This window comes from Zea mays, chromosome 2 (assembly GCF_902167145.1).
Source record: "Zea mays cultivar B73 chromosome 2, Zm-B73-REFERENCE-NAM-5.0, whole genome shotgun sequence".
In the NCBI taxonomy this organism is placed as follows: domain Eukaryota; kingdom Viridiplantae; phylum Streptophyta; class Magnoliopsida; order Poales; family Poaceae; genus Zea; species Zea mays.
This window is the reverse complement of record NC_050097.1, coordinates 71,993,254-72,065,342: the sequence shown is the minus strand read 5'-3', so window position 1 is coordinate 72,065,342 and position 72,089 is coordinate 71,993,254. Positions and strand designations below refer to the sequence as shown.

General features: G+C 43.6%; 2 protein-coding genes across 6 annotated transcripts; both read left to right on the top strand.

Moving 5' to 3' along the window:
* The first annotated feature begins 45,136 nt into the window (after nt 1-45,136).
* On the top strand, nt 45,137-48,734 carry LOC100382788 (uncharacterized). The gene is given in 3 exon segments (NM_001175492.1): nt 45,137-45,633; nt 46,848-47,779; nt 48,199-48,734. Coding segments are annotated over 3 exon segments (1,446 nt in total). The 5' UTR covers nt 45,137-45,630; the 3' UTR covers nt 48,710-48,734.
* Nucleotides 48,735-51,020: 2,286 nt separating this feature from the next.
* Nucleotides 51,021-55,373, top strand: LOC100501122 (DNAJ heat shock N-terminal domain-containing protein). Of its 5 annotated transcripts, none has more exons than XM_008670299.4 (2): nt 51,021-51,338; nt 52,465-55,369. In XM_008670299.4, exon 2 carries the CDS (start codon nt 52,583-52,585, stop codon nt 54,791-54,793), a length of 2,211 nt encoding a protein of 736 aa, XP_008668521.1. In that variant the 5' UTR covers nt 51,021-51,338; nt 52,465-52,582; the 3' UTR covers nt 54,794-55,369. The 5 variants fall into 5 exon arrangements, with proteins under 5 accessions (XP_008668521.1, XP_008668522.1, XP_008668520.1 ...); XM_008670300.3 differs by having other exon boundaries at nt 51,022-51,887; XM_008670298.4 differs by having other exon boundaries at nt 51,022-51,887; nt 52,421-55,369.
* The last annotated feature ends 16,716 nt before the right edge of the window (nt 55,374-72,089 follow it).

The window sequence follows — 72,089 nt, the reverse complement described above, 5'->3', positions numbered from 1 at the left end:
AGTTGTGATTTTCTAAAGTTTAATGCCAAAAAGGTACTTATAACTAACTTGTTATTTGAAAAATGTCAAACAACAAAACTTATATTTTTCCTAGATTTGTATCAGCATATTATTAGTTATCTCAAAGATTGGGGTGGGTTCTTCTTGGGGTTAATTTTCTAGGAGTTTTCTAAGTTTTCATGGGTTTCATAAAACAAAATGTGGTGCATTTCTTTTGTATTAACAGAGGGCTCAACAAAATTTTCTAGTAAACTATGCTACTAAAGTAAGCTAGAAAAAATGTGGTTGGCCTGTGGTCCTTATTTTAAACTCCCTTTTTTATTTTCTTTAAGTTTAAATCAAAACAAGTTTTAATGGTAAACCTCTCTCTAATTTGGTGTACTGAGGGGTTTATTATTTTTAAACAAGATAGTTAGTGGTTAAGTATCTCTCTAATTTTTCTGGACCTCAGTCTAACAGTGTAGCTATTTTTCTTATCTTTATTTAGCCTTTGGCCAGTTTACTATTTAAATCAAAACTTTAAAATTTCTTGCAGTACTTAGAGTGTTTGGTATTTTTCCTAAGTAATTCATATTATTTAGAACCTAGCAAAATTAGTTTCACTAAATTTGGTTGGATAAAACTGGAGTTATGAATTCTGTAAGCTCTGTCTGTATTTAAATGAATAATGTTTAAAAAGGTTTAATGAAAAACCAGTTTACACCGAGGTCCCTGGGCTTTTCCTTAACCAAGTCTTTAAACCATACCCCTACGGAACTATTCACCTGAGTCACTGACTATTAAACCCCCCCCCCCTTCTTCTTTTCCCCTAAGCTCCCTCCCCCCTTGAAACAGTAACCGCGGGGAATAAACAGGGTTGCGCGGCTTACCGGCGGTGAGGAAGGTCCGGCGGGCGGGGTTAGATCCGGGAGTCCTGGCGGTCACGTCGAGGTGCGACTCGTCGACGGTGATGGCCGGAATCGATCGGGCCACGTGCGCAGGCGGTCGGGCTCGTCGGCGGCGTACGCTCCGGCTTGCTCACGGCGGTATTGCTCAATCCAGTGGCACAGGAAGCTTCACGGGGTGCTAAGGACGCTACCAGTGCAAGGAATCGACTGAAGGCTTATTGTGGAGCTCGGTCTACGTGCGCCGACGGTCGGATGAAGTCCGGCGACGTCGTTCCGCTGTCTCCGGTGAGGTAGAGTTCAATCCCCGGCTCTGGGAGCTTCACCGAGGTCCGTAGAGGCTATACAGAGGGTCGGATGGGCGGGGAATGGCTGGTTTGGTCGGTCTACAGTGGTCGTGGCTTGCGTGGCCGCTTGCACCTCGCTCACGGGGCAAACTCTGGTGATCTTGAGCTCGGGTTGGGTCAGCGACGCGCGGGGGTGTACGGTCAAGGCCGGGATGGCTTTTATAGGCGCGGGCATAAACGAGGGGTTGGCGCGGCGCGGGGCTGCGCGCGTGGGCGGAGCGCCGAGGGCATGCTCTGGCGCGCCAGAACGCGTCGAACACGTGGGCGTTTGTTTCTGCCTTTGTTCAAGTGCCTGCAGGGATCACAAGCGTGCGAATCTCGCTAAGGGTCTTGTGCAAATCTCTTCCTAGCAACTAGGGCTAGCTAGTTTATGTAAGTTCCAATGGGAGATATGCCCTAGCTTGTGAGATATGCGGGCGCCAAGTCAAGTCTGTCGGCACTGTTCACCAGTGACAAAACCGATGTCAAACCATGTCAAACGACCTCGGTTTGAATTCAAATTTTTCAGGGAGGTGCTTTGGGTGATTTGGGTACTTTTTGCTATTTGGTCCAAATGGTTTTGGCGCCAGCACAAAGGTGAACACCTTAGATCTTTGGGCTAGGGTGGTTTTGGGGACTTAGAGAAATTTTGATGGCTCTAGTGTGCTTTCTTCTTGATGTACTAATTTGAGGCTTTTGTTGGGCCTTTTTGCAATATTTCTCTTACTAAATTTTGTAGCTTTACTAATACACTTCATCTTTAGTCAAGGTTACTTTTTATGCTTTGATCATTTGCCCATTCTTTCCCCTTTAATCCCATGGTTAGGGTGTAAGGGCTTAAGAAGGAATTAGGGTTTTAGAATCTTGTTTGTGGGTGAACATTGTATGAAGGATAGAATTTCTTTCTTGTTATGGTTAATGCTTATCTTAACCATGCCTCTAAACTTTGAGTCCCTTCACTTTCCATTTTAAGTTTGAGTAGGACCCAATGTGCTTCTTTGGCCAGGGCTTTGGGTAACACCAGGGGTGTTACACTTTGATACTACTAATTTGATGAACTCCAACCCTACCTTAAACCCTTACCTCAAAAGAAGGGAGGTGCTAACAAGGTTCTTAAGTATAGTACGAAATAGTGATATCTTATACATTTTTCCATTGCAGGTTCTATACAAAGTAAACTTTAGATCTAACATGCCAACACCATGAACAGAACTATATGACCCATCCCCATTAGGACAGAAGCACCTTGGAGCCCCTAGTAATAAGTAGGAACCTAATAAGTAGGGATGAAAACGGATACTTATTCGAATATCAATTTTTGATCTTTTTCTTTGATTGCAAATAAATAGGATATAGAATCCGCTATGCAAATTCATATTCTTGTTTTTAGCATTGACCTTGTAAAATTTCATAAAAGTTAAGCCTCAACTTTATCGTATATCTTCTGAAATTATAGATATAAAATTTGGATATAGATATAGATTCAGATATTTTCACATTTTTATTGAAGGGAGAAAATAATGCATAAAACAATTTATGCAAAATTTTATTCCTATTTCTAACAATGTGCCTGATAACATAAGAAAAGATCATCATTAAATTTCATACATATCTATTTTGAAATATTAAATTTATCCTAACAATTCAGATATCCTCTTTCATTCCTAGTAACTATAGGTTAGTTACCAACCATGTTATAGTCAAGAAAGCTCTTTATCATATACAATTCACTGCTTGCCTCAAATGCACCGTAGTTAGTGTAAGGAAAATTGACCCCGGGCCATTTGGCTCAAAAGGTTTTGGTGTTTGATGATCAACATAGCCTATGGACTGATGTGTTTGCTAGTGTTTATGATTGTAGTTCACATGATGTTAAAGTGAATTGGACTAAGGCATTAAGGAATGCAACGCCTCAAAAGAATACATTATGAAGATCACAAGTGAAGATCAATAAGTATCAAGCAAAGTCCAAGAAACAAAGAAAAGTGTTGTCACTAGCGGACTGTCCGGTTCACCAGGGAACAGTAGCCCAATGGCTAGTTCCTGGTGGCACTGTGGAGGAGAGCCCGGACTATCCGGTGCAACACCGGACTGTCTGGTGCAAAGGCTGATAGCGCCAACAGTCGATTGACAGATCCAACAGCTAGTGGCACACCGAGCAGGGCACCGGACTGTCCGGTGCCCACCACTAGACTGTCCGGTGTGCCGCAGAAAGCTACAACTTTCCTCTAACAACTATAATTGACTTGGGGCCTATATATACTTCACCCAACCGGCCATTTCAAGGTGTGGGAGCCCAAGCAACATATCAAGGCATATTTTATACATTTCCAATTGCTCAAACACCCAAGTGCTTAATAGAATCACTCGGTGATTAGCGTAGGTGCTTTGCGAAGTGCTTAGGTTAGTTAGACCGCTTACGCGATTGCTCTAGGTGTATCCTAGTTAGTTGAGTGAGTTTAGAAAAACCACACAACCCCTCGGCTCTTGCGTGAGTTGTTGTAATTGTACCGAGTGTGGCGAGAGTCTTGCGAGACCGTGATAACCACGTTTGTGTCACTGCCGCCACCGTGTACCGGAGGAAACGAGGCATGTGGCATTTCGGCCGGAAGCTCGATAGTGGAGACGGCGGGGAGCGTTCGAGAGGAGCCGGAAGCGGAGCACCACTTGTGTGTGGAGAAGGCTCGCGAATCTCTATGGAGTTACTCGTCCGTGGTGCTTGGCCCTCGCGTGGGCTACCCTTTGCGTAGGGGCACCAACGAGGATTAGTCGAAACCTTGCATCGTTCTGGATACCTCGGTAAAAATACCGACGTCATCCATGAGAGTTTGCATCTCTACCTTGCTCTTTACCTTCTGCATTTATATTAAGTATTTAAGTTTCAATCTTGTCTTTCTCGTTAGATTATTTAGGATTGAAACTTAGGCTTTGCGGTAGAGATAGCAACACTTATACAAAACCTAGTTTGCACATTCAAGATTGGTTATTTGCATAGGTTTTGCTCTAGGGATTTAATTGTGGTCTAGTTTAGAGAAAGTTTTTAGAAGTCCTAATTCACCCCGTCTTAGGTGTCATCGTTTCCATCAGTTAGTATTCAGATAATCCCACGTCATCTTCCTATCTTGTAAATGCAAGTTTGCATCTAGCAACAAGAATGTTACGGACTGCACCTCTAAAGATAGTCTTGGCTTCTTAGAATCTTCTCAAATCTTATTCAGAGATATTTTTCTAGGGCATGCTACTACTAACCTAGAACACTTTCGTGGCTTTCCACCTCTTTAAGTGTTCTTGACTTTCCACCTCTTTAAGTGCCACTAGAAAACTTTTCCAGCCTCGACACATTTAGCAAAATCAGCCATAGTTAAATTAGTAAAAGACTTACAATAAAGTTGTTGGATTATTGAAAAAGTAGACAACTTTTATATCAAAACCACAACATAAATCATGATAATCTCATATACTACAAGCATTTCTTGCATACTAGTTAAATTAAATAACCTAAACACAAATACTAGTATGGTTGTTAGCATACTAGTTAGACTAAGAGTTAAATGCATGAGCGGCTCCTGAACTTGTCAGGGAATACCACTTAGGTCCATGAACTTTTAAATACATTTCTAGGTCCTTGAACTTGATAACTGACACACTACAATGGTCAATATGGTCCAAAAATGGACCTATGATGCACCATTTTTACAAGTTTAGGGATGTGTAATACATCACTTAACAAGTTCAATGACCTAGAAATGCATTTTCAAAGTTTGTAGACCTAAATGATATCCCTTAATAAGTTTATAGGCCATCGATGCATTTAACTCTTATATTAAATGTCATGAACAAGTAGTATAGACATTACTCGCATACTAGTTAGTTTAAACAGTATAAGCAACGATATTAGATTATATGGTGTGTACCTTTCGACTACAGAGGGAGACAACATTGTTCATGGTGGTGATGTTGTTGTCGATAGTGGTACAAAGTTTTCAATGAGTGGTGGAGAAAAAGCTTAGAGTAGTTGATGACGGATATGTCAAGATGTAGTGTCACCTGATTTAGATGGAAGATGAACCATTATGAAAGTTGGGATCACATGTATAAAGAGTGATTTCTATAAGGAAAATGGACCCCAGCCCATTTGGCTATGTGATTTTGGTGTTTGATGATAAACATAACCTTGTGGACTAATATTTCCCAAGTGTTTGTATGTTGTAGTTCACAAGATGTGAAGTGCATTAGACTGAGGCTCTTAGGATGCGACACCTCAAAGAAGACATTATAAGACCCATAGAATACATTAAAAGTCATATTGAAGACACTTTATACATGCTAAGAGTCCAACACGTCAAGAAGTAGGAGTGGGAAGCAAAGCCACAAAACAAAAGTGAAGTTGACAAAGTTGAAAGGAAGGGCTGACTGAATTGGAAGTGTTTCACAAAATCAAATCTACTCAAACTGACACGACTTCAACTCTGAGATGTAGAGAATTTTATAAGATTTCCAAAAAGTCGAAGATCATCAAAATCGGAGTTTGGAGCTAAAAGTTATGCCCACAATACAAAGTTCGAATTGCTGAAAAACTGCAGCAGCATAGTTTCACTGGACTGTCTGGTGTGCCAAATTTTCTCAAAATGGTATGGCTTTAACTCTAGGATGTAAAGAAATTCATTTGAATGCTAGAGCCAAAAATTGCATGTATGAATCTCTTAGCATGAAAATTTTTAATCAAGGTTTTACATTAAAAACTGCTAAAGAGATTTGGCTAAAATTGCATTAGCTCCATGACGGCACATCCAATGTCCGTGGGCAAAAACATTGCCTAGTCTTAAATGATTACAATTCTTTTGCTATGAAAGATAATGAGCTTGTTAGAGACATGTATTATCGTTTGAATCTAATCATCAATGAGATCAATTCTATTGGAATTAATAAGCTAGGTGACGCGGACATTGTGAGGAAGATTATCTCCCTACTGCCACAACAAAGATATGGGAGCATCATCACCATTCTTCACAACATGGAGGACTTGAGTATAATGACCCCTACAATTTTGATCGGAAAGATTGCGACATTTGAAATGTCGCGAAAGATGGGTCAAGAGGAGCCAACTTCTTCAAGGCCATATGCTTTTGCATGTGATGAAAAGAAAGGCAAGAAGAAGGCTCCCACTCCAAGCTCCTCAAGTGAAGAATAAGAAGAAGAATGTGATGATGATGAAGATGATCAACCGTCAACATCATCCTCCAAGGACAAATAAACAATCCAATGCATCGAAAAGGTAATGCGGATGATTCGCAAGATTAATCTAATGGGTGTGCCCTTGCAGGTCGAAGATCTTCTCTTTAACATTGACAGGAAAAAAGCAAAGAAAGAGAGGATGCTACGCATGTGGGGAGAAGGACCACTTCAGGGACAACTGTCCAGATATGGTCGAACCCACAAAGAGGAGGAGCAAAGGCAAGGAGCTTACAAGCGTCAAAACTTGGGATGACTCTTCAAGCGAAGATGAACCTCCAAGGACACGCAGCCACTGCTCTTCATCACGCTCTTCACGGTCATCACACAAATGCCTTATGGCAAGAGGTAAAACAAGTATCCCATCCTCTAGTGATGAATGTGATGATGAGGGAAAACCCTCCTTAGATGAACTTGCGCATGCCGTTAATTTTTTTGAGGATGTCTGCACTAAACAAAAGGCTTAACTTAAAACTTTGGAAAATAAGTTGATTAGCTCTCAAAATGATTATAAATGTTTGCTAGAAAAAATTGAAACATTTGTAAATTTGAATTGTGAGCTAACAACTAAAATTGAGCAATTAGAGTCTAATGATCCATCCTCAACTATTGATGATAGCCTTATCAAAAAGAATGAAAAACTTAAGGCTAAGTTAGTTAGCTCTCAAGAAGCTATTGAAAACTTGCTAGAGAAAATGGAAATTCTTAGCATACACAATAATGAGCTAACTACTAAGCTAGAAAACATTGGTAGCACCCGAGAAGCATCTTTAATTGAAATTCCTAAAATCATTAAGAAAGACACTTCTACTTCTTGATTTGATTTAATTTATGATTCTAATCCCTATAATCAAGTTCTTGTTAAGAATGTTGTTATAGAAACAAGTTTGGATGAGATTGCAATGGAGAATGAGCAATTAAAGCAAGAGGTGGCTCGTCTTGGCAAGGCCTTGTATGACAAGAAAGACAAAGCCAAACAAATTCAACCTCCTCAGGATAACAGCACTACGGGAGTGAACAAGCCTATGGAGGGAGAAACTGTAATTTGTAGGCTATGCCACAAGGAAGGATAGAAGTCTTATCAATGCAAGGCGAAGACCGGGGATAAGCAAAAGCAAGAGCTCAAGCCAACAAACAAAATCTCCAACTCCTACATTAGCAAGATGGACAAAAAGGCTGCTACACCATATTTGATCAAGAAGAAAAAGAATGGAAATGTGATAGCAATCAAGGCTAACAAGCAAGCCAACAAAGGAAAGGGGGCCAAACGCATCTGGGTGCCAAAGGATATTATCTCAACCATGAAAAGCACCAAGAAGGTTTGGATCCCAAGAGGGAAGTGAGAAGTCCAAAGGACTTCAAGAAATTTGAAGACTTGGCAAAATTGAGATGTATATCATGGGATGCATCATATTGGATCAAGTCTATTGCCAACTGGGTTAGTGAATAGTATGGGCCTAAATTCCCCACCCATGACTAAGGTAACTAGATTTATTACATTTCTTTGTTTTTAGATATGAGTATCTATTTTCTTCTATCTAGTTTCTTACATGCTTAGTTTTTACATGTGGTATTTACTTTTGATTATAATTGCATGCATACTAGGTCAATCATAAGGTAGGAATGCTTGTTTTCAATTCATATTCTTGAGCAAACATACATGGTTTAAAATGTTTAGTCAAGCACGACACATAGCTTATTTAACATTCCTAAATAAACGACACTAATGCTTCAAAGTTTATATCCTACTAGTGGTATTCTCCAAATGGTGTCATTTTGACTTATATGTGCCAATGCTCGGATTATAGATAATTTGCCCCTCTTAACATCAAAATCAAAGTGCAAGTCTCCTACAAGTATTCAAAACTTGTATGCACACTTTCAGGGGGAGGTTACTCTATAATCTAAGTCTTTGAGACTATTACTTGTTTTCAAGTCTATTATGTGCAGTAGTCTCATTGAAGGAAAATGGAGTCCCCAGAGAAAGACAATAAGCTTTCACTGCAAATCTACAAGAATTTTCAATTGATTCCACAAGTGGTTTCTATTGTTCACTTGTTCTCAAATGCTGTGAGTCAAGAACAAGGAACACAATTGTTAATCGTTAAGGACCTTCATCCTTCGAAGCATTATCTCCCTACGGGTATAATGCTTCTCAGACGAAAGTTAAGAAGGACAAACCTTCATCATATTGATACAAGGATAGGAATGCAAAGAAACAAATATGGCAATCATGTTCTAATAATTCATTTATTATTTCATTCCATAAAACATATATAAATATCAACAATGCTAATACTACATTGATACCTTTGGCTTGCTCGAAGGCGAAGATACGAGAATGAATACAATCCAGCCTGAACGGTACGGTGTTACTGTTCATCTATTTATAGGCACGGGACGCAGCCCGGGCAAAAGTACATTTATGTCCTCAATGTTTACACATGATCATAATACAAATTATAAAGGACTAAATAGTCTTTTCCCCCTTCGGCTATTATCAACACACTTCTGCTTCGTTGCGAGCCGAAGCTTTTCCGTCTAGCAATAGCTTTGGCATTTACTCTTATCTTCTTTGAATCCATATGCATCTCCTAGAGACGAAGCTTCCTGTAATAGCTTATGCTAAAAACAAGTGGTTAATTATGTTTTTGAGGACCTTCAGAAGGAGAAGGCCCCCAACAGTAGCCCCTCGAAGTATTAATTTGTTTCTCTATAACAAATTTAGACTGCGACGTGAACGAAGGCCTTTAGCCGAACGTCCGAAAAAACACCTTCCCTTTGATAGAATAGCGAATGACACTAACATGCAGGACCCATCAAACTGTGGGGCGCTAGGCATATAAATAGGAGCCTGCATTGAAAACATTTTTGTGCCATTCCAGTTGCTTACACTGTGCTCATCATTTTAAACTTGCTTGTTTTACCGAGGTTTAATTGGAATTCAAGCTTCGGCATTTCAACGACCTTCTATTTTGATGGCTAACGAGAAGAAGGTTGTCGACCCGGCACTGTCCGGGTTTTACAAAGCTATGGAAAGAAGCAACGCAGAGAAGATTGCTCATGAGACGTTAGCTGGGATATCTGAGGATTCCAGTGATAGTGAAAGTTTTGATGCAGAGAGTGGGAGTGAAGATGTCGAAAATCGGCCCTGGAGAACAAGCCATGTTGTCTTCGGGAAATCAACCATCAAGCAGGGGCAAATTGATGCAATGAGAGGAAGGTACTTCCGTGATATTTCAATTGTGAGGGTTGGAGGAGAAAATAATGTCCCCCTACCCGAAGCTGACGAGGTGATAGCTTATAGAAGCTTCATGAAGGCGGGGCTTCGGTTCCCTCTAGATAAATTGGTAGTTGAAGTTTTAAAGACTTTCGAAATTTACCTTCATCATCTTACCCCCGAAGCTATCATCAAGATGGGGATCTTTATTCTGGCCATGAGGAGCCAGGGACTAGAACCAAATGCAAAATGCTTCTGCAATATCCATGAGTTGTCCTATGAGACGAAGGCTACTGGCAAGGAGCAATATCACAACAATTTTGGTTGCTACAGCTTCGTGCCTCGCTCTGGGGTGAGCTACCCAGTTCTGACATTTCGGAAGAGATGGCCGGGGGCCAGGATGCAAGAGTGGTTCTATATGAAAACCGACTTGGTTGCAAGGGGGAAGATATTAAGGGGATTATCCAACACCCTATCTGGTCCCGCTTTGGCATTAGGAGGCCATCCACTGCCCTTGGGAATGACATACAAGCATGCTAGGCTGCCTTTAATACAATATGCACTTACATAGGCACCAGGGACTTAGTCCAGGAACATATTGCTTATAGAGTGTGGCCGCTCGCAAGTGGGTAGGAGATGCCGAAGGAAGCTGTTACTAGATCCAGCGAAGGTGGTTTGGTCTATCTGAAGTACACATTCAAGTATAGGAGCCAATTCGATGAGCCGAATGATGACTGGTTGGATGCCATCGAAGCAACCAGTGATGAATTGCTTGGTGCTTACTCGAGGGCTAAAGATGATGGTATGACAACAGCCTTCGGGGGTCGAGGCAAAAAGAGACTGAATAGAGTTTTTGATGTCATCGGGTTTGTATATCCGGATTATTGTTATCCTTCGCGAAAGCAAGGAAAGAAAAGGAAAATTGCTGCTTCGGCAATTTCCAGCATGCCGAAGCCGAAAAAAGTTAAGGTTTTAACACACTGCTCTAGGCGCGTTGAAACGGCTGAAGAGCCGAGGCCTATTGAGGGGTCTTCTATATCTGAGCCATGTCACTCCGCTCCTGCCGAAACTAGGATGGAATCAACCGAGGAGCCAGAATTGAAGAAAGAGGCGGAGCAACCGAAGGCTTTGAGTCTATTGCAAGAGATGGAGCTACTGAGGGCATCAAAGATTCCTGCAGCAACTCCAAAGAGGAGGAGAATGGCTACCGTACTAGACGCTGTCATGGAATATCTGAAGGTACAAACTCCTGCTTTAAAGAAATCTGGCGCAGATTGTATGGCGCAAGCTGCTTCTGAGGCTGGTCCCTCAGCTCCCGCCAAAGCATGCCCTCCGGGGGCTACTCCTGTGTTCGTGGAAAAAGAAAGTGTGCCTAAAAAACTTAAGTCTCCTGCTCCCGAAGCATCTACCGAAGAGTTGGAATTTATTGTGCGACATGCTTCAGGGAAGCAATTGTCGGAAGAACAGATTGCCGAAGCTAGACAATATGCCAGGGATCTGCAGTATCCACAAGGATCCTTGGTATACAGCGGCACTAATGAAGATGACTTTCTGTATTGTCTTCCAGACAATAAGGATATATCTGTTTGCCAGGAGATGATGAGGAACATAGGATTACCAAAGCTCGAGCTCGGTCTATCTGCAATGTCAAAGGATGATCTTGCATATAGCCTTGCTTACAATAGCTTGAAGGTATATATACTTTCATTTGTAGAATAAACTATGTTTGTAGGTTTTCTTTCTATCGTTATGTTCTCGCATATATTTTTTGTCTTTAGGGGTTAATTCTAAGTAAAGCTTTAAGGGCTCAAAAGGAAGCAGATGACGAGAGCTGTCAGATAGCTCTTGGAAATCTTCGATCAGAGGTCATCACGCTAAGGAACGAAGCTCTTGAAAAAGATAAGATATTGTTTTCCTTAGTGGACAAGCTAAAAACTTGCGAAGCCAAGCTTAGCGCTCAAGATGAAGCCCATAAAGCTGAAATCGAAGATTTGAAGAAAAAACTTGCAAAATTGAATGAAAATTTCGAAGTTGCAAAGGCTAAGCAAGAAATAAGTGAAATGGAAAGATCCAGGGTGCAAAAGAAAGTTGAAGAGCTTTAGGATTCCAAAGAGAGATGCTACGAAGCATCCATAGAATGCGCGAAGAAACTAAAAGATAGTTTTGCAAAGATGGGAGCATACTCTTCAAAACAAAAAATTATTTGCGGTGATCCCGAAGGGGTTGTCCAGTGGATTGGCGAAGAGACTGAAGCTTTTGATGAAATACTCAGCGATCATGGTGATTTCTGCGCCTTCGCAGGTGCACGAGGGGTTGGGGCCATTTTGGAGAAAACCGGCGGTGAACATGTTAAGGCCACAGCCAAGGCAAAAGCTATCTTCTTAGTTGGCGACACCAAGGAGCCTTCGGCCGAAGCTTCTTTGCTAGGCGGGAAGTTCTACTCTGATGTTTGGATGAAGGGCAGTCGTGGATGGTCGATGAAGCCATTAAAAAGAATGAAAAAGAATCTCACGACGCCCGAGAAGAGGCAAAGCAATCTGAAGAAGCTGCTGAACAAGCCATGATTATAGGTATGTCTATTTAAAGTTTTGCTTTGTCGTTCATTTCTAGCTTCAAAGTTGACCAACATATTCTTTGTTGCAGCTGAGCTTTCACCACCATCAGAGCCGTACAACCATGAAGCCGACCTGGTTATGAAAGAAGCCTTGGATATAATGAAGATTGCTAACGAAGTCGTTGACAAAGTCATCGATAGACTATTACATGAAGTCGCTGAAAAAATACTAAAGGAAGATTGAATTGTTGTATGCTCGAAAATGTAATGCTTGTGTATGGTTGCTGCCATGTGTACGAAACAAACATCAAGTATTTGTATGTACATTAATGTAATATATCTCTTTGTGATGCATGAAATCTACGTACATACCGTTTTTGAGCCTTTGGCGGAAAAACACCTTCCCTTCTTTTCATGCTTCGCAAAGAGAATTTTCCTTTTTACTTTGTTGACGAAGGTTGGCTTCGTGTAGTACAATATATCTGTCGAAGGTATATGTTGTGGTATAGCCCATTCTTTTGCGATTCGACAAGTATTTTTTAAGGAGCAATTTCCCTTCTCTACAGCCTTTTGTTGATGCAAAATGATGTATGATGTGATGCTATGCGATATGATATGATGGTATGATGCAAAATGATGTTTATGCTGAAGTTAAAAAACCCACACGAATAAACACCCATACTCTGCATCCCCTTATGAACGACTTTGGAGTCTCTTCACCTTTTACTAAGGTGGTATTTCAGCTCTGCATCCCCTTAGGAACGACTTTGGAGCTAAGCTCTGCATCCCCTTAGGAACAACTTTTGAGATTCTTAACCTTTTACTTAGGTGGCATTCAAGCTCAGCATCCCCTTAGGAACAACTTTGGAGCTTCTTCACCTTTTACTTAGGTGGCGTCTTGGCTCTGCATTCCCTTAGGAACAACTTTTGAGCTTCTTCACCTTTTACTTAGGTGGCGTCTTGGCTCTACATTCCCTTAGAAACGACCTTTGAGCTTCAGAACATACTCTGCGCTCCCTTAGGAACGTCTTTGGAGCTTCAAAACTTGGTTTTGTCACACTCGATGGTGTAACCATAGGTTTATTACATCAAGTTAAGGTTAAACCTTCCTATATTGTCTTTTGCAACAAAAAAATATAAAAGCAAAAAATAGTAGAAATAGAGCACATTAGGGCTTTCTTTTGGCCAAAATGATGTGTCATCTTCAGTAGATATGCCTAGACTCGATCACAGTGCTATTAACTGTTCGAGCCTCAGACTGCACCCGAAGATCACGTTGTTGTTGAGGCCAAAAGGTGCCCTTCTGGCTGCTGATCATGGTTTGGGGCAGGCGCCATTGGTGGGGGTGGTGGTAATTAGGCCCAGGAGGCTTGGGAGTGACTCGCTGAAGCTACAGAAGTCGTAAGCTATTGGTTTCCTACATATTCTGGGATGTATGGAGAGTAGCACGAAGCAGTATGGAGGACTTGCTTCGGCTAACTCTGTCGCACCTCGGCTTCAGCAATTTCCTTTTGCTTCCAGATTGTAACCTGCACGTCCTTGTTGTGTGGCCCTTGTCCTCACCACAGAAGAGGCAGTACAACTTCCTGGTTTGATTACCGAACCTCCCTCCACTGAAGCTTCTTCCTCCTCTACCTCTTAGAGCTCGTGGTCTATAAGAAGTCTGCTGCATGCTCGAAGACTGTGAGCTATGATGGCTGCTTTGAGCATTATTAGCCCTTTCATCGTTGACATTGGAGTTATGAATTGACCTGACATGCCTGGGATGAAGTCTTCCTCCAAAGCCCCTGGTCATTTCAGAAAACCTATATGCTTCCTCCCTTCTTTGGCAGAAATCATTATCGGCCCAGATGTACTCATCCATCTTCTGAAGGAGCTTATCCAGGGTTTGTGGGGGCTTCCTAGCAAAATATTGGGCTGTAGGTCCTAGGCGAAGCCCCTTGATCATGGCCTCAATGACAATTTCATTGAGCACTGTAGGCGCTTGTGCTCTCAAATGCAAAAACCTTCGGACATATGCCTAAAGGTACTCCTCAGGGTCTTGCGTGCATTGAAACAAAGCCTAAGCAGTGGCTGGCTTCGTTTGAAAGCCTTGGAAACTAGTGACTAGCATATCCTTGAGCTTCTGCCATGATGTGATTGTTCCTGGCCGAAGGGAGGAATACCAGGTCTGGGCCACGCTTCTGACTGCCATGACGAAGGACTTTGCCATGACAGCAGCGTTGCCCCCATACGAGGATATTGTTGCCTCGTAACTCATCAGAAATTGCTTTGGATCCGAGTGCCCATCATACATGGGTAACTGTGGTGGCTTGTAGGATTGTGGCCATGGGGTAGCCTGCAATTCTGCTACCAAAGGAGAAGCATCATCAAAAGTAAAGTTACCATGATGAAAGTCATCGTACCATTCGTCTTCGTTGAATGAGCTCTCCTGACGAAGCTCCCTGTGCTGAGGCCTTCGGTCCCGGTCATCTTGAGTAAGATGACGCATCTCCTCAGCGGCTTCGTCAATCTTTTTCTGAAGGTCAGCCAGACGAAGCATCTTCTACTTTTTCCTTTGTACTTGCTGATGGATTGCTTCTAAATCCCTGATTACCTAGTCAAGCTGCTCCTCCTGAAGAGTCAGGCTGGTGGCCTTTCTCTTTTGGCTCCTGGCCTTCCACAGGGAGAGTGCGTCCTGATTTGTGTCCAGTGGCTGCAGGGCAGCCCCTAGCACCGTTTCCTTCTTCGGCGGCATGTCGAAGGTGGATGCTTTGCCAAAGGATGTGGAAGTGAGTTCACCGAAAGTGGGCACCAATGTTGTTCACTTGTTCTCAAATGCTGTGAGTCAAGAACAAGGTAACACAATTGTTAATCGTTAAGGACCTTCATCGTTCGAAGCATTATCTCCCTACGGGTATAATGCTTCTCAGACAAAAGTTAAGAAGGACAAACCTTCATCATATTGATACAAGGATAGGAATGCAAAGAAAAAAATATGGTAATCATGTTCTGATAATTCATTTATTCTTTCATTCCATAAAACATATATAAATATCAACAATGTTAATATTACATTGATACCTTCGGCTTGCTCGAAGGCGAAGATACGAGAATGAATACAATCCAGTCTGAACAGTACGGTGTTACTGTTCATCTATTTATAGGCACGGGACGCAGCCCATGCAAAAGTACATTTATATCCTCAATGTTTACACATGATCATAATACAAATTATAAAGGACTAAGTAGTCTTTTCCCCCTTCGATTATTATCAACATTCTTCTGCTTCGTTGCGAGCCGAAGCTTTTCTGACTGGCAATAACTTCGGCGTTTATTCTTATCTTCTTTGAATCCATCTGCATCTCCTAGAGACGAAGCTTCCTGTAATAGCTTATGCTAAAAACAAGTGGTTAATTATGTTTTTGAGGACCTTTGGAAGGAGAAGGCCCCCAATAGTTTCATTCCACAATTGGTATCATTTACATGTCTTCTCCAGAATTTGATTATACTATATTACAAATCTTATGCTTCCCGTGTTTCTATAAATGCATATATATGTTGTCAAAATATATATTTTACCTACACATAGGGGGAGTTAGTCTAATCAAGCATGTCTTGTCCCTCTTTCTCATGTGCTTTTCCTAAGTAGAGGATCTCCGACAGCGGGAGTATATCTCCGTCAATGAAAAAGGGGGAGAATATTCTTTTAAAGGGGGAGAACACTCGTTTAGGGGGAGTAAGATTTTAGAGCTACAAGTACTAAAACCTTTAGAGGGAAAGTCCTTTTGCTTCCTATATGCTTTTAATGTCTTCCTTTTCGGTGTTTGATTCCAAAGGGGAGAAGTTTTAGGGACCAAAGCAACTCAAAATATATCAAACACTAAACACCACCCAATTTCAAAACTTTAAAATCTTGATCTTACAAGTGGTTTTGGTTCTACAAATATCTTTGGTCTAATATAGGAAGTATGTGGATTATGGAGTTAGGGGGAGGCTTAAGTCCATAATCTCACATTGGTGGGGACATTCATGCATCCTAGCAAGTAGATTGCAAATTTTCATCAAAATGTTTGTTATATTTGCTTGCCTTGGTTGTGTTGTCATCAATCACCAAAAAGGGTGAGATTGTAAGAAAAATGGATCCCAGCCAATTTGGCTAACTGATTTTGGTGTTTGATGATCAACATAATCTTGTGGACTAATATTTCACAAATGTTTGTGTGTTGTAGTTCATAGGATGCGAAGTGGATTGGACTGAGGCTCTGAGGATGCAACACTCAAAGAAGACATTATAAGACCCATAGAATACATTAAAAAGTCAAATTGAAGACAATTTATACATGCTAAGAGTCCAACACATCAAGAAGTAGAAGTGGGATGCAAAGCCACAAAACAAAAGTAAAGTTGACAAAGTTGAAAGGAAGGGCTGATTGAATTGGAAGTGTTTCACAAAATCAAATATACTCAAACTGACATAGCTTCAACTCTAAGATGTAGATAATTTTATAAGCTTTCCAAAAATTCCAAGATCATCAAAATAGGAGTTCGGAGCTAAAAGTTATGCCCACAATACAAAGTTGGAATTGCTGAAAAAACTGCAGCAGCATAGGGCTGTTTCACCGAACTGTCCGGTGTGCCAAATTTGCTCAAAATGGTATGACTTCAACTCTGGGATGTAGAGAATTGCATAAGCTTTCCAAAAAGTACAAGATCATCGAAATCAGAGTTCGGAGCTAAAAGTTATGGTCAAAATACGACTACCTTTAATGACTAGTCTACGTGGCATGTCCGGTGCGCCGCAAAAAGCTGCAGAACTGCTTTCCAACGGCTATATTTGAGTTGGGGCCTATATATACTTCACCCAACCAGGCATTTGGAGGTGTGGGAGTCCAAGAAACATACCAACACATGTTATAGATATTTCCAAGTGCTCAAACACCCAAGTGCTTAATAGAATCACTCGGTGGTTAGCGTATGTGCTTTGCGAAGTGCTTAGGTTAGTTAGACCAGTTATGCGCTTGCTCTAGGTTGTTCCTAGTAAGTTGAGTGAGTTTAGAAAAACCCACAAAACCCCTTAGCTCTTGTGTGAGCCATTGTAACATTGTAGAGAGTGGGGTGAGAGTCTTGTAAGACCGTAACAATCGAGTTTGTGTCACGGTCGCCACCATGTACCAGAGGGAACGAGGCCCGCGGTGTTTCAGCCGAAAGCTCGATAGTGGAGACGGCGGAGAGCGTTCGAGAGGAGCCAGAAGCAGAGCACCACTTACGCGTGAAGAAGGTCCACGGCTCTATACGGAGTTACTCGACCGAGGTGTTTGGCCCTTATGTGGGCTACCCTTTGCATAGGGGCACCAACGAGGATTAGTCACAACCTTGCGTGGTTCCGGATACCTCGGTAAGAATATCGGCGTTGTCCTTGCATTTCTACCCATACTCTTTATCTTCCGCATTTACATTAAATACTTAAGTTTCAATCTCTCTTCTCTAGTTAGAATATTTAGGATTGAAACTTAGGTTTTGCAGTAGAGATAGCAACACACAGACTAAACTTAGTTTACATATTCTAGATTGTTTATTTGGATAGGTTTTGATCTAAGGATTTATTTGTCGCCTAGTTTAGAGATAGTTTTTAAAAGTCCTAATTCATCCACTCTTAGATGTCACGGTTTCCTACACTTTTCAAAAACTTTATATGTCCCTGTGTAGAATCATAAGTAGGAGAGTTTCGAAGACCTGTTGTCCCTATCTTCAATGCATGTAGGTGTTCGGGATAGAGAGAGTATACCGATAACGCAACAATGAGAAGAGAAAAAATAATTGATTATATTATGATTTTCTAAACTATGAACTTTCTAATAGTATTTTTAGCGTGTCTTAGGATTGGTACAGCTACTCGTCTTCTTAGGTTATGATCACCTATTCTGAAATGACTTCACAAATCTTTATTATTTGTTAAACCATTCATGATTTTTTGTTAAATCATTATAGGAGGATGGATGATCATCAACTAGGGTGGTGAGTATCATTTCTATAAATAGGGCGATACTATTCATCACCCTAGTTGAAGCTTCACCCAAACGATGATTACTGAAGAACACTTAGTAATTTTCGATAATAACTAAATATTACTCAATAATTATCGGTAATTACAGAAAATCGTTTAGTAATTACTAGTTGGATGAAGCTTCTCACATACGTGTGCACTACTACAGTAAACCTCTGTACAGGCGGTCCGGTTAGCCTCTACACAGGCGGTTCTAGGAACCGCTTGTGGTGCACCGCCTGTGATGTAAAACAACATCACAGGCGGTCAATCAAAAACCGCTTGTGATAGACACACATCACAGGCGGTCTAGTTTAAAGGAAACGCCTGTGATAGACACACATCACAGGCGGTCCAGTTTAAAGGAACCGCCTTTGATAGACACACATCACAGACGGTTTCTAATCCTAGCCGCTTGTGTTAGCCACACATCACAGGCGGTTTTAAATATAAGTCCGACTGTATTTCAATATACAGATTCCAGATTCATATTCAGATTCCAGATTCATATACAGAATTAATAACAGATTCAAACACAGATATGTTGCATAACAAGTTCCATACACAGATTCATCCACATATCAAGTTCCATCATACACAGATTTATACACATATCAAGTTGCATAACAACTCAACATCTCAAAGTTCCATAGACAACTAAACATCTAAAGTTCCTAACTAAAGATCTAAACACTGTGTGATATCGTGTACAAACTTAGTTCTCGGAATTGTTGCAAATTTCCATTTGTAATGTAGAATAGCCCTTGTTGATGAAGAACTTCACGGCGCATAAAGTAAAGCAAGTCTTTTACAACCTTAGCCACGCCGACGGAAACCATATCTCTTTCTAACCATTCAGCATTGATCTTGGATTTAGGAACCTGCAATGAAAGCAAAAAGCAAACAGTACTAAGAGTAATGTGATGAGCAACAATATAACATAAAAATTGCACAATAGACAATGATAGCGAACTTACATCCTCACGATTGACCATGTAATGGAAGGTGACACGACACCATTCGCATACATAATAATCGCACAGGACAGTACCCGGAGGTTGTTTGTCACCATATGGAAATAATGATATTGACAAATTAGGCTTGTCCTCTGGATGTTCGCCGCCAAGACCTTCCCAATAAAAATGGTATGCACTTCATATAAGAATAGCATTGTGAGATTAAGAATACATTTGTTAAGTTGTAATAAGTACAAGTGTGCAATAATAATCATACTTATCTAAAATCTTCAAGAAGTCATTATACGTAGCCTTTTCCATTCTTAGTGAGTTGAAGACCACGACTTTACCATGCTTTGGAAAGATCATGATACAAATGTAGTGGTCACTATATAGACATAGACGAAAACACATGTTAAGATCACGATTACCATAATTTATAGTTCAAAACCATGTCGAGAACTTACTTAAAGTGGTGCAGAGCTATTATTAAGTCCTTGCCATGTTGTACATGATTATACATGGCTCGTCCAATGTATGTCGACATTACCTTCATTTTCTTTCTCTGATTCTGTTTGACGGCTTTCTCAAATTCAGCATCATCCAAGTCTTTGTATTCTTCTCCATGTCTCCGAGCAACTTCTTTGTAGCAAGCTTGGGATATCATCAATGGGTCAAGAAACCCTGTCTTAAGTTGTTTCTTCTTATCATCCATGTATTGCATCCTACGTGTAAAAGTGTTAATCGTTAGACTCTCGTTTATTTGTGCGTGTACAAAACTAACAAATATGAAAGTTTAGAGGTACATACAAGCAAAAGAGGGTTAAGTAGTTGGTTTCCATCCTTTGTCGGTGGTACAATGACCAGAGATCGTCAAAGAATAAATGCCACATAGGATCTATATTATCATTGCTCCAAAATGCATCTTCTGGCACAACAAATGTGAAGTCCTCGAGTTTGTATTTGTTGCTAGCCACCATGTACCACTCATGCATTCTAATCTCCAGAGTCGACAACTTAGCAAGTTGCACCGTCGTCAAGAACGGCCTCCCATTCACAAATTTAGGAGGAACATCCTCCTTGTATATCGAGATATTGGTTTCAAGACGTAATGATTCTCGAGTATGAATCATTCCATCTTCTTCCCATACTTCGAAATTGTCTATTTGGGACCGTGTGCGTACTCCATGAGATGTTGATTTCGCTTTTGATTGATTTGTCATAACTCTCTGCAATTTATGCAGGTAGCGTGCCACTGATTCTGACGGTTTCTTGACATTGTCAGTGGCAATTCGCTGATGAATTTTCTTTGAAATAGTTGGCCCTTCAACATTGGTGGCAACCTTTGCTTCCTTTTTGATGTTTGCGTCGACATTCTGAGGAACAATTTTGTCTATGTCCCCCTCGTCGAGTTCCTTCGCAAGAGGTGATATGATTGTTTCAACGATTTTTGTGGAGGTCGGTGTCATATTTTCCTGCACCATGGGGTATGGAATGATCGAACTATCTTTCTGTTGCATTGGTGTTGAATTCGGCGTTGGTGACTTATGACACGATAGACGGCTTAAGATTGGCTCATCACCCAACTTGATGTTGCGTCGATGCCAAAGGACCAACTCGTTCATTGCCTCCTGCAAAGTTATGATCCCCTCAACTGGAAAGTCTATCTCCCAATCTTCACAACCACTGTCTGTGATCTCTAGAACTTGGACCACAACATAGTATGGCGGGACAGGATTATCCTTGTAATTAACAAGTCCTGGTTTTACCAAACCAGTAGCAGCTTGTTTTGTTTTTGTCCCAGATAGATTGATTGGAATATGAAGAAAGCAAGGCTTGTCCTCAACAATATCGTCTACAGGGTACTTGGTGAAGTCTTGCACAGATCCTATGCTGCTAGGGGACTATAGGTGGACTCATGTGGCCTGGCTTGAGTTAAAATGATATGCATTCTGTTTTCTTCATTTTGTTCATCACGTCATTAATAGCCTTTTGTACCCTTTCATCAATAGTCTCTTCAAGGGTCCTTTTCGACTTCTCGTGTTTCCTATATGACGACGCATACTCTGGAAACGCCTCTCTCCAGGAAATCTTAGAAGAGATTCCCCGAGCCCGTCCAGTGTGTTCATGATTGCCTAGTGCTGCAATTAGTATGTCATTCTCCCTCCGAGGCTTAAATTCGCCCTTCTTTCTCTTATCTGCATATTCTTGAATTTTTGTCGAAACTTCGCCTACCAATTCTGGATGCAAAAGTTTGTCGTCCTCACTCAAACCTGCCCGACCTAAGATCCAACGAATAGCTTGCTCATCGATATCTTTTAATATTGGGTCCAAAGTTCCGTTAGCTATAGCTTCCTCGATTATCCTGTTCCACTGCACAACTTTATGGTGATATCCGGTTGACCCCAGGCGATGAGGGTGTTTGTTCATCTTCGCTCTCTAAGAATTAGTTTTGCCCAGTTCTTTGGCCTTCAGTTCAGTCTTCTGACAAACAAATTCCTCCCACTGAGCTTGAGTGATTTTCCCCATTTTCTTGGGCAGAGGAACCTTATTATTCTTAACAAATTCCCTATTCATCTCGGCCTTCCACCCACGAAACATCTTGACCATAGCAGAGAGCATCGACTTCCTTACTGCATCCTCTGTGCCTTTTGGGACCTTGAATGACTCAGACAACTTAGCCCATAGCTTATTGCGGGTGTCTTCATCTAAATCCTTCCATTTTTGAAGTGTGATTGGCACTATATCTCTAACAGTAGACCCGCAGGAATTTCGAAACTTTGTAACCACGTCAAGTGGTTCTTCAGGAAACCCCTCTGCATTTAATTTTGTTACGTACATAACTGCACCTTCTTTCATCTGATTGGGATCTCGTCACCCTCGTTTCCGCTTATGTGAAACGGATGATTCAGGCATCGGAGCATCCTCCGTGTTTCGTGTAGAACATGCATCCTCTTTCTTCTCTTCATTTGAAATCTATATATTGAAACAATTAATGGCCTTTCATATATGAACATTATTTTAGAATATAGTCGGCATATTTCTATTTACCTCTTCATCGTTGGGAATATAGTCGGCATCAAGCTCATCTGATGTTTTTTCTTCCTTGGAGGTATAGGAGGACAAGGATTGTCGTCACTAGAACTATCCTCCCCGCTCCCTTCACCGGAGCTGCTCGTTGTCTGCCATTCAAGTTTGGCCGCGTCTTCATCAACTTTGTTAGACACACCGGTGCAGACCACATCCATCCTAGTAGGTACCTAGTGCACAGCTGGTTCCATCGATAAAGGGATATGCTTTTAGTCTGATATACTGGTTCCATCAATAAGGGAACTTGGAGAAAAGGTGATTCAAAAGAAATCTAGCCCAAACCCGCCTCTGTGTCCCTCCTTTCCTCCCCAAACAGAAAGCCCAAACCCGCCTCCGGAGCAGGATCGGGCCGGGAAGCACGGAGCAGATAAAAGTGCACTTTCCAATGCAGTTAGACAGAGAAGGCATGGCTATGATGTTATAATGCTGAAGGACCCCAAGAAGAGATTATGGCCTGTCGTCCACCACCACTGCCCGTTATTTGTGGGCTTCACCGAGGGCTGGAAACATTTGGTGACAGCAAACGACCTTCGGACTGGGGACGTCTGCGAGCTTGTTAAGGGGCCAGACGATGGTGAGCCGGTGTACTATGTCCGGATGTGTGGTCACAAAATTTAAAGCCGCCCTGGCTTCATGTGTGCGCTTCTCTTCTCTTATGTCAGCTACTAAGATCACTTAGTAGCCGACATAAGAGAAGAGAAGCGCACAAATGAAGCCAGGACGGCTTTAAATTTTGTGACCACACATCCGGACAGAGTACATCGGCTCACCATCGTCTGGCCCCTTAACAATCTCGCAGACGTCCCTGAAAGGGAATTGTGCCCTTGGGCCATTTCTAAGTATTTTGGTGATTGAGTGCCAACGCAAGTACTTTTGTGTTGATCTATGCAATGGGGTGGACAAAGTGCAAATCATGTCAAAAGGTATGTTTCTCAGACTTAGTACATTGTTTTAAAGACTAATGTATTGTGTCTAAGTGCTGAAAACAGGAAAAGAACAATTGGAAATGTCTTGGCTTGAGCAGCCAATACTTTGCTCAGTCTCGGAGCACCGGACTGTCTGGTGGTGCACCGGACAGTGTCCGGTGCGCCAGGCTGGCTCGAGCGAACTGGCAGCTCTCGGGAATTCATCGGCGACGTACGGCTATAATTCACCGGACTGTCCGGTGTGCACCGGACTGTCCGGTGAGCCAACGGTCGGCCGAGCCAACGGTCGGCTGCGCGATCTGCGCAAGACACGTGGCCGAGCCAACGGTTGGGAGGGGGCACCGGACTGTCCGGTGTGCACCGGACAGTGTCCGGTGCGCCAACGGCTCCCAGGCACCAACGGTCGACTTCGCCGTAGAAGGAAAGAAATCTGCACCGGACAGTGTCCGGTGTGCACCAGACTGTCCGGTGCGCCAGGCGACAGAAGGCAAGATTTGCCTTCCAGGAATGCTCTCAACGGCTCCTAGCTGCCTTGGGGCTATAAAAGGGACCCCTAGGCGCATGGAGGAGAACACCAAGCATCCTCTAAGCATTCCTAAGCACTAAGACATCGATTCCGCGCCTTTGATTCTTTGCGATAGCAATTAGAGCTCTAGTTGAGTTGTGAACTCATTGAGTTGTGTTGTGAGCTCTTGTTGCAACTTGTGTGTGTGGTGTTGCTGTGATTTCTTGTCTTGAGTGTGTTGCTTATCCCTCTCTTACTCCGTGCTTCTTTGTGAACTTCAAGTGTAAGGGCGAGAGGCTCCAAAGTGTGGAGATTCCTCGCAAACGGGATATAGTAAAGCAAGCAAGACACCGTGGTATTCAAGTGGGTCTTTGGACCACTTGAGAGGTGTTGATTGCAACCCTCGTCCGTTGGTACGCCACAATGTGGAGTAGGCAAGCGTTGGTCTTGGCCGAACCACAGGATAAACCATTGTGCCATCTCTGTGATTGATCTCTTGTGGTTGTTGTGTTTTGTTGAGACTCCTCTCTAGCCACTTGGCAATATCTGTGCTAACGCTTAACCAAGTTTTTGTAGCTTAAGTTTAAAGTTTTACAGGATCACCTATTCACCCCCCCCCCCCTCTAGGTGCTCTCAATTGGTATCGGAGTTGTTCTCTTCAAGAAAGGGACTAACCGCCCGAAGAGATGGATCCTAAGGGGAAGGGAATCGTGATCAACGACAAGGAGGAGTCCTTCGTCAACGAGCCGAAGGATGACAAGCCTACCGACTCGGGCTCGGGCCACAAACGCAAAGATGGGAAGAAGAAGAAGACAAGGCGCATCAAGGAGATCGTCTACTACGACGACAGCGATGAGTCTACTTCTTCCCAAAAGGACAACGACGACAACGACTACGAGAGAAGGAAACCGGTTAATTCGAACTTTTCTTTTGACTACTCTCGTATTCCGCAAAGTACAAATGCTCATTTGCTCTCCATTCCACTTGGCAAACCTCCTCACTTTGATGGAGAGGACTACGGATTTTGGAGCCACAAAATGCGTAGTCACCTCTTCTCTCTCCATCCAAGCATATGGGAGATTGTGGAAAGTGGAATGAAATTTGATAGCTCGGATAGTCCTATGTTTATCAATGAACAGATTCATAGAAATGCACAAGCTACTACTGTGCTGCTAGCCTCTTTGTGCAGGGACGAGTACCATAAGGTGAGCGGCTTGGACAATGCCAAGCAGATCTGGGACACCCTCAAGATCTCTCATGAGGGGATGACGTCACCTTACTCACCAAAATAGAGTTGGTGGAGGGCGAGCTTGGAAGACTTGCAATGATAAGGGGCGAGGAGCCAACCCAAACATACAACCGGCTCAAGACCCTTATCAACAAAATAAGAAGCTATGGAAGCACGCGATGGACGGATCACGACGTCGTCCGCCTAATGCTAAGGTCTTTTACTATACTTGATCCACATTTGGTGAACAATATTCGTGAAAATCCTAGGTACACCAAGATGTCGCCCGAAGAAGTCCTTGGAAAGTTCGTAAGCGGGCGAATGATGATCAAGGAGGCAAGGTACGTGGACGACGCGTTGAACGGTCCAACCCATGAGCCTCAACCCATTGCTCTCAAGGCAACGAGGAGCAAGGAGGCGCTACCTAGCAAGGTGGCGCAAGTTGAGGCGGCCAGGCTCAATGATGAAGAGATGGCCCTTATCATCAAGCGCTTCAAGACGGCGCTAAAGGGTCGCAAGGGACAGCCAAGCAAGACCAAGACAAAGGGGAAGCGTTCATGTTTCAAATGCGGTAAGATTGGTCATTTTATTGCTAACTGTCCCGATAATGAAAGTGACCAGGAACAAGGGAGCAAGAGGGAGAAGAAGAAGGCATACAAGAAAGCTAAGGGCGAGGCACACCTTGGAAAGGAGTGGGACTCGGATTGTTCGTCATCTGACTCCAAAAATGAAGGACTCGCCACCACCGCCTTCAACAAGTCATCCCTCTTCCCCAACGAGCGTCACACATGCCTCATGGCAAAGGAGAAGAAGGTATGTACTCGAGACAGTACTACTTATGATTCTTCTAGTGATGATGAATCTAGTGATGAAGAAATAGATTACTCTAGTTTGTTCAAGGGATTGGATAGAACTAAAGTAGATAAGATTAATGAATTGATTGATGCCTTGAATGAAAAGGATAGACTCTTAGAAAAGCAAGAGGATCTTTTGTATGAAGAACATGATAAGTTTGTAGAGGCCCAAAAATCCCTTGCATTAGAAATTAAGAGGAATGAAATGCTTGCGTGTGAGTTGTCTACATGCCATGATTCTATTTCTAACTTAAAGAGCATAAATGATGATTTGAATGCTAAGTTAAAAATAACTAGTAAATTAACATCTTGTGTAGAAAATGATGTTATTTGCAATAGGTGTAAAGATTTTGATATTGATGCTTGTAGTGAACACATAGCCTCTATTGCAAAATTAAATAATGAAATTGCTAGTCTTAATGCCCAACTTAAGACTAGCAAAAGTGAATTTGACAAATTAAAATTTGCAAGGGATGCCTACACAATTGGTAGACACCCCTCAATTAAGGATGGTCTTGGCTTCAAGAGGGAAGTCAAGAACTTAACAAGCCATAAGGCTTCCATCTCCGCAAAGGAGAAAGGGAAGGCCCCTATGGCTAGTAGTGTGCAAAAGAACCATGCCTTCATGTATCATGATAGGAAATTTTCTAGAAATAATCATTATGATAGGAGTTGTAATGCTTACAATTCAAATACCATGGTTGCTTCTAGTTCTTCTATTATGTATGATAGAAATTTGGCTAGGAAAAATGTTATAAATCACATGCCTAGAAGAAATGATGTTCATGTTTCTAGGAAAATAATTAATGAACCTTCTACAATTTATCATGCTTGTGATGCTTCATTTGCAATTTGTAGAAAGGATAGAAAGGTGATTGCTAGAAAATTAGGGGCAAAATGCAAGGGAGACAAAACTTGCATTTGGGTCCCTAAGACAATTGTGACTAACCTTGTAGGACCCAACAAGAGTTGGGTACCTAAAACCCAAGCCTAAATTTGTCTTGCAGGTTTATGCATCCGGGGGTACAAGTTGGATTATCGACAGCGGATGCACAAACCACATGACGGGGGAAAAGATGATGTTCTCTTCCTACGTCAAGAACAAGGATCCCCAAGATTCAATAATATTCGGTGATGGGAACCAAGGCAAGGTAAAAGGGTTAGGTAAAATTGCTATTTCATCCGAGCACTCTATTTCTAATGTGTTTTTAGTTGAGTCGCTCGGATATAATTTGTTATCTGTTAGTCAATTATGCAATATGGGATATAATTGTCTATTCACAAATGTAGATGTGTCTGTCTTCAGAAGAAGTGATGGTTCACTAGCTTTTAAGGGTGTATTAGACGGCAAACTTTATGTGGCAGAACCACCCGAATTATTCCAGCTTAAGTGCCTAAGTCACGCCTCAGGGGCCGTAACACACTTAAATTGGAATAACCCGTCAGTCCCTCAGATCTCGTCTGATAGAGCCACTTAACCAGGATCAAATTCCACAATCCCACTCGAAGGTGAGTCACAGAAGAAATACAATAAAACAGGAAACCTCAAATTAAGTACTGAGTTATTACATAAATCGGAGTTTTGAGTAGCAGATAAAGTTCATAAATTAAAGTGCAGCGGATAATCGATGTCGTCGGTAATTGAGGAGATGGGCAAGGCCTAGCCCACTACTCCTCGTGCTCCTCTCCTGCCGGAGCAACATCCCACTCGACCGTCCAACCCGGTGGCAGGGTGGTAGGCCAAGTCACACCATCAACCAAATCCTGTATGGTACCTGCAAAAATGGTGCCACAAGCAAGGCTGAGTATACTAATACTCAGCTAGACTTAACCGGTATGAGGAGTCTACTCCTCTACCTCTAGACTATGCAGCTGTTTGGCTGAGGGGTTTGGTTTGCCAAAAGCACTAGCTGTTTCTAAAATCAATTTTTAGCTTTTCAAGTTCTACCATCATTAACTTAGCTAGATTTGCTCCTTCTAAGCATACATGGTAACAACCAATTAGTTCAACCAACAAGTTATCTCATATAATCCACATTTCACTTCTTACTCGATGCAGTACAAGGAATCAAGCAGTCTCATTAGCTGCGAGAAGCAGACGATTCGAATCGAGTTTTAAACCTTGCAAGGTAAACCTAAACACACGGCATGTCAGGGTACTCCGACCCCGCACATGACAACCGTCCCCATCGATTCCCCGTTCGCGTCCAGGTCTCACCGCCTTGGCATACAATGCTCCACTGACCCCGGCTGCCGGCGTGCAGTGACCGCACTTGTACCCACCATAGCTAGCATGGGAGACCCTGTCTTAGGTCGCATGAGGGATAAAGTCCGCGCCCGGCTTCACTCAGGTACTAGGTTTACCGGTTACCATTTTTCCCGGCATGTGCTTAGTACGTTCAAAAGCTTGACTCAGGTATCCACACATTAATCCTTAATTCATTTTTCCCGTCTCATGGACAAGGCATCCTCCCTGGATCCAAATCCATAGACCAACATAGATCCCGTTATCAAGATGAATACAATCAATTCCTGACCTCGCGCGAGTGCTAGAAAAATCACTCGACTTCTACCGAGATCCTGATTAGCAAGCAGCTACTCGACCTAGCATACTAGTATTCATCTCAAAAAGGAATCCTAAGTTCATGCAACTAGAGGTTTCAAGCAACTCCTACACTTAAGTGCACATTACAAACCTACAAGCATTAAGTGTAGTAAAGTAGCATATAATAATACGGTTATGCATAAAACCGGGGCTTGCCTTCAATTGCTGGGGCTGCGGGGAGATCCTCAATAGCAGCCTCTGGAGCCTGCTCCTGGTCCTCCTCTTGACAGGTCCTTGCTCGGGGATGAGCACGTACTCTCCGTTGGCAAGATTACAATCTAATGAATGCAAGGCGTAAGATATATGCATGATATGATATGTGCTTTTAAAATTTACCACTTTAAAGGTGTATGGTCTTTTGAGTTTTAAACAAGTTAACTTTACTTATGTAAAACCCTTGGGTGGTATACTTGGTAAATTGGGTTAAACTTAGCTAAGGTAAGGGGTAGGTTTATTTTTGGGGTTCCACAGAATTCTTTTTAAGTCTTAGTGATAAATGATAAGTTCTCAAGTTAGACTTATTGAGGTGGGGTTTATTTCTTCTTTCCTTTTCTTTTATTCCTTTAATGTTTTGGAGTAGGTTTGAACTACAAGTTGCTTTTATAAAATTCTAAAAATTCTGCAAAAATTACAGTGGCTTGTTACTAGTGTATGATTCTCTGTCTCAAAATTTGGGAGTCAGAAAGTGAATGGTTTTCTCTGGACAAAATTACCAAATTTTAGGGCAGAAGGGGTACTTTGAACTACAACTATTATTTAACAGTGGGTAATTCTCTAAAACTTATTTTTGCTGGCTTTTAGGTGTTATAACATGACTTGATACAAATTTCTAGTCATTAATACCTTTTAATTCTTTTCCTATGGTTTTCTTAAGGTTTCTAGCCAAAGGGATGCTTTCTACTACCACTATATTTGAAAAACATCAAACAACAGAGTTCTTATTTTTCTTAGTTGGTATTTTGTGCAAGAGCAATCATTCTGAAGTTTGGCTTCTTTTTGCTTAAGGGAAGGGGTGGTTTGCATTATTTGAATTAAATGGCCTTTCTCTTTAATCACTAGCAAAAGGTATGAGTTTACTTCTTCTTCATGGGTTTGCATTTTTCTCTGGTAGATTGTCTCATCATGGACTTAGCTAATTTTTGGTTGCCCATTATCACATTATTTGGGGTTGTTCATGATTTAATTGGAAAATGCCTTATTATCACTCTGTATTTATTTTCCCTACTTAAAAAGTTGGGCTGGGGTGTTCTGTATTTTTGTAGTGGGACTCTGGTGGTTATAAGTTCACTGGATTTTTACTAACCACTTTGGTTATAGTTTTGCAATTATAGTAATTGATTTTCACTCTATATAAGGCTAATTAAATCATCTTAACTAAAAACTGGTCCAAATTAATGGTCTCTGTATTTTTCCTAGGTTCTCTGTTGCATAAGTAAACTAGGAAAAATATTATTAATCATTATTCATTAACTTCTAAGGCCTTTCTGATTTTCCCTAAGTTTTGGGCAAAATAGCTTTAAATGAATAACTACATCATAATTTCTAATGCTGGGGTTCCTACTATTTTTAAACAGTGTCTAAATAAGGTATAAACATCTACAAATTTTCTTAATCTCAGCACAAAAGAAAAACTAAATTTCCTTAATTAAACAAGGTTTAAGGGGTTTCTGTTTTTAATTTTAAACTCTAAACTTTAGAACAGAAAGCATATGGTTTACTATTTTTAAAAGACAGATTATAATATTCCAAAGCTAGCAAAATTGGTTTGACAACTTTTTATTAAGATTTCATCAAGTTATGGATTTTCTAAGTTCTCTGGTCATTTTAAAAAGAATAACAGAATTGATTAAATGGAAATCCACTTTGCACTGGGGTCCCTGGCGGGTTTTCTAAGTTTCCTACGCGAATCAGTCCTTAGGTTACTATTCACATGAGTCGCTGACATTACAGAAAACCCCTCGGGTTCTACAGAACCTAACCCGAGGTCCTTCTTCTACCTTAAACAGTAGCCGCGGCGAAGAAAAGGGCGGAGGGGCTTACCGGCGGCGAGACTGTTCCGGTGAAGTGGTCGAGGATGAAGGGGAGGTCGCGGGGATCACAACGGTGTGCGGAACGCCGTCGGAGATGGCCGGAGTCGGTCGGTCCACGCGCGCAGGCGGGGATGCTCGTCGGCGGCGAGGAGACCGGCCTGGTCACGGCGAGATAGTTCAATCAACTAGGTCAGGGAGGTCCACGGAATGCCAGAGAAGCTATGAGCGAAAGGAATCGGGCGGAGACTCACTGGATAGCTCGGTCCACGCGCAGCGGCGGAAGACCGAAGTCCGGTGAGGTCGATCTCGGGCCTCCGGTGAAGTCCGGTCGGGTCCGAGGGCTTGGCAAGCTTCACGGGCTACTGGCGGAGCTAGCCGAAGCACTGGCTGGGCTTGAGGGTGGCTGGAGTGGGCTGGCCACGGCGGCCGAAGCACTGGCGGCAATGGCGGGCGGAATTAAGCTCGCCGGAGCTAAGGGGAGGTGGCTGGCCGGAGAGGGTGAGTGCGGGGCGAAGAGAGGTGCGCCCGGGGAGGCTTTATAGGCGCGGGCGGGCACGGCCGAGGGCGTGGGCGCGCGGCGGACTTGACCGGACGCCGGGGTGAGCGCGCGCGCGGGTTGGGCGAGCTCTGGCGTGCCGACCAGGGTCGAACACGTGTGCCCGTGCGTTCTGCCCAAGTTCTGGAGCGTGTGGTCGCTCATCCGAGCCTGCTCTCGCCTTGGTCAGTGCACAAAACCTCTTCTCCTCCCTACAAGCTACCATTCTTGTGTGGGGGTCATAGGATTTTGCCTACTGGTTGCAGAGATATGGAGCCAGGAAATCTGGTCTGTCTCCGTGCCCAAACCCGAGGCAAATCCCAGGTTTTGTCGTGTCTAGGGCTCACGTCCCAATGCCATCTTCTGGCACACGACAGAGGGGTTAGTTAGACACAATTTTGTCAATGGGGCCATTAGGATTCGAGTTAGGGATCAAGGTGAACATCCCTGATCTTTGGCTCAAGGTCTGAATTTCAGAATTCTGAAATTCAGAATTCCCAATGAGTCCCTACATGAGAAGCTTGATTTGGGGTTTTATTTGAATTATTTTGGCTAAGCTTTCTCAATCTTTCTTGTTGCTTAATAAATATACTTTAACTTATATAATTGGCTCAACTCAAAATTTTAAATTTTTCATTCCCTTTTCCTTATTTTCTTGAATTTTGTTCATGGGGCTCACTTAGAGTTCTAGACTAGGGTTACACATTCTTATCTTTCAAAAGTCTCAATTGTTTTGATCATGACACTTTTAAGTATATACTTGGTGAATTCTTTATTACTTAAGTTAATTTGATGCTCATGCTTACTTTGGTTCACATAAAATGATGGTTCTTGGTTTGGTATTTAAGAAAAACCCTGAGTGACACTGGGGTGTCACACTTTACTTAGTTGATTTTGCAAAAGAGGAGGCCGGTCTAGATGCATGCTTAATTGCTAAGACTAGCATGGGCTGGCTGTGGCATCGCCGCTTAGCACATGTGGGGATGAAGAATCTTCACAAGCTTCTAAAGGGAGAACACGTGATAGGTTTAACTAACGCTCAATTCGAAAAAGATAGACCTTGTGCAGCTTGTCAAGCAGGTAAACAAGTGGGAGGAGCACATCATAGCAAGAATGTGATGACCACATCAAGACCCCTAGAGCTGCTACATATGGACCTCTTCGAACCCGTCGCATATCTAAGCATAGGAGGAAGTAAGTATGGTTTAGTTATTGTTGATGACTTTTCCCGCTTCACTTGGGTGTTCTTTTTGCAGGATAAGTCTGAAACCCAAGGGATCCTCAAGCGCTTTCTAAGGAGAGCTCAAAACGAGTTTGAGCTCAAGGTAAAGAAGATTAGGAGCGACAATGGGTCTGAGTTCAAGAACCTTCAAGTGGAGGAATACCTTGAGGAGGAAGGGATCAAGCACGAGTTCTCCGCTCCCTACACACCACAGCAAAATGGTGTGGTAGAGAGGAAGAACAGGACGCTAATAGACATGGCGAGGACGATGCTTGGAGAGTTCAAGACCCCCGAGCGCTTTTGGTCGGAAGCCGTGAACACGGCTTGCCACGCCATCAACAGGGTCTACCTTCATCGCCTCCTCAAGAAGACGTCATATGAGCTACTAACCGGTAACAAACCCAATGTTTCATATTTTCGAGTTTTTTGGGAGTAAATGCTACATTCTAGTGAAGAAGGGTAGGAATTCCAAATTTGCTCCCAAAGCCGTAGAAGGGTTTTTGTTAGGTTATGACTCAAATACAAAGGCGTATAGAGTCTTCAACAAATCATCGGGTTTGGTTGAAGTCTCTAGCGACGTTGTATTTGATGAGACTAATGGCTCTCCAAGAGAGCAAGTTGTTGATTTTGATGACGTAGATGAAGAAGAAGTTCCAACGGCCGCAATACGCACCATGGCGATTGGAGATGTGCGGCCACAGGAACAAGATCAACCCTCTTCCTCAACAATGGTGCATCCCCCAACTCAAGACGATGAACAGGTTCATCAAGAGGAGGCGTGTGATCAAGGGGGAGCACAAGATGAACATGTAATGGAGGAAGAAGCACAACAGGCACCTCCAACCCAAGTTCGAGCGATGATTCAAAGGGATCATCCCGTCGACCAAATTTTGGGTGATATCAGCAAGGGAGTAACTACTCGATCTCGATTAGTTAATTTTTGTGAGCATTACTCCTTTGTCTCTTCTATTGAGCCTTTTAGGGTAGAAGAGGCCTTGCTAGATCCGGACTGGGTGTTGGCCATGCAGGAGGAGCTCAACAACTTCAAAAGAAATGAAGTCTAGACACTGGTGCCTCGTCCCAAGCAAAATGTTGTAGGAACCAAGTGGGTGTTCCGCAACAAGCAAGACGAGCACGGGGTGGTGACAAGGAACAAGGCACGACTTGTGGCAAAAGGTTATGCCCAAGTCGCAGGTTTGGACTTTGAGGAGACTTTTGCTCCTGTGGCTAGGCTAGAGTCCATTCGCATTTTGCTAGCATATGCCGCTCACCATTCTTTTAGGTTGTTCCAAATGGATGTGAAGAGCGCTTTCCTCAACCGGCCAATCAAGGAGGAGGTGTACGTGGAGCAACCCCCTGGCTTCGAGGATGAACGGTACCCCGACCACGTGTGTAAGCTCTCTAAGGCGCTCTATGGACTTAAGCAAGCCCCAAGAGCATGGTATGAATGCCTTAGAGATTTTTTAATTACTAATGCTTTCAAGGTTGGGAAAGCCGATCCAACTCTTTTTACTAAGACTTGTGATGGTGACCTTTTTGTGTGCCAAATTTATGCCGATGACATAATATTTGGTTCTACTAACCAAAAGTCTTGTGAAGAGTTTAGCAGGGTGATGACTCAGAAATTCGAGATGTCGATGATGGGCGAGTTAAGCTACTTCCTTGGGTTCCAAGTGAGGCAACTCGAGGATGGAACCTTCATCTCTCAAACAAAGTACACGCAAGACTTGATCAAGAGGTTTGGGATGAAGGACGCCAAGCCCGCAAAGACTCCGATGGGAACCGACGGACACACCGACCTCAACAAAGGAGGTAAGTCCGTTGATCAAAAAGCATACCGGTCTATGATAGGGTCTTTACTTTATTTATGTGCTAGTAGACCGGATATTATGCTTAGTGTATGCATGTGTGCTAGATTTCAATCTGATCCAAGGGAGTGCCACTTAGTGGCTGTGAAGCGAATTCTTAGATATTTAGTCGCTACGCCTTGTTTCGGGATCTGGTATCCAAAGGGGTCTACCTTTGACTTGATTGGATACTCAGACTCCGACTATGCTGGATGTAAGGTCGATAGGAAGAGTACATCGGGGACGTGTCAATTCTTAGGAAGGTCCCTGGTGTCATGGAGTTCTAAGAAACAAACCTCCGTTGCCCTATCCACCGCTGAGGCCGAGTACGTTGCCGCAGGACAATGTTGCGCGCAACTACTTTGGATGAGGCAAACCCTCAGGGACTTTGGCTACAATCTGAGCAAAGTCCCACTCCTATGTGATAATGAGAGTGCTATCCGCATGGCGGATAATCCTGTTGAACACAGCCGCACAAAGCACATAGACATCCGACATCACTTTTTGAGAGACCACCAGCAAAAGGGAGATATCGAAGTGTTTCATGTTAGCTCCGAGAACTAGCTAGCCGATATCTTTACCAAGCCTTTAGATGAGCAGACCTTTTGCAAGTTGCGCAGTGAGCTAAATGTCTTAGATTCGCGGAACTTGGATTGATTTATAGCATACATGTGTTTATGCCTTTGATCATGTTCCTTTTGCATTGTGTTGTTTATTTATGGTGCTCGAGTTGTACATACACTCCCTGGACCTCACAAGTCCTTTTGCAAGTGATGCACATATGTAGGGGGAGACGTGCTACAACTTGACCCTTTGAGACTAACCGTGTGCTTGAGTTTATTTGTTTTAGTCTCAAAGGAGGTTTGAAAGGGAAAAGGTGGACTTGGACCATGAAAGACTTCCACTGCACTCCGATGAGAGGGTAACTTATTCCAAGTTCATCTCATGTACTCTTATTGCCTTTTACTCTTAGTTGAAGATTTTGGTGAGGCAATGGGATTAAAGGGCCAAGGTTGATCCCGTTTTGGTGCTTGATGCCAAAGGGGGAGAAAATAAAGGCCAAAGCAATAAATGGATCAGCTACTACTTGAGAGTTTTTGAAAATAGTAGAATAGAGCTTTTGGTTTGTCAAAACTCTTTTATTGTCTCTCTTGTCAAAAGTTGGCTTCTTGTGGGGAGAAGTGTTGATTATGGGAAAAAGGGGGAGTTTTTGAAATCTTGAATCAATTTCTCTTGGAATGACTCTCTTTGCGTGTTTGACTTAGAGATAGAGATTTGAGTGTGATTTGCAAAAACAAACCAAGTGGTGGCAAAGAATGATCCATATATGCCAAATTTGATTCAAAACAAATTTGAGTTTTCATTTGCATTGATATTGCACTTGTTCTAGTTGCTTTATGTTGTGTTGGCATAAATCACCAAAAAGGGGGAGATTGAAAGGGAATTGTGCCCTTGGGCCATTTCTAAGTATTTTGGTGATTGAGTGCTACGCAAGTACTTTTGTGTTGATCTATGCAATGGGGTGGACAAAGTGCAAATCATGTCAAAAGGTATGTTTGTCAGACTTAGTACATTGTTTTAGAGACTAATGTATTGTGTCTAAGTGCTGAAAACAGGAAAAGAACAATTGGAAATGTCTTGGCTTGAGCAGTCAATACTTTGCTCAGTTTGGGAGCACCGGACTGTCCGGTGCGCCAGGCTGGCTCGAGCGAACTGGCAGCTCTCGGGAATTCATCGGCGACGTACGACTATAATTCACCGGACTGTCCGGTGTGCACCGGACTGTCCGGTGAGCCAACGGTCGGCCGAGCCAACGGTCGGCTGCGCGATCTGCGCAAGACACGTGGCCGAGCCAACGGTCGGGAGGGGGCACCGGACTGTTCGGTGTGCACCGGACAGTGTCCGGTGCGCCAACGGCTCCCAGGCACCAACGGTCGACTTCGCCACAGAAGGAAAGAAATCCGCACCGGACAGTGTCCGGTGTGCACCGGACTGTCCGGTGCGCCAGGCGACAGAAGGCAAGATTTGCCTTCCAGGAATGCTCTCAACGGCTCCTAGCTGCCTTGGGGCTATAAAAGGGACCCCTAGGCGCATGGAGGAGAACACCAAGCATCCTCTAAGCATTCCTAAGCACTAAGACATCGATTCCGCGCCTTTGATTCTTTGCGATAGCAATTAGAGCTCTAGTTGAGTTGTGAACTCATTGAGTTGTGTTGTGAGCTCTTGTTGCAACTTGCGTGGGTGGTGTTGCTGTGATTTCTTGTCTTGAGTGTGTTGCTTATCCCTCTCTTACTCCGTGCTTCTTTGTGAACTTCAAGTGTAAGGGAGAGAGGCTCCAAAGTGTGGAGATTCCTCGCAAACGGGATATAGTAAAGCAAGCAAGACACCGTGGTATTCAAGTGGGTCTTTGGACCACTTGAGAGGGGTTGATTGCAACCCTCGTCCGTTGGGACGCCACAACGTGGAGTAGACAAGCGTTGGTCTTGGCCGAACCACGGGATAAACCACTGTGCCATCTCTGTGATTGATCTCTTGTGGTTGTTGTGTTTTGTTGAGACTCCTCTCTAGCCACTTGGCAATATCTGTGCTAACGCTTAACCAAGTTTTTGTGGCTTAAGTTTAAAGTTTTACAGGATCACCTATTCACCCCCCCCCCTCTAGGTGCTCTCAGTCCCGAGCCCGAAGGTCGTTTGCTGTCACCAAATGTTTCCAGCCCTCGGTGAAGCCCACAAATAACGGGCAGTGGTGGTGGATGACAGGCCATAATCTCTTCTTGGTGTCCTTCATCATTATAACATCACAACCATGCCTTCTCTGTCTATCTGCATTGGAAAGTGCACTTCTATCTGCTCTGTGCTTCCCGACCCGATTCAGGCATTCAGCCGATGCCATTCTCCATATAAGTCCCAAACAGAGAATAGGGATGAGGTAGTCAAGATTGTAGGCGCTAGTGCTCAACTACTAGCATCTATAGATATGGACACAAGTCCAAATTTGGTGCTACTCGGCACCATCGATATCACTAGGGAAAACAAATACATCAAAGAGATCCACTTCCCAATAGTACTCGAAGATAGTTCATTGACTTGACACTCTCTAAGAGGTTCGTACAAAATACATTATCTCTAAGAGTGAAACCTACGATACTCATATCGTGTTGTTTAGGACTAAACATCAACAACCCCTTGACTGGTCGCTATCATACTCAATTCCAAAATATTTTTCCAATATGTCGGCTTGAGTAAGGAGATCTGGGCTTGGGAGTTCCTCCAAATCATCTGCAGCTTCATCATCTTCAGCATATTGCAGGGCTTCATCTTGAATAATTTTAGCCCTCTTGGAGTCAGCATACTTTTTGATGGATAGAGCACACTTCTCAAGCATGTCGCAAACATCTCCAATTTGAAACAAAGTGGTCTTAAGTGTGTACACTAATTCTGGTTCACTAGTATCCACAACCCCATCAGTCACTAGACTACGAATGATGTCAACATGTGTCTCGATGACTCGAACTGAGCTCTCAACCATGTCAAGTGGCTCTTTTTCCATCTCTGAAACTGAAAATGACCAAGTCTCACAATCAAAATTGAGATTGCAACAAAGGCAGGGATCAGAGGGAAAACAAGGATGTGGCTTATAGGGCAAAAAGAGGGGTCCAAATAACATTGTCATGGCTATGAACAAGTCAAAGAAGGGAGATAAGAACAAGTCTTATAACATAGGGTTGGGAAGCACAGGGAATTCATGTGTGCCAACAATGCACATACTCAGTGCTCGATAAGGGGTTCCATGATGTACTTCCATGATGTATGTGGCCATAAGCACATTTGCCCTAATGATTATCAAACAAAGATAGGTAGCCAAAAAACACTAAAAATAGACTTGTTGCCCCAATCACTATGGAGATTTTCTACCAAGAAGGGGTCCTAGTAGTTGCATCAACTATCCAAGACAAGATCAAACAACTGACATCGATGGAGGGACACAAAATTCTTCATTCGAAGGATACTAACACCTTAATGGTATACAAACATTTAATCAGAAGGGATAAAAGAAATAAAAAACGGATACATGAGAAGTAATTGACAACCAAGCAATAAGCATACACAGCTAGCAAGTATCTTATAACTGACTGGCAACAAGCTACTAAAGCAAAAATGGTGACCTTAACAAAATATGTAAGTGAAAACACCAACAATATAAGCATAATGACCAACAGTTCTGATAAGCATTTGATTAACCATTTATTTTCTGGATAGCCATTTTATCCACGAGTCATAGTGGCCAAACCAGGGATGTTGTTTAGACGAATAATTAATCTAAGCACATGATAATCAGGGGAACAATATAGTAACAACATAAAGTCTGTAAGAAGTAATCTGCCATCAATTAACTTCTGAAATTTGGAAAGCTATGATTCAAACACACACACATATATATATATATATATATATATCAATGGGAACCTTCTTTTGCAACGGAAGAAGGCAAGGTGTTCTAGTATATGCTTTACTGGTATGTCTTGAAGGACGAATTAAAATGGGAACCTTTGGTGGATGCCTCCAATCGAAAAGCTACTACCAGGACATCAATGGCGGCTACCGCAAGCTCGCACGTCCATGCCGACGACATGGACAACTGCTCCCCATCGTCAGTGAGTGGCAAGAGGCTTTTGGACATGATTCTAGCAAGTCCGAGAGGACAAAACTTACATCTAGCTCCAATTAATCCACTGAATACTTGGCTAAGTTGCATGAGCTAACCCTCGAGAGGGCTACCATGATCAAGGAGTGCACCGAGGAAATTCGAGCCATGAACTTAGAAGAAATGGAACCTGAACTTCGACCTTACTACGAGAGGAAGAAGAAAGAGCTTCTTGAGTACCTCACGAGCCTAATGACCAACAATTCTTGAGTACCTCACGAGCTCGGGCTCGGGGACGGCAGCGCTCGGCGTTCGGGCTCGGGGACGGGGACGGCGATGCTTGGTCTCAGGGACGGCGGCGCACTCGGCGCTCGGGCTCGAGGACGGCGGCGCTCGGGCTCGGGGACGGGGACGGCAGCGCTCGGGCTCGGGGACGGGGACGGCGACGCTCGGGCTCGGGGACGGGGACGGTGGCGCTCGGGCTCGGGGACAGGGACGGTGGCGCTCGGGCTCGGGGACGGGGACGGCGGCGCTCGGGCTCGGGCTCGGAGACGGGGACGACGACAGCCTGGCGGCGCAACTATGTCAGCTTGGGCGGGACGAGTTAGGGTTCCTGCCGGAACCAACAAGCCTTTTATATTGTAAACAATCACAGGCGGATTTTTAGAAAAACCGCTTGTGATATATAACATCACATGCACTTTTTTATTCTGATCGCCTGTGATAGATTAACTTCACAGGCGGTCGGTATAAAAAAGCGCCTGTGATGTTATATATCACAAGCGGTTTTTTTAAAAATCCACCTGCGATGTGTGTACAGTATAAAAGGACTAGCCCACGGGTTCCAGAACCCTATCTCCCAGAACAGTCACAGCACTGTAGCGGTCGCGAGTATTTTTGAGATCTACAGGGAGAAGGTTTTGTTTTTGAGTTTATTGATTGATTTCAATAGTTTATGCATATATATGATCTCCATTTGTTTTCTTTCTCATTTTGATGTGATTTTTTGCCTCAATTTTGTAATATAGACCGGATTTGAAGAAAAGCTTAGGAATTCCAAGATTTGGACTTGTAGTAGTTGATCTAATTTAAAGATTCTTTAGAAACACAGTTGTCTCACCTCAAGGTACCTATTGCTGCAATGTTTGTTTTATTTTCATGCACATCAATTTGTTTCATGTTTTATGGATGAATTCAATTAATTAATGATTTTATTGATGTTAATCAATATAGGGATAGGTAATGGACCGAGGTTGGATGTACAATGTGCCAAGACCACATCCGTCGTACATTCGAAATTTGAGAAGCTTTATTGAAGCGGCCAACAAGCATGCGAATTTGCGAAAGAGTAAGGAGATATTATGTCCGTGCGTCGATTGTGATAATAAGATAGCTTGGAGAGATACAGGAGTAATCCAATCACATCTGCTAAAAAGAGGGTTTAAAAACAATTACACGATATGGTCAGAACATGGTGAGTTGGATCCGTGTGAAGTGCCTGGTAATGACGAGAGAGTTGTCGGAATTTTAGATCTTAAAGTTGATGGTAAAGTGGATTATGTGGATGCTAATCAAGATTTTGAAGAATTTGATTGCAAAGAGATGTTGCGCCATATGGAAACAGAAATGTTGAGTTCTGTGGGATCGCAGAAAGGGCTATCTAAAATGGAGGGACTGGAAAATGCCTCAAAAGAACCTTTATATGATGAATCAAAGGGTTGTGACAAAGAGTTTACTACACTGCGTATAGTTCTAGAACTTCTTAAGTTGAAAGCTAGCGCTGGATGGTATGATACTAGCTTCACAGATCTTTTGAATTTTCTGTCCCAATTACTACCAAAACCCAATAAACTACCAACAAGCACTTATAAAGCGAAGAAGCTTATATCTCCCATAGCTCTGGGTGTGCAAAAAATTCATGCATGTCCGAACCATTGTATTCTGTATTGTGGCGATTTTGAGAATGCATCAAGATGCCCAGTTTGCAATGTCAGTCGATACAAGAAGAGCTACAATCAAGACTGTGTAAAAAATTCCCGAAGAAAAATAAAAACAAGAAATCCACTATTGGACCTGAAAGTGACGATGACACTTTTGATGACATGGATGGGAAAAAGAAGTCAAAGATCCCAGCTTTGGTGATGTGGTATCTTCCAGTAATTGATCGCTTAAAATGTTTGTTATCAAATCCTAGGGAGGCTGAGCTTATGCGTTGGCATGCTGAAAATCGCAAGCAGAATAACAAACAGATTCGACACCCTGCTGATGCATCACAATGGAAAAATTTCGATCTTATGTATCCTGAGTTTGCCAAAGAAACCAGAAATGTAAGATTTTCTTTGGGTACAGACGGAATGAATCCATTTAGTGAAAAAAGAAGTGTACATAGCACCTGGCCCATGACTTTAACGATGTACAACCTTCCATCATGGCTGTGTCACAAAAGAAAGTACATTATGTTGACTATTCTTATTCAAGGTCCGAAATCAGCTGGTATTGATATTGATGTGTTCCTAGAACCTCTTATGGAAGATATGACAAAGCTCTGGAATGAAGGAGTTAGAATATGGGATGAGTATTGCCATGAGTATTTCAACTTAAGAGCAATTATATTTGTTACCATCCATGATTCTCCCGGTGGCGCCACACTATCAGGGCAAAAGACTAAAGGAAAGAATGGTTGTGTAGTGTGCGTCGATGGAACTGCTTCCATGTACCTTAAATCATCCAAGAAGTTGGTGTTCATGGGCACAGACGGTTCTTGATGAAGCAACATAAGTACCGAAAGATGAAAGAGGAATTTAACAATGAACTGGAAAGTGAAGGTGCACCAAAGCCTTATAGTGGAAAACTTGTTTTTGAAATTGTAAAGAACATTCATGTTGAATTTGGAAAGGGAAAAAACAAAGGAGAAAAGAGAAAGAGAACTGACCCTTCAACTTACACAACTTTCAAGAAGCAATCAATTTTTTTCAAGTACCTCCCATACTAGAAGGATATGGAAATTTGCCACAACATTGATTTGATGCATGTAACAAAAAATGTTTTTGACAGCATCATTGGAACCTTGCTGGGCATGCCGAGTAAGACAAAGGACGGACTTAAATCACGCAATGATCTAGTAGATCTTCAAATCAGACAGGAACTTCATCCAGTGGATAGTGGCAAAGGGAAGCCTTACCTCCCCCCAGCTAGCTACAACTTGTCAGTTGAGGAGAGAACAAAGATTTGCAAATGTTTGCGTGAGGTCAAAGTGCCCACAGGTTTCTCATCCAATATCAGCAAACTAGTCAGGATGAAGGACTTGTCTCTATTTGGCTACAACTATCATGACTGCCATGTGATGATGACGGTGTTCCTCCCAATTGCGATAAGAGCCCTCGAAACAGAGCATGTCAAAGTTGTCATCACACGCTTGTGTTACTTTTTCAATGCGGTTTCATAAAAAGTAATAGCTTTAGAAGACTTGGACTATCTAAAGGCATACATCATCGAGACTATGTGCAAGCTTGAAATGTGTTTTCATCCATCATTTTTTGATATGCAAGTACACCTAATCATACATCTCGTGGATCAGATAAAAATATTAGGGCCACTATATTTACATCATATGTTTCAGTTGGAGCGATACCTGGGAGTATTAAAAGGTTATGTGCGAAATCGCGCTCACCCAGAGGGTTCAATCATGGAGGGATACACTACAGAAGAAGTGATTGAGAGCTGTATAGATTACATCAGTGACGGAACAATTATAGGTGTGCCTGTACCTAAACATGAGGGTAAACTATGTGGGAGAGGGAGAATGGGCAGGAAAACTTTTCGCGTTGAGGATTACAAGCTAGTACATTGTGCTCATGGTAGTGTACTACAACATCTCACGATAGCCGAGCTTTACATAGAGGAACACCTGGATGAGCTTCGTAAAGAAAATCAGAACCGCACAGAGGACTGGATCATGAGGGAGCACAAACATCATTTCAACGAATGGTTAATGGACAAAAACATCCCATTCGGAGACTCTTTGGAAGAGAAAACAATGAAGAATTTGGCTTCTGGGCCATCGTGTTTTGTGACATCATGGCAAGCATATGACATCAATGGGTACACATTCTACACTAAATCAAAAGACATGAAAAGTGTTGCACAAAATAGCGGTGTTCGTATCGATGCTTTTGACCTACATGGACAAAAGACCACATATTTTGGATTCATAGAGGAAATCTGGGAACTTGATTATGGCCCAAGCATGAAAATACCCTTATTTAAGTGCCAATGGGTACAACATCCCGTGGGGGTGATAGTGGATAAGTACGGACTCATACTGGTAGACTTAAAGAAAGTAGGATATAAAGATGACCTGTGGGTTCTCGCCGAATGTGTTGCACAAGTGTTCTATGTACTCGATCCAGCAGATGAGAAGATGCATGTAGTTATTTCTGAAAAGCAAAAAATTGTTGGAGTTGAGAATGTGGGAGACCAAGATGAGGAATACAATAAGTATGAAGAGATGTTCGTCTTTAACGGTCCAGAGAGAATCAAGCGTGTGGAAAAGAAAATTGATAAGAACTTAAAGCCATACATGCGGAAAAATGATAGTTCATGAAAAATTGTATAAATCAAATTGTATTTGTTATCATGTATGATCGACTATGCATTGTGGTTGCCAATTAATTTAAAATCTCTCTAGTTATCTATGTGTGCTATTAAAATTCATTTAAATTATATTTGCATATTTATGTTAAAAATTAAATATTAATTCATTTAAATTGTATTTGCATATTTCTGTTAAAAATTAAAATATTAATTCATTTAAATTGTATTTTCATATTTCTGTTAAAAATTAAAATATTAATATGGTAATCAAATCACAATCACAGGCGGTTTTTCATTAGGGTCCGTTTGTGAAAAGAATAGAACATCACAGGCGATCCTAAAAAAACCGCTTGTGATACTAATACATCACAGGCGGTTCGAATAGCCTGCGACATCCCAGGCGGTTTTCTAACCGAACCGCCTGTGATGTAAAAAGCCTACCGCTTGTATAGAGCCAAATTGTACTAGTGGCGCTACCGCAAGTCGAGCCACTTCCCCACACAAGAGTCGAGCCAAGCCAGCCATTTATTGTGGCCCAACCATCTCCTCTTCAAATGACTTAACGCACTCAAAATGACTTAATGTTTTCTTTTATGCTTAATGTTGTAATGTTGCCTGAACGATTGAATAACTTAATGTTGCCTACAATGACTGAACTAAAAACAACAAATGACTAAGAAAAACATGAAAAATGAATAAAAACAAAAATTGACTTAATGTTGCCTAGAACCTGGAATTACTGAAAAATCAGGAATGTCTGAGAAAACACGAAGAATGGCTGAAAACAAAAAATACTTAATGTTTCCCTGAAAATGACTTAATATTTTTCTGAAAAACAAGAATAACTTAATGCTTTCCCGAAAATAACTTAATGTTTTACCGGACCAAGGGAGCCGAGCCATGCAAGCGTGAAACAGAGCCAATCGGGCCTTAAGGGAGCCACGCGGGAAAAGGAGTCGCACGTGACGTAAAGGGAGCTGAGCCGCGCGTGGAGAGGCGGGCTCGGTCGGACAGGTGCACTCATCAGTACAGGTGATGAGCCGTTAGGTCCATCATACTAGGTAATGAATATGTTATATATGTAGTGAAGTAAAATTTTCTACTTCCAAATCAACTAGTAATATGATATTAATCAATAGTACACCTTCTATTTCTCTTTATAAACGTAAACATTAAAATGTATTATCGAACAGATACTAAAGATTTAAGATTTATTAAATTCTTAGCGAACACCGTTCTATGCTCGTTGATGTTATGACCAAAAGAGTCTACGCGTGATTTTAATGTAAGGTGTAATAACAGTTATAAGTGATGCCAAAAAAATCTAGAACGAATGGGATACATCATGTAGTGTAGATCGAAGGACAATCGGCTGAAGAGATCTAAAAGGAGTATTTCGTTGTTCACGTTGAAAGTGAAACGGAAAGGTCGAGAATCGAGATGGGAGTGAAAACGGACGGGTTCTATCAACACTCAGCAGTATATACCTCTCGTCCTCCACGTCTCGTGGAGCCGTGGACCGAGACCCGCACCCTGTCCCCTGGCTCCCATCCCTCGTCATTCATCCTTGTGTTTGTTCAGCGGGAGGTGTCCTGTTACCCTGTCCCTGTTCTTCTCGTTCCTGCCTCTTGCAGAATTTTGGAAACAGGTTGTGGCGGCGTTCAAGCCTGTAAAGCTCTCCCTTTTCCGATCCACATCATCTCTGCATTTTGGGAAACAGGTTGTTTGCATTTCATAATCAGAGCCCACCCTTTTCCAGCGGACTAATCCTTCCTTGTTTTGCGCTAAAGCAGTCCAGTTAGCATTGCTCACTCATAAAGTCTGTTGAGGCAGCGTTGAGCTCTTTCTGCAGTGTGTATTCCTTGCTTCCCGCAATCCAAAGACGCCTCCTTTCCTCGTCTCCAAATCCGCAAAGTTTTCGTCCATTTGGCAATCTCGTCAGTGCTTGTCAAGCTCTAGAATCAAAGCCTGATCCCAACTTCTGCGCCAAAATCCCATCTTTAGTGATTCCGTCCAGTCCGATGGGGACGCTCGGGGACAGACTGCGGGCCTTCTCGACGAACCGGTGGCTGGTGTTCGTCGCCGCAATGTGGCTGCAGTCCATGGCCGGCATCGGGTACCTCTTTGGCACCATCTCGCCGGTCATCAAGGCCGCGCTGGGCTACAACCAGCGCCAGGTGGCCGCGCTCGGCGTCGCCAAGGACCTCGGCGACTGCGTCGGCTTCCTCGCCGGCTCGCTCTCGGCCGTGCTGCCGTCGTGGGCGATGCTGCTCATCGGCTCCGTGCAGAACTTCCTCGGCTACGGCTGGCTCTGGCTCATCGTCACCAGGCAGGCGCCGGCACTGCCCCTCTGGATGGTGAGTTCGTCTTTTGCTTTTTTCTTGTTTACTCCGTTCAATGGTTGTTCGTGTTATGAACAGTAGAACGGTTCGGTTTAGCCTTTTTTGTTTAGGAGGAAAATTAACTGCTCTTGGTCATGAAATCTGGAGATTACAGGAGTTACTGCCGAATTACAGCACAAGTAGTCCACTTGTTGGCTGTCAAATTGTTCTGTTCCCCAGTGACAAAACTCGATCTATTTCTATTTGTGCTGTGAACTGCTCATTTGTTTATAGAGTTGCCAGGTAGGTGGGCCTGAGATGGGGATATAGCCTGTGCAGTCGATCATGTTAGTGCAAATATGCAATCAAACAATCTGATGCATCTAATTAAAATCCAATAATTTACATTTAACTCATTCCACTTGAGACCTAGTACCTATTTTATATTTAATCCCTCCCACCTAAAATAGCAGTCACCATTGAATTTTGATCGTATGTATTAGATCACATGATTGCATTTTGTACCAATATGATCGATTGCATAAGATATCTTCCCCCTAAGATGTGTCCTGATGATTAAAATTAAACAGTTTGACTGAACCAGCTAAGGAACAACTGGATCGTAAATCAGATCAAGTGCAATGATGGCTTTTCTAAGCACGTTAGTTTACTTCTTGAAGTCACCAATCAAATCACATGAGTGTACAGCTGAGGGTATATTCGTTTTTAGTGTCCGTATTTAGGTTGTCGTTGTCACTGATGTTGGGCCATGTGCACAACGTTTTGTAATTTAATAGTGGTGTAACCATTATGAATTATATACATCGACAGTAACTGGTTGCTACCTTTTCTCAATTTCAAGGTGTTATTCATCAAAAAATTGTGCCGTGGAGTACTTTTTTCATCTATTCAGAAGTAGGCTGTTTCTATGTTTTTGTCGTAGCAGAAACTCCTTGGTTCCTTCTGCTTGGTTGTCAAAATAGTCTAGCCATACTTCCTCAAACTAATTTTCCGTTGGTTGGCAAATGGAAATGATGCAATGCAATCAGTTTGCTGTACTTGCATTTTTTGTTCATATTTTACCATCGTCTTAGATCCGCGTACCAACTTATGTGGAGTACATGGCACACACATACCAAATTATGTGGAGCATGTAGTTTTCTACTCTGCTAGCAAATATTGTGGAACCATATAGTTATATGGGTTTATTTTCTGATGCTAATTGTAATATTTCACTGTTGTTTATTCAGATGTGTGTTCTTATCTATGTTGGGACCAACGGCGAGACATTCTTCAACACAACTGCACTTGTTACATGCATCCAGAACTTCCCCAAGAGTAGAGGTCAAACAGTGGGTATTATGAAAGGATTTGCGGGCCTTAGCAGTGCAATCTTGACACAACTATATGCCGTAATGCACACACCCGACCATGCAACACTTGTATTCATGGTTGCAGTTGGTCCATCATTGGTTGCCATTGGTCTGATGTTTATTATTAGGCCCGTTGGAGGTCACCGCCAGGTGCGTCCATCCGACAAGAACAGCTTCTTGTTCATCTACACTATCTGCTTGCTCCTCGCCTCATATCTTGTCGGCGTCATGCTAGTCCAAGATTTCATGCAACTGAGTGACAATGTGGTTAATTTTCTCACTGTCATTCTACTCATACTTCTTGTTTTACCAATCGTGATCCCTGTGACCTTGACACTGTCATCCAAAACACAACATCCAATTGAAGAGGCTCTCCTTTCTGATCCATCAAAAGGAGAGACAAGCACTTCACAAGAGAAAGAGGATCAACCAGAGGTCATTTTAAGTGAGGTGGAAGAGGAGAAGCCTAAGGACATTGATTCATTACCTCCATCTGAAAGGAGAAAGAGGATTGAAGAGTTGCAGACCAAGTTAGTGCAAGCTGCAGCAAGGGGTGGGGTTAGAATTCGGAGGCAGCCACGCCGAGGTGAAAACTTCACCCTGGTGCAGGCATTGGTGAAGGCTGATTTTTGGCTTATTTGGTGGTCGCTCTTACTTGGATCAGGATCAGGTCTGACAGTGATCGACAATATGGGTCAGATGAGCCAGGCTGTTGGGTTCAAAGATGGGCATATTTTTGTGTCATTGACGAGCATATGGAATTTCCTTGGTCGTGTTGGAGGTGGCTACTTCTCTGAGATTATTGTCAGGTATTGACACTGACCTATCCACCACTGTTTGTCATGGAAAAAATGGTCTGCTATTGTTGTTAGGCATCATAATTTTTTCACCAAAACTTAAAAGCTTTTTCCATTTTGTTAAATCTAGGCTGACGTGCTTCACTTTGATTCAGTTATTCTGGATACCTGTATGTTAACATAGAGGCTTGCTCCACAGCGTGTGTTATTTGTGTTGGAAGTATTAGTGAATTGTTTGTCTTTTTCCACCAGCTTAAGCTTTTGGTCGGTGCATGCAACTCAATAGTTTTATATAAATTGCAATTTCTTCTACTTTAGTTAATTAGTTCACCCTATAACTATTGTTTAGGTTTGATAAAGCTTGAATTGTTCCTTTATGCATATCAAGTTTCAGAACTGTTAATATCTTGATTTGTTGTTCTTCTAATCAGGGAACACACATACCCAAGGCACATAGCGCTGGTAATTTGTCAGATCCTGATGGCTGTTGGGCATTTCCTCTTCGCAATGGCTTGGCCTGGAACTATGTACGTTGGAACCTTCCTGGTTGGACTCGGATATGGAGCTCATTGGGCTATTGTGCCAGCTGCTGTCTCTGAACTTTTTGGCGTAAAACACTTCGGTGCAATGTACAACTTCCTCACAGTAGCTAACCCCGCAGGGTCACTCGTCTTCTCAGGCCTTATTGCTAGTAATTTATATGACTATGAAGCTGAGAAACAAGCGCAGCGCCGTCAGATAACATCTCTGACATCTCCAAGATTGTTTCACAGCATGGGTTTTCTTGCAGATGGAACACTGAAGTGTGAAGGAGCTGTCTGCTTTTTTGTGAGCTCACTGATTATGTCAGCGTTCTGTGTTGTTGGAGCTGGCTTAAGCCTCATAGTTGTTTACAGAACTAGAAGGGTTTATACTCACCTCTATGGTTCAAACCGCACATGAAAATTCCACGGAGATAGGATATGCCATTTCCTCTTGTTCCATGTACCATAGCTTTTGCATATATGTGTCATACATACACAAAATTAAAGTTTGCCTGTATATTCTCTAAACATTTGAGAGGTTTTACCACACGAACTGCTGTTCCCAAATAGAAATTTATACACGCCTCATGTGTCGGATAGCTAGACTGTAGTTCAAGCTTGGACCATGAATTCTGTAATAAAGGCTTTGTACTACGACATACATGTCCTCTCAGCTCCAGCTCTACTGTAATTTTCTTTTATGTGCGTAATAGAATCTTATATGGTTCTGTCAAATCTAAAAGGCCTAGTTGTTATTTTGTTGTTTCTCTTTTGGGACGTATCAACTTGTTACCAGTAATTCTGGCTTCCTGCACAACTTTCCTGTGTGCTTGGTCCCATATATAGACTGCACCTGGGATCTGGGAATAACGACCTGAAGAGAAAAGAATCAGGATTGTTACAATGAACATTAACTTGGACCACGGAGCTCTTCCAGCCTTGTCAAATTGTGTTATCGGAGCTCCAAACTTACCAGGTATGAACAGTTCCTCTGAACTGTTTCTATTCTGAAGCTGGAACACACAATGGGCCAAGTTCCAGTGCATTTTGCAATACTAGGTATCTGTTCTTATACATATTTCCGTTACTAGCATCGCTGTATTTGCAGAAAAGCTACAGTAACATCAGAAACACTGACTCTCACTGCTTGGCATTTGCTCTGTCTAAAAAAATGATGATCCCTATCCCTTTTTCTTCCTGAGCTTCTGAACGTAAAATGTACCAAAATGGTCTTATTTTCTCATGACATCTGTGTTGTCTTCCTATTCAGCTGAAGGATCAATCAGTTACCCAGCTGTTCTACACTGGCTATACACTGAGCCCCAGGCTGCTAATTCGTCAACAACTGAAAAGTTTGAAGTGGATGAGAAGGACCTACAAGCTCACTTTTATTTCTCTACTCCTGGCCAGTGGCCACCCGCGTCTCTGAATCAGCTCCTACATATTTCTTGAGCACTTTCGGCCTTCTGGCCATTGGGTGAGCAGCTCTCAACAGCAATTCCAGCTTCAACCCTTCAAGTTCATTTACCTCAGGGGCGGGCAACAAGACCATCCTGCATTCTTGCTGCTGCATGTCCATAACAGCACCAGCGCATCATTATGTCCTCACCAGCTGTTCCATTATAAACTCTGAAGTGTGATCTTGATTAACGTTCTATTACAAACTCTAAGCCAGTAAGCCTCTAAGGACCCTTATGTTCGTCCATATCATCTGCTGTCTTCTGGAACTGGGTGCTGCTTCAGCTGAAGGTTGCAGTTTTATTGGAAGCTGTGGCAAATGCTCATGTTCTGTACTTTACAAGCTCAATATAATCCGTATTTATCACGTATGAACCAGTTGCAGGATTACTCTGTCTGTGAATTGTTGTTACACTGACAGAAGAAACGTCAACAATGTTAGTACTTGCTCTAGATATTTTTGTGTTAGTGCTGTTTATTTTACTACTGTGTTCCTTTTTCAGATACCCGTACAGAGAAAAGAAGTGCTGGTGAGTGATGATGTCGAGAGGGAATGCTTAAAGACTAGTAACAATGGGAGTGGGTCCCACACTTGGGAAAAAGGACATCTGAGGGCTAGTTTGAGAACTTATTTTTTCAAGAGATTTTTATTTTCTTAAGAGAAATTAGTTTATTTTTCATTTGAAAAATATAAATTACTTGGTAAAATGGATTTTCCAAACTATCCATCCGTGTCTCACACAAGAGATATCTTCTCCAGTGGAGGAAAAAGAATAGAGCTAAGAGAGGAACCTTTTTTGGCTGGTGGTTGTGATATATTAACCATAAGTATATAGCATGTGAAAGTCCTGATATATCCCTGGCATTTTGTTGTTCCAGCAACAGCACCAGGTTACCCCGCGCTGCTGTGATTTTACACAAATAGCCCTTAATAAAGTGTCACGTACGCATACGACTAGTATATCGCGTAGCTGTACGCAAGCAAATTACTTCATGAGTGCCTTTTGCATGTCTGAGTAATGTGGGGCCCGCCAGGAGGACATTAGAGCCATTTCCCATATCGAGCGCCCTTGTGCTGGGCTCAAATCTCCAGCTAAAACAGTAATCGGTCTCTTGATCCCAAATAAATTCGGCAACCATCTTCTTTGCTTTTATATGCACGTATTTTTTTTGTGAAATAAAGAGGAAAAAGCTTGGAAATCCCGAGAAAGCCCCTGGCTTAGGGCTGAACCCGTTATTTGGGCTGCAATGTTACCGGAATTAATTTGGGGCGCCGAATAGGGGCAAAGTTCGAAACTTTTGGAGCAAACAACAACAAAAAAAAACAGAGATGGAATAATTTATTTCCCTTTTTACAGGACACACATGACCTGACCTACTCTTTTTCTACTACTACTGTGCTGCAGCAAGCTACATGACCCTTCTCAGCACATTGCCGTCGTGTATTGCAAAATTTCGGAGGCTTTGACTAAAAAAGCTTCGTTTTTTCGAGCTTGCTCCTGCCCCGAAATAAAATTCGGGGCCCCAAAAATTCGCAATTCTGGGGGCTGGCCCCCCGAATTAGCGCGCCTCCCGGAGATCCGGCGCCGGTGAGTCCCCAGTCGATCCCTCTCTCTGTCAGCTTCTGGTTGAGGTGCGTCTCGCCGCCGGCCGCGGCCTGGCGCGGCGGCAGATCTGGCGGGCGCCTAGGGTTAGGCCCGTCTCGCCGGGAGTCCCCGATCCATCAGTAGGGGGCGGCCGCCGCGTCTTCTTCCCCCGCAGCCGAGATCGCCCCTCCGCCCGCCGCCTGAACCCTTCTCCTCCCTCCGCTCGCTGCGCCGCAGCCCGGAGAGGAAACCGCGCTCTGTCGACCACCGCCTGGGGCCCAGCGTCCTCGCGACCTGCTCCGGCGTGGCGTCCGCTCTCTGCAGCCCCAGCGTCCCCGCGACCGGCCCCGCGCGGCCGCCACACAGCTCCGCTGCTAGGTCTCCGTCCCCACATGACTCAGATCCAAACACCATGGTCTCCGTTCCCCATGAGCCCATGAACCAAACACATAGTCAGTTCCTTCTCTTCTTAAGGCTGTGGATCACGCGGATCGAGGCGTTTCTTCGATTCTAGCTGGGGTTTGGGGGAGGTGTTCGTGAACTGGATTCAAGGTGCCTCCTACTCCTAGGGGCCTGGTTTGTTTGTTTCGCTTGGTTTTTTTTACATGCTATTGTCGGTGAGGTTCGATATTTGTGGGCGTGTGTAGAAAGTTTGGATCTTTTGTTCCACTTGTTGCTATGAAAGACACCATTTTTTGTCGTGGGAATTGTTGGAGGAGTTGCTTGATCTGCTTAGTTTAGCAGCTGTAGATCAAGGATGGAATCGGAGTAAGGATGCTCGGGAGCCCGAATTTAGCGAAGTGAATCTCAGTGTTGCATAGTGGTTTGATGGAAGTACATGCTCTTTCCGAGCTGAAATGTCAGTTCTCCATGAAATAGAGCTATCGATAAGTATGGTTTAACTGTAGCCCTCACTTCTAATTTCCTTTGGATCTGAAATGAATTGGTTGAAATGTGGTAGTTTACTTTTCTGGGACCTCTTAAGTGCTTATTTACATGCGTTTTTGTAATATATACTGTTACGTCATGAGTTCTTCCGTTTTGATGTTTGTTGAGATTTCTAATCTGGATGTACTTAACTGCAGGCCCAGGCAGTGAAGATTTCTAATCTGGATGTACTTAACTGCAGGCTAAGGCAATGAAGATTTCTAATCTGGATGCACACTTAATCTTGTCCAGTTCTTGATCTTGGGCTTTGCTGCTTCCTCTCAAGTTAGTTTGTTGGCCAATCGAGTCCAGAGGCGCAGATGAGTGAGGAGTACAATATGGATGTGGCCCTAAAAGCCAAAAATGTTGCTGAGACCAAGTTCCATGCCCGAGACATCAGGGGTGCTCGGAAGTATGCACTCAAGGCCCAGAATCTCTGCCCAACACTTGAAGGCATATTGCAGATGGTCTCAACGCTTGAAGTTCATCTTGCAGCTGAGTCCAAGATTGATGGAGAGAGTGACTGGTATAGGATATTGTGTCTAGGTGCCTTTGCAGATGAAGAGGAGGTGAGGAAGCAATATAGGAAGCTAGCTCTGCTGCTGCACCCAGACAAGAACAAGTCTGTTGGTGCTGAGGAGGCCTTCAAACTGATCTCTGAGGCGTGGAGTGTGTTGTCAGATACTAGCAGGAAGGTAGTTTATGATGAGAAGCGAAGAAATCATTCTGTTGTCAATGTAACCAATGGCATTTATACCTATGATAAGAAGGCAAACAAGAGGGCTCGAAAGAATGCTGCTGCTGCAGCTGCTGCCGCTGCTGCTGCCGCTGCAGCTGAGGCTACTACTCGTCCTGTTGGGATTGATACATTTTGGACATCTTGCAACCGCTGCCGGATGCAGTATGAGTACTTAAGGATTTATCTTAATCATAACCTGTTGTGCCCAAATTGCCATAATGCATTCTTGGCAGTGGAGACTGGGTTCCCTTGCAATGGAAGCAGCTCATCATTCTCATGGTCAACCAAGCAGCAGCCGCAGCAGAACCACAATTCAACCAAGCATTCATATGGCTCAACAAGCAGGACTTCTAGCATCCCTGGTACAGGGAATGGGGGGTACCAGCAAGATAATACTTATGATTCTTACAACAATCAAGGCTTCCAGTGGAATCAGTACTCCAAGACAACAACTGCAGCTGTTACTAATGCTTATAGTACACAGGCCTTGGAGAAACAGAGAAGGAAGCATGACGAGAGCTACAGCTACAACTATTCTGAAAGCGGCAACACATATGTTCATGAGAAAGCTGCTTCAAGGCGCGGTCGCTTCTCAAAGCGGAGAAGGCATAACTATGATGCTTATACCACTGTGGATTATGGTGGCGATAACAAAGAAACAGTTGCTGCAACTGCAAGCACAGAACCAACTGCTGTTTTTACTGATGTGGGACGGGTCAATGGTACTTCAGTGGAAAGGTTTAAATCTGCAGTGAGTGGAAGAAGAGCAAATATTCTGGGTGAGATTACCCAGATTGATACACGAAATTTACTTCTTGAGAAAGCCAAGGCAACTGTCTGTGAAAAATTGCATGAATTAAACATCACACCATCTTCACGAGCTGCAGATAGAAGAGGATCTGAAGGAAAGCTGTATCCTTGTGACAACAACATAAAGGTCAACGGTGTCCTCTCTGACAAACCTGGCAAGGGAGTCAAGCTATGCAACTCAAGAAGCATGGAAATCCAAGTGCCTGCTACCGATGACAAAAATCCAGAGCAACGCCGTGTGCCTGTGTCCATCGATGTCCCAGACCCTGACTTCCATGATTTCGATAAAGACCGAACGGAGAAGGCTTTTGATACTGATCAAGTATGGGCTACCTATGACTGCGAGGACGGCATGCCCCGCCTATATGTAATGGTTCAGAAAGTTCTTTCAACGAGGCCCTTCCGGATCCGCATGAGCTTTCTCAACTCGAAGTCAAATATCGAACTGGCGCCTATAAACTGGGTCGCCTCTGGTTTCCAAAAGACATGTGGTGACTTCAGGGTTGGGAGATATCAGGTGAGCGAAACGGTGAACATATTTTCACATAGAGTGAGGTGGACTAAAGGTCCCCGTGGCATCATCAGGATCGTTCCCCAGAAAGGGGACACGTGGGCCTTGTACCGTAACTGGTCCCCCGACTGGAACGAGCTGACGCCTGATGACGTGATATACAAGTACGAGATAGTGGAAGTCGCTGATGATTTCACTGAGGAGCGAGGGCTGACTGTCATCCCGTTGCTGAAGGTTGCCGGATTCAAAGCCGTCTTCCACAGACACGTGGATCCCGAGGAGGTGAGGAGGATACCAAAGGAAGAGCTGTTCCGGTTCTCGCACCGGGTTCCTTCTCGTCTCCTGACGGGCGAAGAGGGCAGCAATGCCCCGAAAGGCTGCCATGAGCTGGACCCTGCTGCCACTCCAGTGGACCTTCTCAAGGTTATCACGGAGCACAAGGAAGACGCGGTGGCGCAGAGTCCTAAATAGGAGTGAGCGACTCCGATAACAGCGAAGATAAGGTAGCTGGATGTCTGAGTGACCAGATCCCCACTTGGTTAATGACAGCGTGCCAGCACATGATGGTGTCTAAAGCTCTACTACGCCATCTTATTTTCGGCTGATGGCTTGGACAACACTTCCAGGGCAAGCAGCCTGTGTGTGTGTGTGACGGACTTCTGACCTTGTTAATTCTTAGGCATTCCTAACATTTGATTCTATCACTACACAAGCCAACCGCCACGTAGATTAAATGGCCATTGGGAGGAGGCCGGCCGCGCACGGCACCGAGATGAGATGAGGAGGTTAGTCACGGAGGTAGGGAGGGTGAAGATGTTACTTGTTTGTGTTGCTCACTCTGTAATGTAGGAGGCAGGCTCGAGCCGAGGGAAAGAGCTGCTTGGCTTTGCTTGCCCATGTACCCCGCATTTCTGTACCTGTTTTTTTACTTATGATGATGATGATGTATTTCCTTCTTGTTTTATAGTAGTAAGTAATTCACGGCCAGTAATTGTAGACTCTGGTAACCGTTTCGGAAAATCTAGTGCTTTATCTGGTGGATGATTCTGTCTGACCCTGTGCTGTTTGGCTGTGCACCGAGCTACTTGGATGGATTGGCTGATTCGAGGATGAATTCTTTGTGCTGACGCATGATGTACCCAAGAATGTACTCCTGGTCCTGGCATCATGTGGATTGTACCGCTGACACGGAGCACATGAACATGGCGCTGAGGATTTCATCACGACGACGATTGAGGAGGCGCGGCGGATGGACCGCGCGCTCCAGATCTTCTCATGACCAGAAAGGCTCGTCGTGGCACGGCATCAACCACATCCCCATACAAACCAACTATTAGCTGTTGCTGCGCCAACAGTTGCTAATACTATTAGCTTAGGTGGTATTTGAATTGCCAACAGTTGCTAATACTATTAGTTTAGGTGGTGTTTAAATGCACTGAAGCTAATAGAATAGTTAGGACAACGACGGTTATGTAAGCACTGTGTAAACGTGCAAGTAAACCATCTAATCTATTAGATTACGATCCAATCACATATACAACCATGGTTTGTTAGGGGTTTTTTATAAAGATTATTGAGTTGGTAGTTGAAGGGTTTAAATGTTAAATATGACCTACGATTGGATCACGATCTAATGGATCAGATGGTTTGCTTGCACGCTTGCACAGAAGGACTGCTTGCATAGCAGTCGTTGCCGTTAGGTAGTTAGCTAAGGAGGTGATATGTTTGAATGCATTAGAGCTAATAATTAGCTGCTAAAATTAACTGAAGGCATCCAAACTGTATAGCTAATAGTTAGCAATTTAGTTAATAGTTAGCTAGTTATTTGTTAGTTAGCTAGTTTTATCAGCAATTTTTTAGCTAACTAACTTTTAGCTCTTGTGTATTTAAACATCCTTTTAGTTAGCTAGTTAATAATTATTTGATACGAGTTATTAGCTGCTAACTACTAGCAGAAATTCAAAAAGACCTACTACGCCACAAGAATTAATTCCCTAGACGGCACCGGATGTGGGGATGACAAGTAGGACAATCACTCAATCAGACAGGCGCGCATCGCTGGAAACACTAATGGTCCTATCCGTATGAGGCTGCCTCGAGATCGAATTGTGGCCACAATTATTTGGCAGATAGGAAAATAGCCCCGATAAATAGATCTTTATCGGCACGCATTAACCTCTCTATTATCTCCATATTGACAAAAGAATAAAGAAGGAAACGACAGAAAGTGTGCGCCTTTATACAGACAGCAGTGGTGTACGAGACCGAGTGAAAAGCTGAGACAGCATCATCGGAGGGCACCAGGACGGGGCAACCACAACCAGCAGTTCTCAGGGTTTTTTTTTTTTTTTTTGCATCTGACTGCCATAGGCCATAGTGCTCGTCCCATCGGCAAATGAAGCACAGCCACGGCGAGCCAGCGTGCTTGTGCCGCGCAAGGCCGTGATAGGGAGGCGGCAGAACCGGCACCAGCCGGCGAGACTGCCTCATCGGGTTGTGCCAATACAGCAATTACCCACAAAAGACAGAGATCCAGTGGGGTAGAACGAAATACTTATGGTTCAATAAGGGTGCGTTTGGTTAGGGAGTCAACTGAGATGAAACGGCTCTATTCCAGTTTCTAAGAATTGAGGCGTTTCATTCTGTGTTCGGCAAGTAGAACGGAACCGCTACATTTTTTGTTTGGTTGAAGAGTAGAATAGAGCGGAACCGCTCAGTTTATTGTTTGGTTGAAGAGTCATATGACTATTGAGTGGAGTAGAGAGAGGAGAGCGCTCGCGTCCGCGAGAGGGCTCGCATCCGGTCGTTTTGGTGGAGCGAGAGTATCCCAAATATTTGTCATTTATAGACTTCAGAAGCCGCTCCACTCTCCTCCATGAAAACCAAACATCAAATAAATAAGAATGAAGCCGTTCCATTCCCCTCCGCTCCTCAACCAAACACACCCTAACTCACTCCACTCGATTCTAGTAGCTCGCCTCGACTCGGCTTTAATTTTGCAGCAAGCGCAGCCAGCGTTTTTGAAAGGACTATAATGTTTTGGTGATTAAGGGGTTGTTTGGTTGGTAGGGACTAATGTTTAGTCTCATTATTTTATTCCATTTTAGACTATAAATTGCTAAATTTATGAAACTAAAATAGAGTTTTAGTTTCTATATTTAGCAATTTTGCAACTAAAATGAAATAAAATGTAGGGACTAAAAATTAGTCCCTAGAAACCAAACACCCCCTAAGTGTCCAGCACATAGTGAGTGAGCTCTCATGTGCCAAATGAGTGAGAAGTGTGAAATCAAGACCAAGATATGTTTCTAGACTTAGTGAATTGTTTTTCAACACTAACTTGGTTATCTAAGTGATAGAAACAGTGCCAAGAGAAGAAGATTTGAATTGGAGAAAAGTTGGCAAAGTTTAGCCAACACCAGCTCGGGCCTGGCACACCGGACTGTCCGGTGCCCAGGCTGGCTCGGCGTCAACTGGGCGCTCTCGAAAAAGAGAAGGCGACGTGGCTATAAATCACCGGACTGTCCGGTGGTGCACCGGACTGTCCGGTGAGCCAACGATGCCAGCGGCCAACGATCGGCCGCGCGATCAACGCGCGACACGTGGCCCGTGCCAACGGTCGGTTGGGCACACCGGACTGTCCGGTGTGCACCGGACATTGTCCGGTGCGCCAACCGGTCCCAAGGCCCAACGGTCGGCTACGCCCCATATGGAAGGAGATCGCGCACCAGACTGCTACAGTGGTTGTCCGGTGGTGCACCGGACTGTCCGGTGCACCACTCGACAGAAGGCAAGAATTGCCTACCAAATTGATGTCCAAGGGCTCCTAGCTGCCTTGGGGCTATAAAAGGGACCGCTAGGCGCATGGAGCAGAACACCAAGCATTCTCTAAGCATTCTAAGACTCCCAGACTCCGCCTCCACGCATTTGATCAATTGTGTTAGTGATTTGAGCTCCGTTTGAGTTGTGAACTCACTGTGTTACGTTTCGAGCTCAAGTATTGGCTTGTGTGCGTGTGTGTGCTGCGGATTTGAGTCTTGCGTGTGTTGCTCTCCAATCCTTACTCTTGTGCTTTCTTTGTGATTAGTATTGTAAGGGCAAGAGACTCCAACTTGTGGAGATTCCTCGCAAACGGGAAGGATACTCAAAAGATAAAAGACCGTGGTATTCAAGTTGATCATTGGATCACTTCAAAGGGGTTGAGTTCAACCCTCGTCCATTGGGCCGCCACAACGTGGAAGTAGGCAAGTGTTACTTGGCCGAACCACGGGATAAAAATTGTGTGTCTCTTGTGTTGCTCCTAGTTGTGATTGCTTGTGTTCGCGAGAGCTCGCTCCATAAACTTGATTAACTTGCACTAACATCTTTATAATCAAGTTTGTGGCTATTTAATGTTTGATTTTACAGGATCACCTATTCACCCTCTCTAGGTGCTCTCAATTGGTATCAGAGCCGTACTCTTCACCTAAGGGACTAACCACCCAAAGCGATGGATCCTAAGGGAAAGGGGATGGTGGTCAACGACAAGGAAAAGGAGTCCATCTTCAACGAGCCAAGAGACGACAAGTGAAAGTCGCCTAGAGGGGGGGGGTGAATAGGCAAATCTGAAATTTACAAACTTTAAGCACAACTACAAGCCGGGGTTAGCGTTAGAAATAAAGTTGATTCCGAAAGTGAGGGCGAAAACAAATCACAAGCAAAAAAAGCGGATGACACGGTGATTTGTTTTACCGAGGTTCGGTTCTTGCAAACCTACTCCCCGTTGAGGTGTTCACAAAGACCGGGTCTCTTTCAACCCTTTCCCTCTCTCAAACGGTCACCTAGACCAAGTGAGCTTTTCTACTTAATCAACGGGTCACTTAGACCCCTCACAAGGACCACCACAACTTGGTGTCTCTTGCGTTGATTACAAGTTGTTGAGAACAAGAAATGGAGGAAAAAGAAAAGCGATCCAAGCGACAAGAACTCAAATGAACACAAATGTCTCTCTCACAAGCCACTAAGTCTTTGGAATGAGTTTGGGACTTGGAGAGGATTTGATCTTTTGTTTTGTGTCTTGGAGTTAAGTCTAGAGCTCTTGTATTGAATGCAATGGCTGAAAACTTGGATGCCTTTAAGTGTGGTGGTTGGGGGGTATTTATAGCCCCAACCACCAAAATGGCCGTTGGGGAGGCTGTCTGTCGATGGGCGCACCGGACAGTCCGGTGTGCCACCGGACACTGTCTGGTGCGCCAACCACATCACCCAACCATTAGGGTTCGACCGTTGGAGCTCTGACAGCTAGGACCACCGGACAGTCCGGTGGTGCACCGGACAGTCACTGTTCACTGTTCGTTGCGCCTTCTGTCACTGCTCTGACTCTGCGCGCGCTGTCCACGCACTATGCACCTGTCAGCCGACCGTTGAAGTCGACCATTGTGCTTGGAAGCCGTTGCTCCACTGGCACACCGGACAATCTGGTGCTACACCGGACAGTCCGGTGAATTATAGCGGAGTGGCTCTCCAAAAACCCGAAGCTGAGCAGTTCAAAGTTGATCTCCCTGGTGCAACGGACACTGTCCGGTGGCACACCGGACAGTCCGGTGCGCCAGACCAGGGCAGCCTTCGGTTGGTTTTGCTCCTTTCTTTTTTGAACCCTAACTTTAACTTTTTATTGGTTTGTGTTGAACCTTTGGCACCTGTAGAACATGTATTCTAGAGCAAACTAGTTAGTCCAATTATTTATATTGGGCAATTCAACCACCAAAATCATTTAGGAAAAGGTTTGACCCTATTTCCCTTTCAACAAGCCCACTGACTCAGGCTCGAGTCACAAGAAGAAGGACGAGAAGAAGAAGAGACGCATCAAGAAGATCATCCACTACGACAGCGATGCCTCCTCTTCTTCACCAAGAGACGACGACGATGACGATTCTTCGTTGAAAAAGAAAAGGGTCAATCAGAACTACTCTTTTGACTATTCTCGCATGCCATACAATTCAAATGTGCATTTACTATCAATTCCCCTTGGAAAACCTCCACACTTTGATGGAGAGGACTATTCATTTTGGAGTCATAAAATGCGTAGTCATCTATTTTCTCTCCATCCTAGTATTTGGGAAATTGTAGAGAATCGGATGCATTTTGATAGTACTGATAACCCTATGCTCATTAATGAACAAATTCATAAAAATGCCCAAGCTACTACTATCTTGGTAATGTCACTTTGCAGGGATGAGTACAATAAAGTGAGTGGCTTGGACAACGCCAAACAAATCTGGGACACCCTCAAGATCTCGCATGAGGGAAATGATGCTACAATGATCACCAAGATGGAACTGGTAGAAGGCGAGCTGGGGAGATTCGCCATTATCAGGGGAGATGAGCCAACACAAACCTACAACAGGCTCAAGACCCTGGTCAATAAGATCCGAAGCTATGGAAGCACAAGATGGACGGATCATGACGTCGTCCGACTCATGCTCAGGTCATTTACAGTTATTGACCCCCATCTTGTGAATCTTATCCGTGAAAACCCCAGGTACACCAAGATGATGCTTGAGGAAATACTCAGAAAATTTGTAAGCAGGCGTATGATGGTGAAAGAACCTCGATACGTAGACGATGCACTAAACGGTCCACTACCCGTCTACGAGCCACTGCCCGTTGCTCTCAAAGCAACTAGCAGCAAGGAGGCGCTACCAAGCAGGGTAGCACAAGTGGAGGCTGCCGGCTTAATGAGGATGAGATGACGCTTATCATCAAGCATTTCAAGACCGCGCTCAAAGGACGCAAAGAGTACCCCCAACAAGAATAAAACAAAGGTAAAGCGCTCATGCTTCAAATGCGGTAAGTCTGGTCACTTTATTGCTCAATGTCCCGATAATGAAAATGACCAGGCACAAGAAAGACATGGGAAGAAGGAGAAGAAGAAGAATTACAGGAAGGCGAAGGGCGAGGCGCATCTTGGAAAAGAATGGGATTCTGACTGCTCTTCATCTGACTCTGACGATGAAGGACTAGCTGCCTCGGCCTTTGACAAGTCTTCACTCTTCCCCAACAAACGTCATAAATGTCTTATGGCTAAGGAGAAGAAGGTATGTTTCGAGATAATCCTAAGTACTCTTCTTCTAGTGATGAGGAATCTTCTGATGATGAAGTAGATTACTCTGAATTGTTTAAGGGTTTAGATAGAGCTAAGGTAGAGAAAATTAATGAATTAATCGATGCTCTTAATGAAAAGGATAGACTGCTAGAAAAGCAAGAGGACATTTTATATGAGGAACATGACAAGTTTGTTAGTATCAAAATTCCCTTGCTTTAAAAATTAAAAGAAATGAAATGCTATCCTCTGAGTTGTCTGCTTGCCATGAATCTGTCTCTAGTCTGAAGGAGTTAAATGATGAATTAAATGCCAAACTAGAGAAAGCAAATGCAACTAGTTCATGTGTAGAACATGTAGTTATTTGCAATAGGTGTAAAGATGTTAATTTTGATGAACACGCTGTCACCATTGCTAAATTAAACAATGAGGTTGCAAGTCTTAATGCTCAACTTAAGACTTGCAAAGATGATTTTGATAAATTAAAATTTGCTAGGGATGCCTACACTGTTGGTAGACACCCCTCAATTAAGGATGGACTTGGTTTTCAAAAGGAAACCAAGAACTTAACAAGCCAAAGGACCTCCGATCTCAAAGGGAAAGGGAAGGCTCCTATGGCGAGTAGCTCACATGATAAAAAGAAACATGCCTATCTTTATACTCATGTTAAGAAAAGTTCTCATTATAATCATAGTTATGATAGTGCTGCTCATAATGATTCACATGCTATGTTTGTTTCTAGTTCTGCTTTTATTCATGGTAGAAGTAGGCCTAGGAGAAATTATGTTACTTCTCATACTTCAAGGAAAGTTTGCAATGGACCTACTACTATTTATCATGCTTGCAATACTTTTTTTGTACTTTCATGTAAGAATGCAAAAGTTGTAGCTAGAAAACTGGGATCCAAATGCAAGGGAGACAAGACTTGTATTTGAGTTCCAAAAGTTATTGTGACTAACCTTGTAGGACCCCACAAGAGTTGGGTACCTAAAATCCAAGCTTAAATTGCCTTGCAGGTTTATGCATCCGGGGGCTCAAGCTAGATTATCAACAGCGGATGCACGAACCACATGACAAGGGAGAAGAAAATGTTCCCCTCCTACATCAAGAACAAGGATTCCCAGGATTCGATCATCTTTGGAGATGGGAACCAAGGCAAGGTCAAGGGATTAGGAAAGATAGCCATCACATCCGGGCATTATATCTCTAATGTGTTTTTAGTTGAATCGCTCGGGTACAACTTATTGTCTGTGAGTCAACTATGTAACATGGGTTATAATTGTTTATTCACAAATATTGATGTATCTGTCTTTAGAAGAAGTGATGGTTCATTAGCTTTTAAGGGTGTATTAGACGACAAGCTCTATTTAGTTGATTTTTCGAAAGAGAATGCCGATCTAGGTGCATGCTTAATGGCTAACACTAATATGGGCTGGCTATAGCATCGCCGTCTAGCACATGTTGGGATGAAGAACCTTCATAAGCTTCTAAAGGGAGATCATGTGTTAGGACTAACCGATGTCTGTTTTGAGAAAGACAGACCTTATGCAGCATGTCAGGCAGGGAAACAGGTGGGAAGCACTCATCACAACAAGAATGTGATGACAACATCAAGACCTCTGGAGCTTCTTCACATGGATCTCTTCAGACCCGTTGCCTACCTCATTATCGGGGGAAGTAAGTATGGTCTTGTAATTGTTGATGATTTTTCCCGCTTCACTTGGGTATTCTTTTTACAGGATAAGTCAGAAACCCAAGGGACTCTAAAGCGCTTCTTAAGGAGAGCTCAAAATGAATTTGAGCTAAAGGTGAAGAAGATAAGAAGCGACAATGGGTCCGAGTTCAAAAATCTTCAAGTCGAAGAGTTTCTCGAGGAGGAAGGAATCAAGCACGAGTTCTCCGCTCCCTACACACCACAGCAAAACGGTGTGGTAGAGAGGAAGAACAGGACGCTAATCGACATGGCAAGAATGATGCTTGGAGAATACAAGACGCCTGAGCGGTTTTGGTCGGAAGCTGTGAACACAGCCTGCCATGCCATAAACCGGCTCTATCTGCATCGCCTCCTCAAGAAGACCTCATACGAACTCCTTACCGGTAACAAACCAAATGTCTCTTACTTTCGTGTATTTGGGAGCAAATGCTACATTCTGGTGAAGAAAGGTAGACATTCTAAATGTGCTCCCAAGGCAGTAGAAGGTTTTTTACTAGGATATGACTCAAATACAAAGGCGTATAGGGTCTTTAACAAATCATCGGGATTAGTTGAAGTCTCTAGCGACGTTGTATTTTATGAGACTAATGGCTCTCCGAGAGAGCAAGTTGATCTTGATGATATAGATGAAGAAGAAGTTCCGACGGCCGCAATGCGCACAATGGCGATAGGTGATGTGCGACCACAAGAACTACATGAACAAGATCAACCTTCTTCCTCAACACTGGTGCATCCCCCAACTCAAGTTGATGGACAGGTACCTCAAGAAGAGGAGCATGATCAAGGGGGAGCACAGGAAGAACAGGTTATGGAGGAAGAAACACCATGGGTCCCTCCAACTCAAGTCCGAGCGTCAATCCAAAGAGATCACCCCGTCGACTAGATTTTGGGTGACATCAGCAAGGGAGTAACCACTCGCTCATGATTAGCTACTTTTGTGAGCATTACTCGTTTGTCTCTTCTATTGAGCCTTTCAGGGTAGAAGAGGCCTTGCAGGATCTGGACTGGGTGTTGGCCATGCAGGAAGAGCTCAACAACTTCAAAAGAAATGAAGTCTGGAGCTTGGTGCCACGTCCAAAGCAAAACGTTGTGGGAACCAAGTGGGTGTTCCGCAATAAGCAAGACGAGCACGGGGTGGTGACAAGAAACAAGGCTCAACTTGTGGCAAAAGGTTATACCCAAGTCGCATGCTTGGATTTAGAGGAGACTTTTGCTCCTGTGGCTAGGCTAGAGTCAATTCGAATTTTATTAGCCTATGCCACTCACCATTCCTTTAGGCTGTTTCAAATGGATGTGAAGAGTGCTTTCCTCAGTGGGCCAATCAAGGAGGAGATATACATGGAACAACCCCCTGGCTTTGAGGATGACAGGTATCCCGACCTTATATATAAGCTCTCTAAGGCGCTCTATGGACTTAAGCAAGCCCCAAGAGCATGGTATGAATGCCTTAGAGATTTCTTAATTGCTAATGCTTTCAAGGTTGGGAAGTTTGATCCCACTCTTTTCACAAAGACATGTGATGGTGGTATGTTTGTCTGCCAAATCTATGTTGATGACATAATATTTGGTTCTACTAATCAAAAGTCTTGTGAGGAGTTTAGCAAGGTGATGATGCAAAAGTTCGAGATGTCGATGATGGGCGAGTTGACCTACTTCCTTAGATTCTAAGTGAAGCAACTCAAGGACGGCACTTTCATCTCCCAAACGAAGTACACTCAAGATCTTCTCAAGAGGTTTGGGATGAAGGATGCCAAGCCCGCAAAGACACCGATGGGAACTGACGGGCATCTCGAACTCAACAAAGGAGGTAAGTCCGTTAATCAAAAGGCATATCGGTCAATGATAGGTTCACTACTTTATCTTTGTGCTAGTAGACCGGACATTATGCTTAGTGTATGCATGTGTGCTAGATTTCAATCTGACCCCAAGGAATGTCACCTTGTGGCCGTTAAGCGAATTCTTAGGTATTTAGTTTCTACGCCTTGCTTTGGGATCTGGTATCCAAAGGGGTCTACCTTTGACTTAATTGGATACGCAGACTTCGATTATGCCGGGTGCAAGGTTGATAGGAAGAGCACATCAGGGACGTGCCAATTTCTAGGAAGGTCCCTAGTGTCCTGGAGTTCCAAGAAACAAACATCCGTTGCCCTATCCACCGCTGAGGCCGAGTACGTTGCCGCAGGACAGTGTTGCGCGCAACTACTTTGGATGAGGCAAACCCTCCGGGACTTTGACTACAATCTGAGCAAAGTCCCACTCCTATGTGATAATGAGAGTGCAATCCACTTGGCAGATAATCCTGTTGAACACAGCCGCACTAAGCACATAGACATCCGGCATGACTTCCTGAGAGACCACCAACAAAAGGGAGATATCGATATTCATCATATTAGCACCGAGAACCAACTAGCCGATATCTTCACCAAGCCGTTGGATGAGAAAACATTTTGCAGGTTGTGTAGTGAGCTAAATGTCTTAGATTTGCGTAACTTGGATTGATCTATAGCATACATGTAGTCTATACCTTTGATCATGTTACCTTGAGCATTTACATTATTCGTTGTATATTTATGGTGCTCAAGTTGTACAAGTCATCCCCGGACCTCACAAGTCCGTATGCACATGATGCACACATTTAGGGGGAGATGTGCTACAACTTGACCCTTTTGAGACTAACTTGTTTGGTTGAGTACACTTGATGTAGTCTCAAAGGCACATTGAAAGGGAAAGTGAACTTGGACGACTAAAAGACTTCCACTGCACTCCGGTATAAGTGTATTTAATTCCAAGTTCATAATTGTGTTCTCATTGCCTTTTTGCTCGTAATTGACATTTTGGTGAGGCAATGGGGTTTAAGGGCCACAAATGATTCCGTTTTGGTGCTTAATGCCAAAGGGGAGAAAATAAGGCCAAAGCAACTGGATCAGCCAACCACTTGTGAATTTCAAAAACAATAAAGTTAGAATTTATGTTTTTATCAAATTACTCTTATTGCAAAATTTGGTCTCTTATGGGGGAGAATTTTGTTTATGGGAAAAGGGGGAGTTTTTGGCACTTGATTAATTTTACTCTTGGAATATCTCTCGAGTTGCCCAAACAAGTGTGTTTGACTTAGAGATAGGAAAAATAATTTAATTTGCAAAAACAAACCAAGTGGTGGCAAAGAATGATCCAAATATGCCAAATCCTAAGTAAAGAGAATTTGGTCTTCAGTTGCATTGATGTTGCACTTCTCTCGTTGCTTTTTGATGTGTTGGCATAAATCACCAAAAAGGAGGAGATTGAAAGGGAAATGTGCCCTTGGGCCATTTCTATAATGTTTTGGTGATTAAGTGTCCAACACATAGTGAGTGAGCTCTCATGTGCCAAATGAGTGAGAAGTGTGAAATCAAGAACAAGGTATGTTTCTAGACTTAGTGAATTTTTTTTGAACACTAACTTGGTTATCCAAGTGATAGAAACAGTGCCAAGTGAAGAAGATTTAAATTTGAGAAAAGTTGGCAAAGTTTAGCCAACACCAGCTCAGGCCTGGCACACCAGACTGTCCGGTGGTGCACTGGACAGTGTCTTATGCCCCAGGCTGGCTCGGCGTCAACTGGGCGCTCTCAGGAAAAGAGAAGGCGACGTGGCTATAAATCACCGGACTGTCCGGTGGTGCACCGCACCGAACAGTCCGATGAGCCAACGATGCCAGCGGCCAACGGTCGGCCGCGCGATCAACGCGCGACACGTGGCCCGTGCCAACGGTCCGTTGGGCATACCAGACTGTCCGGTGTGCACCGGACAGTGTCCGGTGCGCCAACCGGTCCCGAGGCCGAACGGTCGGTTGTGCCCCATATGGAAGGAGATCGCGCGCCAGACTGCTACAGTGCTATCCGGTGGTGCACCGGACTGTCCGGTGCACCACTCGACAGAAGGCAATAATTGCCTACCAAATTGATGTCCAACGGCTCCTAGCTGTCTTGGGTCTATAAAAGGGACCTCTAGGTAGGGCTGGACGAAATGCTCGTGGCTCGCTGGCTCGCTCAGTTCATGGTCAGCTCGACTCGGCTCAGATCGGCTCGTTTGAATTTTTTCACGAGCTGAGCTGACATCCTAGCTCGATTCGTTAACGAGCCAGCTCGGTTCGTTAACGAGCCAGCTCGCGAGCTAAACGAGCTACCATATTCCAGCAAAACGAAACTATATGCATATCATTTACAAAATAATTGATTAACATGTTATATATATGTGAGGTGTTTATGGCCTATGAATTAAACTAATGTTTAATGAACTATGTCTATGTGTTAATTTGGTCTATGTAAATATAATTATGGGTTAAACTGATGAACATGTATGTGAATTGTGAATTAGTGAGTGATGAATTGTGCTAATTTGATGTTACATTGACGTGGTTTGTGAAACTATGAGTATAATTATTATTTTCTATTGTTAAATTACTTTGAAATTAACTAAAAATATTTATTATGTACATATTATTATTTTTTCTGCTCTGGCTCGCGAGCTAAACGAGCCAGCTCGAGCTCGTAAACGAGCCGAGCCGAGCTGACTCTATGGCTCGTTACCTTAACGAGCCGAGCCGAGCTGACTCGTTAGCTTAACGAGCCAGCTCGAACTCGGACGAGCCGAGCCGAGCTGGCTCGTTATCCACCCCTACCTCTAGGCGCATGGAGTAGAACACCAAGCATTCTCTAAGCATTCTAAGACTCCCAGACTCCGCCTCCACGCATTTGATCGATTGTGTTAGTGATTTGAGCTCCGTTTGAGTTGTGAACTCACTGTGCTATGTTTCGAGCTCAAGTCTTGGCTTGTGTGCGTGTGTGTGCTGCGGATTTGACTCTTGCGTGTGTTGCTCTCCCATCCTTACTCTTGTGCTTTCTTTGTGACCAGTATTGTAAGGGCGAGAGACTCCAACTTGTGGAGATTCCTCGCAAACGGGAAGGATACTCAAAAGATAAAAGACCGTGGTATTAAAGTTGATCGTTGGATCACTTGAAAGGAGTTGAGTGCAACCCTCGTCCATTGGGATGCCACAACGTGGAAGTAGGCAAGTGTTACTTGGCCGAACCACGGGAAAAAATCGCGTGTCTCTTGTGTTGCTCCTATCTGTGATTGCTTGTGTTCGCAAGAGCTCGCTCCATAAACTTGATTAACTTGCACTAACATCTTTATAATCAAGTTTGTGGCTATTTAGTGTTTGATTTTACAGGATCACCTATTCACCCCCCTCTAGGTGCTCTCAGTTTTATTGTCTCGTCTCTTATAGTCTTATTCTCTCGTAATTATAATATGTGATATGGATATGTATGGATGTTGTCATGTGATTAAATTTTACATTATTACATGGCTACATATTTGCATTGCATATTGAATATTTAGTTATTGGTTATGGTTTTGTGCACTTGTGGTTGCTAGCAGTACACAACATTAGTGCATATTGAAAGGAAAATAGGGTTAACTGTTTCCCCCAATTAATTTTGGTGGTTGAATGCCCAACACAAATATATGGACTAACTAGTTTGCTCTAGAATACATGTTCTATAGGTGCACAAAGGTTCTACACAAACAAATAAATATTCAAGTTAGGGATCAAATTCAAAAGAGCTAAAGCAACTAGAGTATGCTGAGGAATGGCGCATCGGACTGCCCGGTGTGCCACCGGACAGTGTCCGGTGTGCCAGGACCGTACAGCTCAAACCAGCCACTCTCGGGTTTCCGCAGGCACGCTTCGCTATAATTCATCGGACTGTCCGGTTAGTCATCGTGCAACAGCTAACTCGTGCAACAGTCGACTTCAAAAGCCGCTGACAGAGTAACAATGCACACAGAGTCAAAGCCGCAGAGTCAGAGACGTAGAGTCAGAGGCGCACCGGACAGTGAACAGGACCCGTCCGGTGCCGCATGAGGATGAAGCCTTCAACGATCGACCGAGCTCCAGACCCTAACGGTTGGGTGACGTGGCGACGCACCGGACAGTGAACAGGACCTATCCGGTGGCGCACCAGACTGTCTGGTGCGCCCATCACCAGCAGACTTCTCCAACGACTACTTGGTGGTTGAGAGCTATAAATACCCCCAACCACCACAACTCCAAGCATCCAAGTTTTTTGAAGTTCTCATTCAATACAAGAGCTAGTGCATTCACTCCTAGACACAAATCAAAAGATCAAAGCCTCTCCAAGTCCCAAATTCATTCCAACCACCTAGTGACTTGAGAGTGTGTGTGTTCGTGTTCATTTGCGCTCTTGTTGCTTGGATCGCTTTCTTCCTTCCTCGTTCTTGTTCCAAATAGACTTGTAATCAAAGCAAGAGACACTTAAGTGTGTGGTGGGCCTTGCGGGGTCTAAGTGACCCGTTTGATTAAGGAGAAAGCTCACTCGGTCTAAGTGATCGTTTGAGAGAGGGAAAGGGTTGAAAGAGACCCGGTCTTTGTGACCACCTCAACGGGGACTAGGTTCTTTAGAACCGAACCTCGGTAAAACAAATCACTGTGTTCATTCGCTTGATTTCCATTTGATTTGTTTTTCCCTTCTCTCCCGGACTTGATTTAAGTTCTAACGCTAACCCCGGCTTGTAGTGTGTGTTTAAAGTTATAAATTTCATATTACGCCTATTCACCCCCCCTCTAGGCGACTTTCAATTGGTATCAGAGCCCGGTGCTTCATTAGAGTCTAACAACTCGAAGTGATGTCGGGAGATCACACCTAGAGGGAGATCGATACCGGTGACAGGCCCGCAAGCCTTGGGAAGGCTTCATCAAGGGAGTCCGGCAACAAAGCCAAAGAGGGATCCCCTCCCTCCATCAAGTCGCATCGGAGTGGCGATAAGAAAAAGAATCAAATCAAGTCTATTTCTCGTTTTACTTATGCATTAGGAGTAGTTCTAGTTTAGCTCTAGGTTAGCCTTTCCCTACACCAAATTCTTCGCTTCTCTTCGGCTCTACGTCGATTAGAGGTGTCTAGGGTGGCCTGCCGACCCTAGACGTAGACTAGGATCTCTCCTTCCCGACGGGGTCTCTCATGGGAGCGAGATTTAGGCGCCGCCGGTGAACTCTGCTGCCCCTGCGCATGCGCGGACCATCCGGCCCGCCAGGTAGGGAACCCGAACCCTGCGCCGGGTCACAGACCATTCGCGCCTGTGCAGATAGCACCGCCTCAGGTTCTTAACACAGTGATTGGCGCCCGGATCGGCGCCAACACACTTTTTTGCGACTCCGCTAGGGAAAGGTGTCTAGATCTACTAAAAATCAGACCCTCAAATGGCCGGTTCTAAAGATCACACTGATATCTCCTCGGACAATATCCTAAAGCCGGGTGTTGAAAGTTTGACAGCCGATGAGCAACAGCAATACGAGGACTACATGCGTCATGAGAAGGAGAAATTCTTGTCAGAATACATGGTGGATCGCCACCAGAAAGTTGTCAAACATGGAGAGACTGACGTCGCATCTCTTCTATCTTCGCTTCAAGTCCCCAACGTAAGTAAACCCAACAACATCTAATCTATGAAATAGTATGTAGATCAGCAACAGAATCAAATGAAACAACAGATTGGAGGGTTAGAAGAATCAATTAGAAAATTAACGCGTACGTTGGAGAAGTCTGTTGCTCCTAGTTTTCCATCATATGAAACTAGTAAGAGGATATCTATGTCTAATACATCGGTGACAACTTGGGATTCGCAGCCCTAGCCATTATATGGTATGCCGATGAACTCATATCCAGGGCAAATACCACCACCGCTGTCCCTGCTTGGCAGATCGGCACCCCTGGACACGGTCGGACCATCCGAGCTTTTGCCCGGACAGTCCGGCCCTTACGCAGACCGTCAAGCTTTTCCTGCCGGATAGTCCGGGACCACACCAGGGCTACCGCGTGGTGCCACAATAATAGCAAACACAGCCAGCCAGTTCGGATGTACCACCGGACAAACCGGATATGCATACGCAGAACCTATTGTCGCACACTATGCACCAAATTATTACACACTGCAGTACGTTCCACCCCCTACATATTTAAACCACAGCACACCATACGATCATAGACCGATCAACATTATCGATCGGTCATGGCAAGAAGGTCCGCATAACAATGCCCGACCGAATGAAACACATAGCCTAGGGTCCGTTGGTCTGTCATCGGGCACAATGGAGAAAATTAGGGAAGAGATGGCTAAACTATTTTGAGATAGGCTCAGAGTTAGTGTAGCTAGAGTGGGGCAATCATATCAGAAGCCATATGATCACCGGTTTGACACTGTCCCATATCCACAAGGGGCAAGGATACCAGAGTTTTCTAAGTTTTCTAGTGAAAATGGGAGAAGCACACACGAACATATAGGCCAGTTCCTAGCACACCTAGGCGAATTGGCCGATGGGGAAGCATTTCGTGTTCGTTTATTTTCTTTATCCCTTACTGGTACCGCTTTTGCATGGTACACCGCCCTGCCTCCTAATTCTATTAATTCCTGGAATGATTTAGAGAGTAAATTTCATGGACATTTTTTTTCCCAGGGAATATGAATTAGGGCTAGTTGATTTAGCTTTAGTCCGACAGGGACACGAAGAATCGGTTAACGATTATATCCAAAGGTTCTGGGACACTAGAAATCGATGCTTTCGGATCCATGTCGCAGGCAAAGAGCTAGCAGGGCTGACTTTTAATGGGTTGCTATCCTACTTAAGAGACAAATTAGATGACACCCAATTCTTTTCAATAGCTCAGCTACATCAGCGGGCTTTAGCCTGTGAAAGCCGATTTAAAGAGACATCAAAATTGGCCTCCCATACTATACATCTAGTAGAGCGTGATAATTCAGATGATGAATCCGCATATGTATATACTGCTGAGTTTGTTTGGCCAACAAAGGCCAAATCTTCTGCATGTTCTTCCTTACAGCCGATTCAAAAGAATCATCAAGAAGAGATTAAATTTACCTTTAATGTTGCCAAATGCGATAGGATATTTGACGAA

What these genes read in the sequence shown, in the direction of transcription:
- LOC100501122 (NM_001195932.1), top strand. Translation starts at nt 52,583, where the DNA reads ATGAGTGAGGAGTACAATATGGATGTGGCCCTAAAAGCCAAAAATGTT.